General features: G+C 53.8%; 1 protein-coding gene across 1 annotated transcript; it reads right to left on the bottom strand.

The window, feature by feature from the left end:
* Positions 1 to 5,855: 5,855 nt before the first annotated feature.
* DISP3 (dispatched RND transporter family member 3) lies at positions 5,856 to 36,325 on the bottom strand. The gene is made up of 20 exons (XM_033861857.2): positions 35,230 to 36,325; positions 34,073 to 34,292; positions 26,604 to 26,740; positions 25,578 to 25,712; positions 24,996 to 25,156; positions 23,382 to 23,521; positions 21,599 to 21,747; positions 21,208 to 21,369; positions 20,135 to 20,296; positions 18,085 to 18,195; positions 16,697 to 16,833; positions 15,351 to 15,535; positions 13,417 to 13,547; positions 13,167 to 13,339; positions 12,041 to 12,167; positions 11,376 to 11,521; positions 9,221 to 9,380; positions 8,540 to 8,653; positions 7,943 to 8,109; positions 5,856 to 7,054 (listed from the first exon to the last, which is right to left on the bottom strand). The coding sequence occupies exons 1-20, from the start codon at positions 36,323 to 36,325 to the stop codon at positions 6,692 to 6,694; spliced, it is 4,176 nt and encodes a 1,391-aa protein (XP_033717748.1). The 3' UTR covers positions 5,856 to 6,691.
* Between the last annotated feature and the right edge of the window lie 34,232 nt (positions 36,326 to 70,557).

Genomic DNA, 70,557 nt, shown 5'->3' on the forward strand with positions numbered 1-70,557 from the left:
GATGGTTTAGCAGGTCTCGCTATGGCCAAGCCCTTGGCATATATTACCTCATTTATTAATAAAACACAAAACCAGGGACTTCCCTGGCAGTCCAGTGGTTAAGACGCCGCGCTTCCACCGTAGGGAGTGCGGGTTCGATCCCTGGTCAGAGAACTAAGATCCCGCAGGCTGTGCGGTGCGGCCGAAAAAACAAAACAAAAAAGCCAACAAACAAAAACCCACAACAACCATTCATGATGGATATTGTTATTCTATTTAACAGATGAGAAAATGGGTTAAAATAGAGGAAATGACTTGCCCTAATTCACAGTTAATGGAGGCAGAGTAAGGAGGCTAACCCCCAGTTTCTGGAACTCCACACCAGGAGGGTCACAGACCCCCAACTGCAACCTCTTTCTTTGTTGTTTTTTGTTTTTGTTTTTTTTTTTTTGCGGTACGCGGGCCTCTCACTGCCATGGCCCCTCCCGCCGCGGAGCACAGGCTCCGGACGCGCAGGCCCAGCGGCCATGGCTCATGGGCCCAGCCGCTCCGCGGCACGTGGGACCCTCCCAGACCGGGGCATGAACCCGCGCCCCCTGCATCAGCAGGCGGACTCCCAACCACTGCGCCACCAGGGAAGCCCTGCAGCCTCTTTCTATTACCCTGTGCTGCCCTCTTCCAAGCGTGCCCTCTGCCTGCTCAACTACAAAGAGGCGAGGGAGCGGCATCGAGCAATGCCACATTCCTGATCACTCCAAAGGCTCTTGGTCTCTTTGGCTCCACAGCGGGTGATGGTCCACATCTCTACTCAGACACAGTGGCAGGGAGGCTGTTGCTAGCCCCACAGGACGCTGGCAGCGCCTGGGTTTAGAGCACTTCAGCTGATGTTTGTTGATGCCTTCTCGGGGTGGGGGCACACCTTCCTTCCTTCCTCACTGCTGTCCCTGCCCCACTCCATATCCTCCTGAGTGCATCCTCTTCCCTGCAGCCAGAGTGAACTTTCTAAGGAGTAAACAAAAACCATGTCTCGTTTCTGCTTTAAAAAAAAAAAAAAATCCAGATAATATATTCCTGCTGTCAAAAAATGCAAGAGTGTGAGAAGATTTGTAATAAAAGTCTTCCTCCCGTGGCTGTCTGCCATCCGCCTAGTCGCCCCCGCCCACCCCTAATTCCCACAGGTAACTACTGCCTTAGTTTTTCTTGCATTCCCTTCAGTTTCTTTATGCGTATACAAGCAAAATGAGCATACATTCTCTCTCCCACCCATTTTTTCAACATATTTTGCACACACTTTTGCAACTTTCCTCTCTTTTAATATAGCTTGGTGGTTTTTTGCATATCGGCACTTAGAGAGCTTCCTTATTTTTCGTTTATAGCCACAGAGTATCCTATTGTCTGAACGGACTGATCATAACTTATTTCATTTGTCACTGCGCTGATGGACGTTTAGGAGCTCCCAATCCTTTGATATACTAGACAAGGCTTCAGGGAATAACTTGCCCTGTGGAACTTTATCCGCAGGATAAATTCTCAGCAGTGGCACTGCTGAATCAAAAGGATTGTGCCATTGTGATATTTACTGCCAAATTCCCCTCCACGATGGTTGAACCAGTTTAAACTCCTACCAGCAATGCATAGGAGAGCCTGTTTGCCTATGTAGCCTTGTCAACAGAGTGTGTTACCAAACGTTTAGATTTTTACCACTGAACAGGCATAAGATGGTCTTCTGCTTTAAAAACCCTTCACTGTATCCCCATCCCCCTTGCATAGAGTCCAGCTTCCTTGGACAGTGTAGGGGTGAGCTCAGCCCTGTCCTTTCTCGAGGGCTGTTTCCCAGCCAGGGAGATGGATGTAGACACAGCTCAACCAGAGCACGGGACTCGGTGTTCCAGTCAAGGAGCAGAGAGAAAAAAGACGGAGGCTTCAGGGAGGGGGTAGCATCTAAGCTGAGCCTTTAGGGACAGGTCAGAGTTTGACAGGTGTCAGTGGGGGAAAAGAGAGGGGGACTGTGTGGGTGTAGACCACAAGGGAGATGGGGAATGTCTGGGGAGGGTGAAGAGCCCAGGATGGCTGGAGGACGAAGGAGATGAGCCTGGAGAGGGGTCGGGGACAGGTCACGATGGACCTTGAATGTCACGTGAGAGAGAGTTGGGGATTTAACCTGTAAGTGATAGGAGCACGATGAAGGCTTTTGAGAGGGTGTGTGAAGTGGGTGGGTGGAGGGAGTGTTTAGCTAGGACTTTTGACTTAAAGTCAGAGAGAATATTACTCAAAGTGGCTTAAGGAGAAGGGGAATTTATTGCCTTATTTATGAAAATAATCTAGAGATACATTAGCTTCAGGCATGGCTGTATCTAGGGGCTTAAGTGATGTCATCAGAAATCTGTCTTTCACCCCTGGTTCTGCTTTCCTCTGTGTTGCCTCCAGTCTTTCCTCCCACAGCCTGGAAATATAGGTCAAAAGAGAGTGTATCTTTCCCAAGAAGATGCTCCTGGGACTGATTTGGGTCAGGTGTCAATTCCTCAACCAATCACTATGGCCAGGAGGATGGAATGCACTGATTGGCTGGGTCTGGGTCACATACCTACCCACCTGGTGGAGGAGTCGGGGAGGGATAACGTAAGGGGGTGACGGGAGGAGTGTGTATGGCGAGTTTGCCTCAGCTTCACCCGCATCACAAGGTCTGGATTGGGGGAGGATTCCCAAAGAAAAACCAAGGTGCAGTGTCCAGAAAAGGGAAGGATGGGCTTATGTCGGAGACAATTAAAGGTGGGGAAACCCAAGCAGAGGCTGTAGAGCTCAGGAAGAGGATGAGGGAACTAGAAGAGGTTCCTTTTGAGCTCCTCCCTTGGAGGTGTGGTGCGGCGCCCTGAGCGCCTCCTTGTGGCCGGGAGGCGCACCCCACCCCCTGCTGCAACCGGGTCCCAAGGTGAAAACTGCAGAGCTAGTCTCAGGCAGAGCCAGGCAGCCTTGGCGGGCAGGGCTGGGCAAAGACATCAGGCCCTATGCCAGCCCGAGACCTCCAGGCACGGTGGTGTGTGGACCCAGGGCCTCCAGATGCTGGGCTCCTATTTTAAGTCCGTTTGGAGTGGCTGGGTTTTCACATGACTCCACTGAGCCTTGAATGCCCAAGGCAGTGGTATTTCGCCTGCTGGAGAGGACATGCATGCCACTCTGAACTCCTCTGGAGGCCCCAGGAGGAAAAGGAGACTCGGTTCTATCTGGGCAACTTTCTCTGCAGTGACCGAGGCAGGACTGAGAGCTGTGCAGGCCATTCCGTGCCTCTCTCTCGGGTCACTGGGTGGGGGGTGTGTGTGACTCTGAGCTTCTAGAACAGCCAGATGTTCTCTCCTGACCCAGTGTGTTGCCGCTTTCCCTGTCCGCTGCCCCCAGAAGCTCCAGCCTTGTCCCCTAAGATACAACGGAATCCCTCCTTTTATGCCTTAGCATCAGCCTGCGGTAGGCTGTCCTGTGGCTCAAGAAGGCCTGTGTCTGGTAGGACCAACCCCAGAGGCAAGGGAACTGGCCCTTATCCTTTATTTTATTTATTTATTTTAAGGCATTAACCTTCTGTTTATTTTTTTTATACATCTTTATTGGAGTATAATTTACAATGTTGTGTTAGTTTCTGCTGTATAACAAAGTGAATCAGCTGTACATGTACGTGGTCCCCATCCCTTCAATCCAGGGCAAGGACCCCCCTGCCAGCCCCAGACACAGGGCTTTGTGCCCCTACCCCTCACTCTCCTCCCTCACAGCCCTCTGGTTTGTGGTTAAATATCTGAGGGGTTCTTTTATTAAAGATTTTCCCCACCTCGACTGTAAGGTCCACGTGGTCAGGTCTGGGTCTGTTTTTGCGTTTTCTTGGATGGCTGAGGCCTGGAACAGTGACTGGCACATAGTAGGTGTTCAATAAATTGTTGTTGAGCAGACGACAGCTCCAGTGGGCATCCTCCTGCTTATTGGATGTGAACATGACGAGAACAGGAGAGACTAACAGGAGAAGACAGCCACCGATGGCGGGCACTGGGGCAGCTTGATTTAAGGAGACTCAAATCCTGGCAGCATAGCCCTGGAAGGAGGCAGAGCCCCGGACATCACGCTGTCCCCTGCCCCACTTTGAAGGGCATTGAATCAGTGTGCAGTGGCTTGCTCTAGGTCACCCAGGTAGGGCTGGAACCTAGACTTGGATGCTGGACTCTCCCCTCTAGGCCTGGACTCTCCCTTCTCCAAGTAGCACACAGGTGGGTGACCGTGAAGGAGGGAGGACCCTGGTTGCCCAGTTGGCCTGGGGCTGGCTGCTTCTGTGAGTCAAATCTGCTTGCAGGAGAGGCTGTATCAGAGAGCGAGCACATACTCAGGAGCCATCAGCCTTGGGTGGGTATTCCAACTCTATCTCGCACAAGCTGTGTGACCTCAGGCCAGTTACTTCACGTCTCTGGGCTTCAGTTTTGTTAGCAGTGAAATGGGACAGAAACACTCCCTGCGAGAATTCCCAAGAATGCATGGATGGGGCCTGGACATGGCCAGCACTTCAAAGCACCCGGCTCTCAGTGATTTCCTGGCTTCCAAGTGAAGGAGAAAGAAGCAAGGGCTCAGGGCACCTTTGTAGGTGACAGGGGTCCTTCTCCATGGGCTCCTCTCATCGTCCTCTGCCCCTCCTTAGCCCACCAAATGCCTGCACACCCTCACAGACCCCAAGCTAACTGCTGTGCCTGAGCTAATGAAGGGCATCTCATTAATGCTTGGCAAAAGCTCATTAAGACCATGAGCTGTGGACTTCCCTGGTGGCGCAGTGGTTAAGAATCCGCCTGCCACTGCAGGGGACATGGGTCTGAGCCCTGGTTCGGGAAGATCCCACATGCCATGGAGCAACTAAGCCTGTGTGCCACAACTTCTGAGCCTGCACTCTAGAGCCCGCAAGCCACAACTACTGAGCCCACATGCCTAGAGCCCGTGTTCCGCAACAAGAGAAGCCACCGCAATGAGAAGCCCGCGCACCGCAACGAAGAGTAGCCCCTGCTCGCCACAACTAGAGAAAGCCCACGCGCAGCAACGAAGACCCAACCCAGCCATAAATGAATAAATGAAGAAAGAAAGAAAGAAAGAGAAAGAAAGGAAGGAAGGAGGAAGAAAGAAAGAAAGGCCCATCCTCCAGAAGGACCCATGCTGCCAACACCTTGCTTAGGAATTCCAGCCTCCAGCAGTGTGAGAGGATAAATTCCTGTTATAAGCCACCCAGCTTAGGGCACTCTGTTATGACAGCCCAAGCAGACTAATACAAACCCTGAGAAGGGCGACTGGCACAGTAAGTGCCGTGTCAACTTGTACCATTGATCGCGTTTGGTGTCTGTCTGATGCTCCCTCAGCAAATACCGAGCACCTGCTGGGCGCCAGGCATGCACTGGGCGGGGACATGGTGCTGCGTCTGTCGTGCACGCCCAGCACCCCCCGACCCCGGTCAGTATTCACAGATGACCAGGTGAGCTGATCTGGAGACAACCCTCAGGGATGTCTACCCCGCCCTAAGGGTTTAGTCCCAGCTCAGTCTGTGTCCAGCTTCCGAAAGCCCAGGGGCCAACGTCTGTCCCGAGGAAGAAGGTCACAGCACAATACCAGACGCGCTGAAGGGGCCGACGGGACGTCCCTGTGGGGAGCCACACGGGCCCCCTCCCACGGTGCTCCCCCAGTGGTACCCAGCCTCCTGAGCCTGCACAGCACTCTGTGACCCTGCTCCCCAGAGGGTCTGGCACCTTCCACCCCACCTCCATCTCCTTCCAGGCCCGGCCCCACCCCTCGTGCCAGGTTCCGGCCGGGCGGCATGCGAACACTTAGTTATTTCAATTTTAAGAATACGATGGAGCCAGCGATGCTTAAAATGCTTGTGTTAATGGCAGCGGTCTGCAGTTTCATTTCACTTTAATAAGAACCATCTGCTGTGAGCAGGCAGCAGGCACGGCCAGCTCCCCCTCCCAGGGGCTGCCCCCTCCCCCAAATTCCAACCCCAGAGTCAGGTGGGGGAGGTAGGGGCTCAGATCTGTAAGGAAGGCTGTGCTGGGGCCCCATGGCTTCCAAAGAGCAGGAGCCCCTTGAGGCTGGGGCCAGGGGTGGGACATGCAGTACCCCAGGCCGGTCCCTCCGTGCTCCCCGGCCAGGACTAAAAGCCCTGGGGAAGATCACAGGACCACCCAGCACTGGCCGCTGTAAAACTGATGGGGAGGCGGGGGCAGGGAGTGCGAGGCCCTGCCCTTGCGCCCACTGTGCTCTTCCTGCAAAGTCCCCGAAGGAGGCAGCTCTGGCTGTGCCGCCACAGGTCAGTCACTTTGCCTCCTGATGCCTCGGTTTTCACATCTGCAGAATGGGGGAACTGTAACACCCACATCAGAAAGTTCTTGTGAGCACTGAGGCAGTGCGCGAGGGAAGCCCCCTGAAAAGATCCCCTGACCCTCATGGTGACCAGGCACAGGGGGAAGGCTGGTCTCTTCCGCCGCCAGGCATAGTCCAGGGCGGCTGCCAGCTTGACCACCCGGCGGTGGCTGGCACTGAGATGAAGGCAGTGTGGGTCACACAGGTGAGTGTCGCCTGGCCCAGGCCTGGGAACGTAACTAGCTGTAGCCAAGCTGGGAACAAAGTGCCCCTGGGGTCAGAGAACGAGCATCTCGTCCCCGACCCACTGGACCAAAGGTGTGCAAAGCCGGACGTAGTGCCAGGGCTATAGGGAGGTCCCATCGGGCAGGGGGATCTTATAGCCGCTCTGGAGGAGCAGCAGGCAGGCGCCCAGCCCCAGGGCCCCTGCCAGGAGCACGGCACCCAGGGCTTTGAGGAAGGAAGTCCTGGTCCGGGTGAAGGAGCCGGGCGCCATGATGCCGAGCAGGGCTGTGCTGACCGTGAGCGTGTAGAGGATGGAGACTCCAGTGTTGAGTGCGACGATCTTGCCAAACTTGGCAAACGGGGCGATGATGCAGAAGAAGAGGGGCACGGTGGCGATGACTGTGGTGAGGGCGCTGGAGACGATGGCCACGCCCACATGCCGCACAGCCTCCAGCGTCCGCCACTGGCGCTGCGAGTGGGCATCCTGGGTGTGGGTGAGAGAAAGCTGGGGCCCCAGAAGCAGGAGGGGGTGCCTCCCTGCCTGGGGCTTTGGAATGGGGGCTTGGACCCGGGATGAACACGCATCGCTGTCCAAGGCCAGCCTTGCCCTCACGGGCTCCCCATTCCACCTCCGTGAACGGGGGTGATAACAGCACCTGCTCCCTGGGGTTGGCGTGAAGCTGAAGCGGTTCCCCTGCAGCAGCTCACGGTGCACAGCACACAGTAGGCGTGTTAAATGTGGCTATGACAACCAGAGCATTGATGACTGCACAGTAGGTCCTCAAACATGTGAGCCGTGATTGGAACTGATTTCCTTCTTCTGACCAAGAGCAGCTAAATGTATAACCGATTTAATTTACATATTTATGAATGTTTCACACCAACACAATTCCAAACTAAGAAAAGCCAAAAGCTTTACGAGACCCAGAGCTAGTTTTGGCACTGGTACACGGGCATGTCCTCCCTAAGCCACAGGGTCCAGTGGGGGCAGGGGTTGGTGGCCTCAGGGTCACGGCTAGAAGGGCTCAGACTTGCTTCCCGGGCTCCAGAGTGAGACTTAGACTCAGGGAACCGAGAAGCAGGAAGGGCCCTTGGACATCGCCTGGTTCAACCCCTCATGCTCACTCAGGGAGACAGAGGCTGGGGGCAGTGGGCCCGCCCACCACCCACCACCCACAGCGATGCTTGGGCGGGGCTGCTTTAGAACTTGAGTCCCCTGGATGTGGAGAATGGCCCTGGAAACTGAGCCTCCTGGAATACATCCTGGCTGGGCATTGGGAACCAGGGGTGTCCAGCTACCCTTGGGGGTCCTCATTGGCACCGAGGGGGGAGAAGATTTGCTGGGGAGCGGTGGGGCAGGCAGGGTGCTCACCTCGGCCTGGTGTGGGGGCAGGTTCTCTCCGGCCAGCAGATAGCCCTCGACCAGATGCACGCAGTAATCCACGGAGGAGCCGACGAGGATGGACAGGGAGATGGCTTCCACGGCTCCCATCTCCCAGCCGCTCCAGTACATGACGGTCACCACGAGGCAGACGCTGCCTACGGGGCGCGGGAGGCGGCAGGGAGGCAGCTCGGACCTGGTCCCACCCATACAGTCCTGGAGGATTGCTGGACAAATTCTAAGGGCCCCTGGGGAAGGTGGTAAAGTCTACAGTGGAGCCCCCAGCTCTGGTGACAGGTGCGATGAGTAGGGACAGGGCCAGAGAGAGCTGGGTTGGGGGGGGGCTGCTGAAAGAGGGGACAAGTGCAGCAACACGTCCCTGGGACGAGAGCTACCCCCTGGTGACACCTGGCTCCCCTCGGGGAGCACATGGTCCTATGAATGACTGTCACAGAGGCTCTTTTTGCTTGGGGTGGGGAGTCAGGAAACCTTCACTGAAAAGACGGGACAGTTAAGGGTGGAGAGAAACCTCCTGACCGGAAGCCACCAGCGAGACCCCTGCCCGCTCCTGACACCCGGGCCACTTACCCAAGATGCTCAGGAGCACGGGCAACAGGAGCAGCACGTGGGTGGTGAACACGGTCACCGCAGCCACACAGATGAGCAAGGAGAGGGCCAGGCCGTACAGGGCGCTCTGCACCCCTGGAAGGGAGAGGAGGGGGCCCTCAGCTGGGCTGCACCGGGGGCACCCACAGTCCCCTCACCCTCATGGACCAGAGATACTGGGGTTATGCAGACGGGCACCGTCACAGCCAGCTGTGCCACTCTGGGTGAGCCGCTTGACTTCTCTGCGCCCCCATTTCTTCATCTGTAAAATGGGGTAATGATAGTACCTACTCCCTAGGCCTCGTTTGGAGTTTAAAGAGATAACATAGGTCAGGCCTCAGCCAGGGCTTGGCATCAAGAAGGGCTCCAAATGAGAGACCACTGCCATGAGGGTCATTACCATTACTTTTTAGGTGGCCTAATTCAGGATCAGAGAATGTGGCCCCCCAAGCAGGAGGGGACCCAAACTCTGGTCTCTGATCAGTGTTCCCGGCCACTGTGTCATCCCAGTTTCTCCAGGGCTCTCGGCCAGAACTGAGAAGACAAGTGTGGCTCAGACAGGCCAGGTCGTGCCCTTCCTGCTCTAGGTCACCTCCCCGTGTCCCTGCTGCCAGCGCCCACCCCACCGGGACCCTGTGGGGTGCGGGCTGGGCTGCCGCTTGCCTATGATCTCCATGAAGATCTGCTTCCAGTGCTCACAGGTCTGGAAGCCGTGGTGCAGGGCTGAGCCCTCGGGGACCGTCTTCAGCTGCTGCTGCAGGAAGCTCTCCCAGCGCAGGTAGTCCGAGTAGGTCTGGAAGGAGGACTTGCCCTTGTACGTGGTCTGCGGGGACATGAGCCAGTGAGACAGGCGGGCAGCTGTGGCCCACGCTGCTGCCCTGGTGATAGCTGGTCTGCTCTGTGCCAGCTGCAGCTGGCCTCTGGCCACTTGCAAAGAGAGTGCGCTGTGTGAAGGGTGAGCCCACCTGAGATCACTTCCCACCAGCCTCTGGGTGCACGTGCGACTCTCACAGCAGCGGCAGGTCCCCATTCAAGCAAAGTCCCTGTCCCTTTCCAACAGAACCACCTCCAACTTCCAGAGCCCCCCAGCTCCGCGTCCCACCCTCGGCCCATGCTGTCCCTCTGCCCTCTGCACAGCTTGCTCCCACCCCTCCTTCAAGCCTCGTGAGGTTTCCGTCTCCTCTAGGAAGCCTTCCTTGATGCCCCAAGATGGTCATCTTCTGGGCTCTGCGAGTCCTCAGTGCTTCCCCATCACAGTTCTCGTCACTGCCCGGCAACCTGCCCCTCCTCTCCTGGCTGGACTGTGAGTCCGGGAGGGCAGGTGACCTGTCTGGTTCACGGCGCCCAGCTCTGGAACGTTTATATATGTTACCTCGCTGGTCCAATCCTGCTCTCCCTGAGCACAAACCAGTGTACAGCGTGTCTGTATGCACGTGTGTGTCTGCGTGCTGGTGGGGGAGGCTGAGCAGGGATTCTCTCCTCCAACTGTCTGCGGCTTCGGCCTTTTTGAAAAAGGAGGGAAATTCAGACGCCGGCTACAACATGGATGGATGTGAAGAACGCTGTGCTACGTGAAACGAACCAAGCACGAAAAGAACAGCGCTGTGGGATTCCGCCTCTGTAGTCAAATCCATGGGGGCAGAAAGCAGTGGTGGGGGGAGGGGGTGCCTGGGGAGTCCGTGTTTCATGGGGACAGTTTCAGTGTTGCAAGATAAGAAGTTTTATAGATGGATGGTTTTATAGATGGACGGTGCACAACGCTGTGACTATGCTTCATATTACTGAACTATACACTTAAAAATGGTTTAAATGCCAATTTCATTCTGTATATTTTACCACAATTTTAAAAAGCTACGTGGGGCTTTGAAGTGGTGTCTGCGTTAGCCTGGGGCTCACTGAGGGCTGGGAGGGGGTCTGGGTTCTCCTCGTGGTGGCCAGGGGTTTGGCTGCTCGTGCAGTGAGTGGCACAGGTGGTGGGACAGAAAGTAGGGCTGGGGCCGAAGAACAAGAATCGCCCTTGTCACATGAATTCTCGTTCCCCAACACCTTCACGTGACTGACCTACCCTAGCTTCTCGATGACTGCCAGAGGGCGGGCAGGGAGCCGTAACCCTCATCTTTAGAGGAGGAACTGGAGGCTAGAGGGGATGCGTGTTTTGCTCAAGGACACAGAGCGCAGCAGGATCAGAGCCAGGACTGGACCCCGGGGCTCAGCACGGAGGCAACAGGGGCAGACCTGGCAGGTCTCACAGTGCCAAGTGCTAGGGCCAGGCCCGCAATGCCCAGGTCGGGGATGTGCGTGTGTGCAAGTGTGCATATGTGTGTGCACATGTGTGTGCATGGGTGTGTGTGCATGGGTGTCTCCCTGGCAGAGCCTAGGGGGTGAGAGAGGAAGCAGTGAAGTGTCGAATGGCTGGTCCCCTGTCTTCCGATCTCTCCTGGGGGGGCCCAGCACGGGGGCTCTGTGGTCCCAAACCTGCCCCCTCACAGTGGCAGAGGGGAGTGTCCTGGACTGTCACCTGCCCCCGGAAAACGATGTGGACCTCGGGCTGTCGGGGAGGGAGGGTGCTGGGGGGTGGGTGGTGTCCCGTGTGGCAGAAAGGCCGAGCTTGGCGGTCAGACGGGGTTTAGCACTTGCTGCTGGTGCTCACCAACCCCGTGGCCTTGGACAAGCAATTTCACCCCTCTTGGCCTCAGCCTCCCCTCTGAAGAACAGCCACTCTGCTCTGATCTGGGATGAGGTCCGGGGACCCGTGGTGACACTGCACTCTGTGAGGTCAGCACACTGCCCTGCACCCGGTGGCCCACCCGGGGCTCACCGACTCGAAGGCCATGGAGATCCACTGCACTCGGCCATCCTTGACGCCCACGGCCCCGTGTGACAGCTGCCCTGGGAGCAGGTGGGGCTCAGGAAGCTCCTTGCACTCAGGGTGCAACATCTGCAGGAAGGAGGAGATGCTGTAGCCTGCGGGGAGAGGGGAGAGGTGGGTCGGGGCGGGGACCGGGAAGGGAGCACCTCTTCCCCCGATCCTGCCTGCGCATGTGTACTTACCCATCTGGGTGTGTATGCACAGGGGCACGCACCCTTCCCCCAACCTCCTAGTTTAAAAAGTGTCTGGAACCACTGGCAATGCCATCGGGAAACCTACAACACCTATTAGCCGTCAGGGCAGAAACTGACATCTCATGCCTTCTCAGGAAGAGCCCTGGCCGGACCCAGGTCATTGTCTGTGCCGGCTCCCAGCCTCGCTCCCAGTTCTGGAAAAGCTCCTCCTGCAGGTGCGCCCTGCACACCACACCCCCGCCAACGCCCATGCCGCTCTGCACCAGTTCACCTTTAGGCACGAGCCCGCTCTCATCTGGAAGATTCGCACGCCCCCCACCCTAGCGTGGACACACATAAGCTTGGACACATGTCTGCAGATGCCCTCACGCCAGGCACATGCGCCTCGGGGCTGTCCACTCTCGGGTCCCCCACACGCACCTGAGGGCAGGCACTGGGCCCCGCCCGGCTTCACCAGCTCTGAGTTCCCCGCGATGGCCTTGCAGAGGCGACACAGGTGCCCGATTTCTTTGAAGAGGTCAAAGCTGCTGTCGTAGATGACGCTGCCCTTTCCCAAGGAGACACAAGCCAGTGCGACTGCTCAGTGAGTCGGGAACTCAATCCTGGGCCCCACCCCTGGGGAGGAACCTCCGGCAGCTCCTGCAACCGTCGTCGCCAGCACTTGGAGCCCTCTGCCTGGTCACCCGCGGTCCTGCCGGAGCCTGCTCTGCCCTGCCGCTGGCAGCACCTCTGCTGCCACTGCTGCCCACCCGCACGGGCCCCCTCAGCCTCCCCTCCTTGATCTTACTCACCACGCGCTCACCTGGGCTCCCTGCCTTCCCCTCTCCCTCGGCACAGCCGAGTCCCACCTGTCCTCCAGCGCGGGCCTCCTCTCCTCCCTGCCTCCCCAACCCTCCTCTGAACACTTGCGGACTCCCGATCCAGACTGGACAGATCTCCTCTGACCCCACCTGGCTCCCGAATTACTTTCTGTCTGAAACCCTGTACACCCAGCCAGGCTGACTTCCCAAGGCAGGGGTCATGACCAAGAGTACCGACGTCCACGGTCCTTCCCACCATGTCTCAGTACCCACCAAGTGCCAGGCACAGACCTAGTCACACCTCCGTGTCAGTTCCTCTCCCGTCCGACGCCCAAGAGCCCAGCCCTGGCACAAAAACGTACAAGGTGGGGAGACCACCCCGAGCGAGGGCACCATGGCCGAGGCACGCAGCAAGGGCTGTGGGCACAGGGAGGGCCCCGTGCAGGAGGAGGAAGGCAGGGAGGCTTTGCACACCTGTACTGCCCTCACCTCCGTGCCACCCCTAATGATGCGGGGCCGCTGGCTCAGGCCCCACTGTACCCAGATTCCTGGGCGATTCTAAGAGCTCAACGCTGCTCAGTCCTCAAGAGAAATGTGGCCGCGTAGCGGAGCCTGTGGGCCAGGTGAGCAGCCAGGGAGCCGAGAGGGGGTGTGCGGAGCCGGGCCGGCGGGCCCTGGGCTGGCGCTAGCTTGCAAGCCTGGTGTGGCCGGGCCCTCTGGCATCTGCCCAACGTGGGCACGCGTACCGGGTCTCCGATGACATGGTTGTCCACCTGCCGCGTGCGGTTGATGCCAATGATGCCAAAGACCACGAAGACCATGGCCCCCGTGTCCACGAGCGGCCGCACCGCCGGCTTCCCACAGCCCGTGTTCACGCAGGGGTTGAAGCCGAAGGTGGCAGAGGGGCGGGCCTTGGGCACTGCGGAGGGAGTCACAGCTGTATGGGAAGGAGGGGCCCAGCCTCCCAAGGCCCCGTCGCGGCCTCCCCGCGTGTACCTTTCTCGCTGGGCACGTAGAAGAAGCCTTTGGTCGGCCCATCGGGGCTGGAGCCGAGCAGGCAGCCAGGAGGGGCCGCACACACACGCCCGTGGAAAGGGGGCTTGTGGGACTGGGCAAAGTACAGCTTCCTGCGGAGGCAAAGGAGGCAAGGCCAGGACTGAGGCCAGGAAGGCCGGGAGCAGTGGGGGAGGGGAGGCACAGGCGGCTGTGAGCAGGGGCTGGAAGAGCGCAGGGGACGGTCTCGGGCTCCCCCAGCACAGGGATTTAATCTTAGGTTCAGGCCTGGGGTTTGGACACCTGTTCTAGTCCCGTCCCTGCCAAGGCCCACCCTGTGGTCCTGCTCAAGGCACTTCCCCTCTCTGCATGTGTCTCCTCGCCTGTGGCAGGAGGGGTGGAAGAGACCAGCAGCTTCCAAACGGTCCTCAAGGGGCCCCAGGGCTAGCCTTGGGGGTTGGTGCTCAGAAGCCCCCTGCCCCACTTTAATCTGAACAGTGACAGAGCCTCAAGATTCTGTTTGAAGAAAGGATTCCACGGTTAGCTTATTCACCACTGGACTTGATGTAGCTCAAGGCTCTTTCTAGAATGTTCTAAGCTCAGCCAGGCAGCCTGACCCCAGTGGCTACTGTATGTGCAGCGTGAGCCCGACCATGGAGGGGAGGCAGAGGGACCCCCTCATGCCCCGAGCCGAGGTGTGCCAGGCCAGAAGGGCCCAGCGAGCCCATCTTGGTCATCCCCCTGCCCCAGGCATCAGCCTCGTGTGGGCGTTCAATGTCCTGAGGCCAGGCCCTGTCAGAGACCGTGGGTCCCTGGTGTCACCAGTGCAGGCCCCGCGCTGCTGTTCTCTGGACCACAGCAGCAGTGCGCTCTTCCTTTCAGAGCACGTATTGTAATTTGCAATGACACTGTGCTGTCTCCCGAGAGCAGGAGTCACATCTGTCTTGTTTCCCATCCCCAGCACTAGCCCCGTGCCCGTTCACAGTCGGTGCTCAGTGTTAAATGAATGAATGGATGCGAGACAGGCCCTCGGCTGACACAGCCTCAGTGGTCAGAACGTGGCGGGGGGAACCTGGGAAAAGATGGCCCCAGCTGGCTCAGAGACCCCCGGGGCACGGAGTGCAGTTGATCATTAGGTGTTCACGGGGACTTACTTCATGCCAGGCACCAGGTAGGGCGTGCGTATTCAGTAGGTAAAGACAACAGACACGGGCTCTCTCCCATCACCTTACAGTCCGAGGGAGGGGGAACATTCAATAATTGTTTTCTGAATTAACTGTAGGTATTGAGAGCGTGGGTAGTGCCTTGGAGAGGAATGCAGAGTGTACTCATTCATTCCTTCATTTACTCAGCAAGTGTTTCCTGAGCACCCGCTACCTAGCACCGGGTGAGGGGACACAGCACAGAACGGTAAGCTGCTCACGCAGGATGCCTGCGCGCTCCTGAGCAAGGACAGGTACTAAACCAGTAGGTCAGTATGATTCCAGGTGGTGGTAGAAGCCAGAATGAGAGCAGCGGGGTGATGTATGGGGAGAGGTGGGTGCGGCTATTTTCCCCACGGAGGGAAACCTTGTTGGGGGTGGGTAGGCATCTGGGTAAGGACCTGAATCTTGAGAACAAGTCAATCCCGGGAGGAGCTAGGGGCAAGCAGCCTAGGCCCAGGGAATAGCGAACACAAAGGCTCTGAGCTGGGAACTGCTTGGCGTGCTGAGGGGCCAGACAGCCGCTGCGCCTCCCGCGGGAGCCATGCAGAGTGAAGGCAGCAGGTGGGGGAGCGAACTGCGGGCCTGGCGTCTTGGCGTCCCCGATCCCCAGTCCTGGGCGAGAAGCATCTGAACAGATGAGTAGAAATGGACTGGGGTTTCCGAAAGGTGTCGTGGGAGGGGCAAACGAGTGGGCCGGGCTGGTGGAAACCAACTTATCTGCGAGGCTGTTACCGGGTGTGCTGGTGCTCCTTGGCGGCCACGTAGAAGCTAAAGTCAAACTTCCAGCCCCGCTTGGTGTCGCAGGCCAAGGTCGTCACCATCCACCTGCCGGAGGGGCTCGCCGCCTGGAGCAGCCCTACTGTAGACATACAAGCGGTCAGCTTCTTGGTGAAGTTACCAAAAGGCGCTCTATACACCTAAGCAGTGGATTGACAGAGACAAGACAGGTGACTCTGGGAGGCTGCCTTGGCCTGGGCCCAGCCTCAGGCTCGGTCCCCTCCCTCCTCGGAGTGCTCGCCGCCCCCTGCCCCCATTCCAGCCCCCAGAGTCGGGGGGTAGAGACCTGGGCAGAGGCGCAGGAGGCCTGGGTTCAAGTTTAAAGACGGAGCAAATCCTTCCCTACCTCTCTGAGCCTCAGTCCTTCCTACAACTGAGGATCTACTCCAAGCCAGGCCCTGAGCTGGGCTCTGAGGATGTGGCTGTGAGCCAGACAGGCTTGGTCCCTGCCCTCCTGGAGCTGCCAATTATGATGGCTTCAGATTCTTTGAAGGGCCTTGAATTAACTATGAGGCCGATAAGGCACAGGACGAATGGGGCAGTGGAAGAGGAGGCCAAACTGGCAAGGATGGTCAGGATAGGGTCCTAGGAGGAGGTGACATTTGGGCTGAATGGGGAGCCAGCCACGCATGAAGCTGGAAGGAAAGCCCTCCAGGCAGCGAGAACCACAGTGCAAAGGTCACAGCCAGGGAACGCCTCACACACCCCATCTTTCGAATGGAAATATAAACCCCGAACAAATGAGTTGACATGTGGAACTGTCACCCAGGAGGTGTAACATGTTAAAGAAACACAAATCATTTCTGAGAGGAAAAATCAGAGGCCTGGGTTGGCCCTGGGAGCCCCTTTTCTGGGGCGCTAGAACAGACGGCTGAGAACAACCACCTAACTAACAGCTCCCATTTTACTGGGCACTTCCTATGTTCCAGATGTTACAGAACGCACAGGCCTTGCCTCACGTACCTCCAACATCCCTGGCTGGTACCTTTCATGTCCCTGTATCACAGATGAGGAAACTGAGGCTCAGAGAGACTACATAATCCTCCCAAAGACACACAGGTTACAAATGGCAGAGCCAGGACTCGAACCCAGGCCTGGCTGACTCGGCAGCCCGTGCTCTCACCACTCTGCAGGTCCCTGCCGCAGGCCTGGCTGACTGTGGGAGAGGGTCCTCACCTGCCTGGAGCAGCTCCATCCTCGCAGGCCCTGCCCCCACCCCCATGTGGCCAGTGCCCACCAGTGTGGCACTGAGGGCCCCCTCCCCTGGTAGTGGCAGCTCACTTAACAACAGCCAGGCTCACCTGGAAGGAGGGCACCTCCCCGTCCCCAGAGGACACAGTCTGCCAAGGGCCAGGCAGGCTGGCGTTGAGGGAGAACCTGTAGACAGCCGGGTGGCCTTTGCTCTTCACCTTGGAGACGTACACAGTGCCCGGGGAGTCTAGGGACAAATGAGGGGAGGAGGAGGGACAATCACCTCGACTGGCTTCCCTTAACCCTGCAACAGCCCAGCCTCTGCTCTGCTGACTGAGGAGCTGAGCCTGACCTTGGGGTCATCTCTGAATGGTGGCTCTGTTCCTCTCTACCGGACCGAGCCCATGGCAATGATGGGGGACTAGTTGTTGTTGGTGGACACTGGATGGGGTGCAGGTATAGATGGAGGGGCAGTGGTGGGGGACACTGGATGGGGTGCAGGTATAGATGGAGGGGAGGTGGTGGTGGACATTGGATGGGGTGGAGGTATAGATGGAGGGGAGGTGGTGGGGGACACTGGATGGGGTGCAGGTATAGATGGAGGGGAGGTGGTGGTGGACACTGGATGGGGTGCAGGTATAGATGGAGGGGAGGTGGTGGGGGACACTGGATGGGGTGCAGGTATAGATGGAGGGGAGGTGGTGGGGGACACTGGATGGGGTGCAGGTATAGATGGAGGGGAGGTGGTGGTGGACACTGGATGGGGTGCAGGTATAGATGGAGGGGAGGTGGTGGTGGACACTGGATGGGGTGCAGGTATAGATGGAGGGGAGGTGGTGGTGGACGTTGGATGGGGTGCAGGTATAGATGGAGGGGAGGTGGTGGTGGACACTGGATGGGGTGGCAGCACGGGTAGAGGGAGTGACAGAGATGGTGGGAGCCATGGGGTGGTGTGCCAGGAGGAACTAGGGTCGTGGAGGTGACGCCAACAATGATGCCCAGGCCTGGCGTGAACGGTGCGGGTGTGCTGCTGGTGAGGATGGTGGGCACAGAGGGGGGACGATGGCCGTGCGATGACAAGGACACGCAGAACTGCCCCATGTGGGGGGTTTATTCCCACATGCATCCTGGCATCCCACATCTGATGGAGACCCCAGCAGGGGTAAGCCAGCCTCCAGGTGTTCAGGACGCCCCGCCCGCCCCCAGACACTCAGGATGGATCTGCCACACAAGGCGGTTCACAGTGCACCACAAGCCAGGCTGCGGTGGCGGCAAGAAGGGGCCGCCCTGTTCTGGCTGAACAGAGCTGGTGGGACGAAGGACAAGGGCCTCAGGTTCACCCCCGCACCGACCCTTCCACGGTGACCCAAGAACACAGGCTTTTGTTCCCGAAGGAGAATCAAACCATGGATTTAATGTGCTCTCCCCACAGGGCCCCTGCACCCTTGTGCCAGGACCTCCCACTGCCCCACCCAGCCAGTGCACACTCCCCACTGACCCTGTAGGGCGGCCTCAGGCCGGCCGGCCCAGGACACCCCTGAGCCCCGCTGCTTCTTCTCCAGGGACGTCCGGATGTTCTGCAGGCTGTGGGGCTTCTCCTGGAACAGACCTACCCACCCCCCCCCCAACCCCCGCACCGTGTCAGACAGCAGGGCCTCCCTGGCTGGGCCCGGCCAAGGCTGGGAGAGAGACGACCTGAGGGACATGGGCCCCAGGGCCCTCAGCTTGGGAAGGGGGTGGTATCAGGGGTCTGAAAGAAACTAGATGGAACTGAAGAAAGGCCAAATGCTGAATTTACAAGAATCTTGAGGCAAAGGAAAGAACCTGCCAGCCCCATCCAGAGAAGGACACTCGCAGCCCACCCTGCTCATCCTCACCACGCCTCACTTCCCTCCTCTGTCAAGTGGGATGACACCCAGAGGGTACCTCCAGAGGGTGGGTGAGGGACAAAAGGGGATGCTGCGTCTCAGGCGCTTAGCAACGTGTCTGGCTTGCGATGAATGCTTGATAAACAGGAATAATTAGAAATGGCATGTTAGCAACTAGCAGAGACAGGGGGACCTCCTGTTTTGCCCCAAGCAAGCAGAGGTTCAGGGAGGTTACATGACCTTCAGGGGAAGTGAGAGGCACAGCCCCATCAGGATGGGTCTTGTCTGGCCCTAAAGCCGAAAATCTTTTTGCTACAGCCTGAAGGGCCCCTTTAAGAGGCAGTTCAGAGGCTAAGAGATACAAGGGGCTGGGGCTGGACTCTGGCTGGGGTCCTGGCCCTTCTCCAGATGTTTCCAGGAACTTCGGGACCATCCCAGGGTTTGTCCATCTGTGAAGTGGGAGCAGACAGGCCCTGAAGGACGGTGGGAGGCCTTGCAGCGGCAGTGACATTGGAGCGAAATTCGATGCCCAGGCAGGTGGGAGAGGAGCGGGGATGTGGCCAATTTAGGAGGGGCTCCTCGGGCACCTCTCTGAGCTGCAGCCAATTATCATGCATTCAGCTAATGCCATTTACCAAGGGGAAGGCCAGGTTAATCTGAACACCACCCTAATTACATGAAGGCAATTACAGCAGTCAGCGGGTCTTCCCCCGGGAGCTGGAAGCAGTCACCCAAGCGTCTTCTCATTTGGTTTCTAACCACCCGGCAAAGCTGTATGACCTTGGGTCGACTTCCCCCGCCCCAACTCCAACCTCAGGCTCCCCTCTGTAAGACGAGAGCCTGGATCAGACTAACTCTAAGGCAAGCAGACATCTTCATCTCACCTCTTAGCTCATCCCCGGCACGCGCTCCATCACCAAGTCCTGTGGGTTTCACCTCCTAAAAACCTCGCGTCTTCACTGTCATCATCGGCCACACCGGCTCCAGCCCCCACTGTCTCTTGTCTAGATGACTGCACGAGACTCCCACCTGGGCTCCCAGCCACGCTCCACGCTGGCCCTCCGACCACACAGCAGCTGGCCCTTCTCTGCTTAAAGCCCTCCGCTAGCTTCCAGTGCCAATTACGATACAATCCAGACTCCTCACTGTACCACAGCAGGCCCTGGCCCAGCCCGCCTGGCTAGCCTTAGCTCCTGCAACTCCCTCCATCAGACTTGGCCCTGGTCCCTCCCATTCTGGTGCTTGCCTCTGCCTAGACAGCTTCTCTCCTCTCCTCTCCCAGCTTGGTCAACTCCTTCCCTCCCTCCCTGCCACCCAGGCAGGCTCAGTCTTGCCTTAGACATTCCCTCCTCCAGGAAGAAGCCTTCATGCTGAGCTCCCCAGTCACCCTCCTTTTAGTCCACCACAGCTCAGATCTACTATTATATGGCCTGCCCCAGCAGTGGAATGAACTCCCTGAGCTCGAGAAGCCTGTCCTGCCCACTGCGGCCTCCCCAGCACCAGCACAGCTGGCACCCAGTAAGTATTCGTTTAATGAAACGTGAAAACACTTAGAGGTGGGGTGATTTGCCTGAGGTCATACTGTGATGGGGAGCCTGGACCTCACATCTCTTGTCTTGGAGACGTGGACTCCAAAAGGGGCAGGGGCCCACAGGGGACACCCTGGCAGGAAACCCTCACCTGAACAGGTGATGCAGGAGATGCCCTCGGCGCTCAAGTTGTACTTGAGGTCCAGCAGCACCTGGATGTTGGTATCCGGCCGGAAGAGCAGCGGGGCCCGGCTGGCGGGGCGGAGCCGGCTGGCGAACACCAGGGACAGGATGAGGATGGAGACAAAGAGCCCTGCGAGGAAAGGATGCTGCGCTAGGCAGGGCTGGGGCCAGGGGTGGGGTGGGGTGGAGGCATTCGCAGCTGGGGCTTCCAGAGCCCTGGGAAAGAGCCGCTCCCTCTATGGGGACGGGATGGGGAAGGGGGGGGCAGGTATCCCAAGGGAGCAGGCAAAGGCCCAGCGTGCCAGCCTGTGGGTGAGGCTGCTAGGGGTCCGTCCCTTGGAGGTAGGGGCCGGTTGTTACATGTGTCATTGGTGGTCAGACTGTAAGCTATAAGCTCATATCCCTGGACAAGAACCAGCCACCACCTTAGAGCCCTTAACAGTCTGTAAACAGCCAGCATATCCACTCGATCTTACACAGACCTGAATACAGGCAGTGATGATAATAATGATAATAATAGCAATAGCAGCACTTAACTTTCGTTGAGCACTTACTACATGCCTTGCGCTGGGCTCAGTTCTTTACATACGCTGTGGCTTTCCTCACAGCTGCCTTAGTAGATAGATACTATTCTTATCCTCACTCATAGGACAGGGAACGGAGGCTCAGACTAACTGGCACAGTCAAAGTGACACTGCTAGTACACAGCAGAATTAGGATTCCAACTTAGCCAAGCTGGTCTAAATCCAGAGCCCAAGCACTGGGCGCTCTGCTCTGCTGCCCAGCCTCACAACTGGCACATAGTAGCTGCTCAATAAGCAACAGCTGTCGTGGAAGCAGCTTTATTCTACACAGGAAGCGGGGTAAAGCTCCGAGAGTGAGGGACACCAGCCCAGGTTTCTGACCTCTAGCTCATTTGGGGAACAGGGGTGGGCTCCCAATGCCTGCACGTTCTTTGCATGGGGTGGGGTCTGTCCCCCACGCCTTAGGCACTGGGAGAAGCTGCAAGATGGGGGAAAGGAGAGTGGAGAGCCCACTTACCCACAATCACCCAACGGCTCTTGACGGCCGACCACAGGACCCAGTGGTGCAGCAGCTCCTGCAGCTGGGCGATGAGCTGCCCCCGGCTGCCCCCATCGGGGGCTGGCTGCAGGCCCTTGGGGGGCACAGACACCAGGGACGCGTCTCCCAGCTCCAGCGACACTGCCAGGGCAGAGCAGCGGCCTGTCAGAGGGCCGGCCCAGAAGCGGGTCAGAGCCCACCCTGGTCCCTGCCCTCTCCAGGGAAGCCCAAACGCTCGATGGGGATCTCGTCCTGCCCTCCCCTCAGGACCAGCCTGTCCTCATACCAGCTCGCCAAGGGCTACTTCCCCTGGCCGAGGCAGCCCCTGGGTCCCCGGCAGGCTCAGCGGGAGGCCCGCACCAGCTCTCACCTGGCTCCTCCTCCACATTGAGCAAGGGGATGTCATCATCCAGGTAGGGCATGGGGCCCTGAGCAGGGCTGCCCCCAGCCCGCTCAGCAGCAGCAAACACGTCCCCGGGGAAATGCAGGGAGCTCCTGCAGCCGCACTTCTGGTGGCAGCTGTGGAGACAGTGGGAGGAGGGGGTGAGTCCTGGGTGTCCAGGGAAGGGGGCGAAGGTCCCGGCTACATGTGAACCCAGGTATCACACCGCTGCCGACAGCTCACATAGGACACTCATCACAGGTTTCCAGGAGCCTGCACCTGAGTCCTCTCTAGCCCTGGGGCCCTTGGGTGCCACTCTTCCTCTGGGGACACAAATGGTGACAGCAGCCATTACCCAGGGAGAGGGGACGATGACTCGCAGCCCAAGCATCAAGGTGACCAAAGCAGGGGAATCATGTCTCCCACATCGTGTGCCCAGGGCCCTGACACCAGGAGGACGGGGAAGCGGGGCTGGGCTGAGGACGTAGCTGAGGCCTCGGCTGGAGTGAATGTGAGGGAGACAAGGCTCACCCTAGGGACTGGGGACAAGAACAGTGCACGCGGTGAATGTGCCAGGAATACTACGTGCCAGGCGGTGAGTAAGATTCTCTCATGAATCCTCACGGGGTGACATGTACCCATTTTATAGAACAGGAAGCTGAGATGCAGAGAGGTTAGGTAACACGTCCAAGGGTCCGCAGCCGCCAGGCAAAGAGGCTGAGGCTGGAGCCCAGGACTGGAAGACTGCTGCGTCCACTGCCCCCAGACTGGCGGGCGGGACAGGGCGGGCTTAGTTGGGGTCTCTGTAGAGATTAGAAACAAGGAGCCCTTTACCCGAGACACTTTGCTTCTATGTCACAAAACTGTCATAGAAATAGTCAAATCTGAACGTCTATCGTGCAGACCACTGTGCCTCGGCCAGAGTGCCCTTGTCCAGTGCCCAACCTGTACCACCATACATGGTGGCCCTGAAGCAGGGGGTGTGTGGGGGAGAGCTGAGTGTGTCCCAGGCCCGAGTCTGAGCTCCTCGCTGCCCCTCCTTGGCTCACCATGGTCAGGTGGATGCTGTCGTGGACCCCTGACAGTCCTGCCCATGCATGCCCTGCCCCAAGCCCAGACCCTCCATCCTTCCTCAGGACTCCCAACCCAGGCAGCCACCCAGGCTGGATTCCATTTGGTCACTGTCCCCGCCCCCCCACCACTGCCACTGACCACCTGGCCCACGAGACCCCCAACCCCTAGACCTTCAGCAGCGGCTCCGGGCTGATCCATTCAACTCTGCACACCACTCACTGCACCTAAATATTGTTCCTCTCCCAAGATGAGAACCTTGAGGCCATTTAACGTGGCGGCTAAGAGCATGGGATCCGGAGTCAGATTATGTGGTCTAAATCTCAGCTCCACTGCCTATTAAATGGGTAACCTTGAGAAAGTTGCCCAACTGCTCCAAGCCTCCGTTTGCTTGTCTATAAAATGGGTGAACTAAGAGGACCCAGCTGCCAGGGTCCTTGGGGAGGGTGGCAGTAAGATCTCGTACGAAAGCTCATTGCTCACTTCCTGGCACATAGTAGGTGGTCAGGTGTAACTACTGGACAGGATTCTCTTCTTCCTCTGCTCCCCCAGTAGTGCCCAGCATAGGACTGGGCATACGGAAGGTGCTCAATGGTGAATCACGAGGCTCTCGGGAGATAGGAGGGTGTGCTGAATGGCCCCCCAAGGGCCTGCTACGGATATTCTGTGAGAGGAGGACGCGCCCCCCTGCCTGGCTCACCTGGTCTGGCAGGCAGTCTCCAGCGGCGCCATATAAAGGCTCCAGATGCCCAGGGCAGCAGGCATGGTGAAGAGCACAGCCAGCCAGCAGCAGGACACGATGAGAGACATGAACAGGCCAAAGTCGTGGACGGCCGGGATCTGGCAATGGGGAAGTAGAGGGGGGATGTGGGACCACCAGGCCTGGAGCCCAGGGAGCCTGGGGGCTCTGCAGCGAGGCACTCAGGACCCCCGACCACCCTCAGACTGAGGCAGGATGAGGAGGCCGGGGCTGCGGGAACAGAGGCACTGGCCTAGGAGGCGGTCAGAGGGCCGGGCTGGTGCCAGGGGCAGGGCAGGGGAGGAAGAGTCCCACCTCTGGTCCACACCGCAGCCCTCTGCCCGGAACAGTGCTCAGCACAGAGCAAGCGCTCCATAACTGTTATTACATGAAGGACAGAGGAAGACGTGCCCTGCTGGAGCAGGCCACGGGTCAGCGAGGGGGAAGGGAGGGAAAGCTGCTGTGATGGGAATAGGGAGGCTGGGTGTGCTCCCTGCGCAGGGTCACAGGGACCTGCACGGGGTGTGGCAGTCAGAAGGAAACTGTAGCCCACAAGCAGACAGGCCTTCACTGTTTGTGAAACACTTTCACAGTCATCTCATGTCAGTCCCTGATGATCCACACATGAGGAAAGCGAGGCTCAGAGAGGTTAAACAACCTGCTGAAGGCCACACAGCCAGAAAATGGCAGAGGTGGGATATGAACCCAGCTCTGCCTGTTTTCTGGATGTGGTTCTCTAGGCAGGCCTGGAGAATCCCAAAGCACCTAGTGGTTTCTAGACAGGATCCTCAGCCCAGGTCACAAAACCTCTCAGATTCAGGCAGGCTCACTGTCCTCTAGGCTCTGTTGGCACCAAGGACCTGGCCGAAGATCCTTCTCCTGAACCCAACTCAGACGTGAAGGAGCGCGGGGTCAGCGAGAGAAAAGTGAGTGTGAGGCATGACCCTGTGGCGTGAAGCCAGTGGGTGGAGAGGGCCCTGGACCCCGCTCAGCAGACATGGGCAGGCTCACCACTTACCAGCTGGGGGCCTCTGGAAACCGCCAGACGCCCTTCAGGAAGGAGGTTGGATTATCATTAACGAGCATCAGTAAGAAACACTATTTGTATTATTATAATTCTCCCATTGGTTAAGTTCTGGTAATGACGACTAGTAGCAAACATGGACTCTAAGCGGGGGAGGGGTAAATTGGGAGACTGGGATTGACATATACACACACTACTATATATAAAATAGATAACTAATAAGGACCTACTGTAGAGCACAGGGAACTCTACTGAATACTCTGTAATGGCCTATATGGGAAAAGAATCTGAAAAAGAGTGGATATATGTAAATGTATAACTGATTCACTTTGCTGTACACCAGCAACTAACACAACACTCTAAATCAACTCTACTCCATTAAAATTTTTTTTAAAAATGAGAAAAAAATGGACTCTAGGGACGTGGCAAGAGCCTTGAGGCAGAGGCTGCGTGGCCCCAAGAGAAGGGGCGGGTAGGAAGAGCAGAGACCAGGGGCCAGGTGTGCACGGGAGGGACGGGGAGGTCAGGGCGGGGGGAGGGCGGGCTCCCACCTGGGAGAAGACGTTAGCTGCATAGGCGGCGGCCGTGGTCAGGGAGGTGAAGAAGGTGGCCTTGCCCGCCGTCTGAATGGTATGGGTCATCCGCAGCTGCGGGTCTTCCAGGTGGGTGGCCTGGCGGTAGGTGTTGATGAATACGAAGACGTCGTCCACGCCTGTGGGAGGGAGCCCCGGGCCAGCAGGGCTCAGGGTCACTCTGCTGTGTCCACGGTCAGACCCAGCCTGGGCCAGGAACCCAAGCCCCACCCTCCATGCTCCTGGCTCCTCACCCCCGTCCCCACCAGCACCAGGCCCTTTCCTCCAAACCTCAGCCCCCTTCCCACCTTTCCCACCATTCTTAACCTCCACCCAGAAGAGCTACCCATTCCTTCCAGCCCGTGGGGGCTCCACCTATCATATGCCAAGGATCCCCCACCACTCATATTCTACCCACCCACCACCCCAATTCCAAGGCTCCGAGGTCTGGAAGGGGACTTTCTGGAGCCCCCATGGAAGCCAGGCTTTGCCTCCTGGAAGAAGGCCCTTTTGGGGACAGAGTTCCCAAGGCCCATTACCATGGCAACAGAGGCAACTCACCAATGCCCACTATCACGAAGGCAGCCACCCCATTGAGGATGCCCAGGTACTGGATACCAAAGACCACATGGTACAGGAAGAGTGCCACCAGGCAGCTGAGGCCGATGCTGGCAATTCCGAAGAAGGACAGGAACACTGGGCAGGGCAAGAGCCACAGGGGACGGATGGAGTGGGTGGACCCAGAGGAACACACCTCTTCAGTGTCCCTGGCCCCTGCTGGGTCCTGCCTCCCACACCCCCAACCCCAGGGAGTACCTCTACCACCCCACCTGAGCCCAGCACAGTTTTCTGCACCCAGAGAAGGGGCTGGGCAGGAGGCCTGAGGGGCAAATGAAGCCATTTTTGAGTAGGTTCATCTTTGCAGAACTTGTCTCAAGTGCTAGTGGGGAATTATTATATATTTACATCTGTCACCCCATGGGGTAGGAAGTGTGTCTGTGATGTTCACCATGTGTCTGGATCCCTGGCACCTTAGAGCATCTGGCACATAGTTGGTGCCCAATTAATACCTGTTACATGGATGAATGAATGCCTTTTCCATTTTTGAAGGTATGACCAATCTCTCATTCACTTGAGCAACCGAGAGTACCTACTGTATATGCAGAAAGAAGCAGCTAGGGTATATGGGGAGATGGTGGTGGAAAAGTAAACTGGGGGACTAAGGGCAGCTGACTGGGACTATAGAACAGCCTACAGAATAATTCATAAGGTGTCCGATACTCCAGACTCCCCAAAACTTATCAGCAAGTTTATCGGCAAGAAAAAGAGGGTCAAAGGGAAACACGTTCAACTGTGGGAGGTCATGGGGATGGGGGCCCTTGGGCATGGCCCAACCTGCCTCTGAACCTCAGTCTACCTGCCTGGGGTTAGAAGGTGATGTCTGAGCACCCCTCCCCCCACCAGTTCTGACATAGTGGATTCAAGACCATTTCTGGCATTCCTGAGCAGGAAGGCTTTGTCCAGAGAGAAGCACACTGGAAGAAGAGAAGGGGCTGGCTCCACGCGGGGCTTTTGAAGAAACCCTACCTGAGCAGGAGGTGAGAATGTAGACGAGGGCGGCAATGCAGCTGCTGCTGATGAAGGCCAGGAGCATGTCATTGTTGAAGGTTCTGCGAACCTCGTAATCAAAGAGGTCCGTCCCCCCATACAGAACCTGCACTTTGCTGAAGGAGGGAGGACACAGAGAGAGGAAAGACGGAGTGGATCAGAGCTAGAGGAGGTCTGGGAGCCATCCACCTCACCAGTGTCTCTTTACCTTGGCTGTACATTAAGATCACCTGGGGGACTTCCAAAAATCCTGATGTCCAAGCCATACTCTAGACAAATGAAATCAGAATGTCTGGGGTGGGACTGAATTATCAGTGAGGTTGAGGCCACTGCTCTACACAAATAATAATCAATTATAGCCAAATTCTATGTCACCTTCCAATTCTCAATTATCCACAGCAAAATTCTAAATTCAAACCAGCTTCCAGATACTGTTTTACACCGCTAGTGTGCATTTAACAGCAGTTGTTCTTAATAAGAAAAACTTCACCAAGCCGGTCGAGTTGGGTTTTAAAATACAAACAGGAGTGAGATCTGCTTCTGGCCAAGATGGAGTAACAAGGTGAAATCTAGATTTACCTTCCCAGTGAACCTAGTGAAAACCATAAGAAAATACATGAGACATGAGGTAACAAAGAATGGTGATCTCTGAGAGGTGAGAAGCAAAATGGACCCTATGCTTACCCTGACTTACTGGCTTGAGAGAGTTTCCAGGCTTCACTGCAGCCTAATATATGGGTTAGTGACTTCTCAAAAGAGGCTGAAAGTTTTCCAAACTTGATGAAAACTATAAACCCACTGATTCAAAAGGCTCAAGCAATGGACCCCAAGCCCCCCAAAACCATGAATAAAACAACAACAATGCACATCATAATCAAATTGCTCAAAATCAGTGACCAAGATAAAATCTTAAAAGCAGCCTGAGGAAAAAGATGCATTACACACAGAGGAACAAAAATAAGGATAACAGCAGATTTCTCTTCAGAAACAATGCAAGTGAGAAGATGATGGAGCAAGGTCCTTTACCAACTGGGGAAAAAGTCAACCCAGAATTCTATACCCAGAATTCTGTATCTTGAAAAATATATTTCAAAAACAAAGGCAAGATACAGACTTTTTCAGTATACAAAAGCTGAAAGGGGGCTTCCCTGGTGGCACAGTGGTTAAGAATCTGCCTGTCGATGCAGGGTACACAGGTTCGGGCCCTGGTCCTGGAAGATCCCACATGCCGTGGAGCAACTAAGCCCGTGCGCCACAACTACTGAGCCCGCACTCTAGAGCCCGGGAGCCACAACTACTGAGCCTGCATGCCACAACTACTGAAGCCTGCACACCTAGAGCCTGTGCTCTGCAACAAGAGAAGCCACCGCAATGAGAAGCCTGTGCACCGCAATGAAGAATAGCCCTCACTTGCCACAACTAGAGAAAGCCCGCACACAGCAACTAAGACCCAACGCAGCCAAAAATAAATAAATTTTTTAAAAAGCTGAAAGAATTCATCTCCAGTACACCTGCACTACAAGAGATGTTAAAGGAAGTCCTTCAGGCAGAAGGAAAATGATTACAGATGGAAATATACATCTACACAAAGGAATAAAAAGGACTGGAAATGGTAACAACATGAATAAATGTACAAAATTTTCTTATTCTTATGAAAATTCTTATTCTTATTCTTATTTTCTTATTCTTAAAATCTTTTAAAAAGATAACTGACTGTTTAAACAGAAATAATAATAATGTGGCATGGGGTTTATAACATATATGAACATAAAATATATGACAACAATAGCATAAAGGCCAGGAAGAAGGAAATGGTGGTATACTATTCATATATAGTATACACTGTACATGAAGTGGTTTAACATCATTTGAAGATACACTGATAATTTAAGGATGTATACTATAAACCTTAAAGCAACCACTAAACTAAATATTTAGAGCTAAAAAAACAACAAAGGAAATAAAATGGAATAAAAAATTCTCAGTCTAAAAGAAGGCAGAAGAGAGGAAAAAGGGAACTGAGAATATATGGGACAAAGAGAATAAAATAAAATAGTCTTAGGTCTAACCATATTAACAATGCATTAACTGTAAATGGTCTAAACACCCCAATTAAAAGGCAGAGACAGTCAGATTAGATTTTAAAAAATCAAGGCCCAGCTGCCTACAAGAAACTCACTTTAAATATAGACACAAATGGTTAAAAACAAAAGTGCAGAAAAAAATATACCACGCTGACATGAATCAAAAGAAAGCTGGAGTGGTTACATTAATAACAAATGAAATCAATTTCAGAGCAAAGAATACTACTAGGGATAAAGAAAGTAATTTAAAAATGATAAAGGGCTCAGTTCATTAAAAGAATACAATACTACATGCTTTGGACCTAACAACAGAGCTTTAAAATACATGAAGCAAAAACTGATAGAAATAAAAAAAGAAATAGACAAACCTGCAATTATAGTTGAACATTTCAAAACCCCTTTTCTCAATGATTGCTAGAACAATTAGACAGAAGATCAGTAAGGATATAGAAGACTTGAACAACATAATCAACCAACTTGACTTAATTGACTTTTATAGAATACGCCACCGAACAACAGCAAAATATACATTCTTTTCAAGTGCACAGGGAACATTTAGCAAGACAGACCATACTCTGGACCATAAAACAAAACTCAATAAATTTAGAATAACCTAAGTCATACAAAGCATGTTCTCTGACCATGATAGAATTAAATTCAAAATGAGCAACAAAACACTATCTGGGAAATTCATAAATATTTGGAGACTAACACATTTTTAAATAATACAAGGGTCAAAGAAGAGATCAAAAGGGAAAACTGAAAGTATTCTGAATTGAATGAAAATGAAAGCATATGTCAAAAAGTGTGAGATGAGCTAAAACAATGCTCAAAGGTAATTCTATAGCAATAAACACCCATATTAGAAAAGGAGAAAGCTTTCAAATCAATGACCTCAGTTTCTACTGCAAGAAAGAAGAACAAGAGGAAATTATATATAAAGTAGGTGTAAGAAAGGAAATAATGAAGATCAGAGCATAAATATATAAATAAACAAACAGAAAGATACTAAAGAAAAATCAATGAAACCAACAGCTAGTTCTTTGAGAAGATCAATGAGATTGATAAACTTCTAGCCAGACTGATCACGAAAAAAGGAGATAAAACACACATGAAAGAAGGGACATCACTACAGTTTTTATAAATATTCAAAGATAATAAGGGAATATTATGAATCACTTTGACATTTTAATGAAATATACTACCAAAGCTTGTGCAAGAATATAGAAATAACTTTAATAGCCCTATATGTATACTTAAGAATTGAATTTGTAGTTAAAACATTCCCATAAAGAAAACTCCAGATCCAGACAGTTTCATTGGTGAATTCTATCAAACGTTTGAGGAAGAAAAATACCAGTTCTATACAAACTCTCCAGACAGCTGAAGAGAGGAGAATACTTTCCACCTCATTCTGTAAAACATTTTGATACCAAAATCAAACAGAGATATTACAAGAAAACTACAGCCTAGTATCCGTCATGAACATATACCAATGAACAAAGAATACAAATAGAATCTAACACTATATAAAAAGGATGATAGATCATGACCAAGGGGGATTTACCCTAAGAATGCAAGGATGGCTTAAAATTAAAAACTCAATCAACATAATTCACCATATTAAACTAAAAAAGAAATACTGTATGATCTCTCTCTAGATGCAGAAAAAACATTTGAGAAAACTGAATATTCCTTACTGATTAAAAAAAAAAAGACACCAGTAAATTAGGAATAGAAGGGAACTTCCTTAACCTGACAAAGGACATGTACAAAAAACCTACATAATCCGGTCAGGGATAATACAGGGTTCTCCATTCTCATCACTTATTCAACATTGTACTGGATGTTCTAGCCAGTGCATTCAGGCAAGAGAAAGAAATAAAAGGCATCCAAATTGGAAAGCAAGAAGTAAAACTGTCTTTATTAGCAAAAGACATAATTAACTATGTAGAAAATCAAATGTAATCTACCAAAAATCTTCTAGAACTTATAAGGGAGCTTAGCAAGGTTGCAGGACCCAAAGTCAATTATATTTCTATATGCTAGCAACTAACACTTTTCAAATGAAATTTTTTAAAAAATACCATTTACAATAGCATAAGGATATGAAATAGGGATAAATCTGACAGAAGACATCATATACACCACATTCATTAGTCATAAGACTAATATTGTTAAGATGTCAGTTCCCCTCAAACTGACCTGTGTATTTGACACAATCATAATCAAGATCCCAGCAGACTTTTATTTGGAGAAATGGACAAGCTGATTCTAAAATTCATAGGGAAATGCAAAGGACCTAGAATAACTAAAACAACTTTGAAAAAGAACAACAAAGCTGGAAGACTAACACTTGGACAAGACATGGTATAAAGCCACCATAATCAAGACAGTGTAATACTGGTGTGCAAATAAAAAATAGATCAATGGAACAGAGCAGAGCATCCAGAAACAGACTCACGTATATACGGACAAAAGATTTTTGTCCAAGATGCAAAGGCAATTCAGTGAAGAAAGAATGATCTTTTCAACAAATGATGCTGGAACAACTGGACAGTCATATAAAAATAATAAATAAATATCGGCATGTTACAATATATACAAAGTGTTTATAGTGTATGCCTTGCACATATACAGAGATTAATTAAAAATGGAATATCACAGATCTAAATGTAAAACCAGTTTTAAAGTGATCAAAAGATCTAAATAGTCACCAATGAAGATAAATGGATGTCAAATAAGCATGTGAACATCACTGGTAATTAGGGAAATTCAAATTCAAATTGCAATGAGATATCACCACACACCTAGTAGAATGGCTAAAATTTTTTACACTGACCATACCAAGTGTTAGAGAGGTTGTGGAGGAACTGGAGTTCTTATACACTGGGTGGGAATGCAAAATGGTACAACCAATCTGGAAAACAACTTGACAGTTTCTTAAAAAGTTAAACACACACCTACCATATGATCTAGTCATTTCACTCCTAGGTATTTATCTAAGACATATGAAAGCACTTGTTCACACAAAGGCTTGTTCATAGCAGCTCTATCTGCAATAGCCAAACCTGGAAACAACCCAAATACCCATAAACAGCTGAGTGGATGAACAAAAGGTGGCATCTCCACACAATGGATACTACTCAGCATTTACAAAGAATAAACCATCTACACATGCAACAACATGAATACAATTCAAAATAATTAGGCTGAGTGAAAGAGAGCAATCAAAAGTGTGCATACTATATGATGCCATGTATATAAAACTCTAGAAAATGAAAATGAATATACAGTGATAAAAAACAGAAAGTGGTCCTGGGGTGGCAGTGGGAAGGCAAGGTGAGGCAGGATGGAGTGATTATCAAGGGGACATGAATAAACTTCTGGGGGTGACGGGTCTCTTTATTATCTTGATTGTGGTGAAGGTTTCATGGTGTATACATGGGTCAAAACTAATCAAATTGTAAACTTTAAGTATATGCAACTGGTTGTATATCAATTATACCTCAATAAAGCTGTTTAAAAAACCAAACAGGACATTTAAAAACCAAGTAGAAAAGATCTTTGGATTATCTACTTTGTTGAACTAAATGGATTAATTGATCTTTCATTAGAGTAGAAAACTGAAAGTTCAATCAATTGTTTATTCATTCATTCATTTGTATAGCTTTTATAGAACGCCTTCTAGGTTCCAGGTCCTGTCTTAGATACTGGCTATAAAAAGACATGGGCCCAAACTTTTACTCTCAAGTAGAAAGGAATAGCTCATGCAAGAACAATATTCTTGCCTAGAACTACTAAAAAGTCAGATAAAATTGAGAAGTCATCTGTTTAATGACATTAGAGACTTCCTGAAGCAATGAGAACTAGAGGGCTAAGACTCCAGAAAGCAAAGAACCTACAAAAGGTAAGCTTCCCTTCTACAGCTGCATTTACCCTAGAGGTATTTGCTGATTCTGAACACAGGCATGAGGGTAAAAATCTAGGCGGGGAGTCAGAAAAACTAGCAGAGCTTTGGGCAGAGACTTGCAGACCAGCATAGCATAAAGCCAGTTTCTTCCTCAGCACTTCTGCCAAATACTGGGGCTGTGTGGAGTATGAGGCTACAAAGCTAAGCAGAAAGGCTCTGAAAAACCAGAGTAGAGATATTTTTAGCAGTTTCGAGAGACAAAGATTAGGGTCTGAAACCTGTCAGGGGAAGGGGCTCTGCAGAATACTCCAGGCTCTCAGTTGAACATCTTAGAGAACCAAGGGCAAACTAGAGGTAGGCGGAGAATTTTCAGTATTGCAAACCTGCCTCGACTTTGTGTAACTGCTGACTATTTAAGGTGATCAGTCACAACTCCATCTGCCTAGTGGAGGGAAGGATAAACTTTCTCTGGAAGAAATAACATCATCTGGACCTCTATGTTTTTATATATAATGTTCATCACTCAGTAAAAATTACCAGGCATACTCACAGGTAGGACCACATGACCAAAAACCAAGTGAAAGAACAGACCAAAGAAACAAATCCACAAGTTATCCATAATAACCTAATAACTTAATATGCTTAAGATGCTTATGGTGTGTATAAGGGGCTCAGAACAGTGTGTGGCACAGGGTAAGCACTCAATAAATGTTAGCTCTGATTATTACAGTAGTTGCTCAATAAAGGAACGAGGGTATTTCAGTCAGATTCATTCCTCCTGTGCCGGGGGATGACTTGTCAGGGCAGAGGACCAAGAGGCACTGGAGTTACTGCCCTGCAGGACTGACAGATGAGCTATCCAATGGTCTTTCCTGGTGGCGAGAGGCCCATTTGTATTCTCAGACACACATCCCAAGGGCTGGAGGATGATCAAAGCACCCACTGCCCAAAAGCTCTTTCATATGTCTTAGTTCGTCTCCTCCTAATGACTGCAGAAGGGTAGCAGGAGTCATCATCCCCGTTTTACCAGTATCAGAGGCCCAGAGAAGTGAAGTGACTTGCCCACTATCTCCCTGGATAGTAGAAGCAGAGAGGAACTCCTTATGCCCTGGTCAATACTCTTTCCACAAAGCCTTCTAGCACCACCTCAGGAGAAAATCAATACCAAAGACCTCGAGGGCAGAAGTTCCTCCAAAGCTGTCATGTTCACTAAACCATCAGCACTGATCAGGAAAAGCGTCCTTTCATCTGTCAGAGTGATGATGAGGATGTATCTGGCTCTGCCCCTGATCTGAAAAGAAAGATCTCCTAGGGAAAAGGTTGCAGGTAAGGGGATCTGGGGTTTATGAGAAAAGAACCACCTGGAAACCAATTCCCTATGCTAATACAGCCCTTTCCTGGTACAAACAAGGACAGGCCAGGCACACACCGGGTGCAGCTGAACTGCCTACCTAGTGGACTGCTTGGCCAGCATGGCCACATAGGTGACCACAAAGCTCTGAAACTTAGCCCGCTGCTCCTCCCAGCGATCGTCCACCGAGTAGTAGTTGGGCAGGGGCGCTCCAAAGAGGATCTCGCTGCGCAGGAGGGAGCTCTTGAGGTTCTCTGCAGAGAGGCCTTCGTCCACATACCAGTAGAACTCCGGGTGAGTCATGGCCAGCTCTAGGGAGCCTGCAGGGGCACAGGTCAAGGGGTCCAAGGAGCTCAGTGGGTCAGCTCCCAACAACCGTCCATCAGGGCCATCCTGCCTTCCTCAACACCTCACCCCCTTTCTGAGGAAATGGAAAACTGTCCCAGCTTGGGCTACCTCCAACTGTCTCTAACAGAACGGATGGTTTAGAGAAATCACAGCTGTCCAAGGGGAGCAGCCCCCCAGATATGCTCAGGCGGCTCCCACTAAGTTTACACCTTCATTTCAGCTTGAACCTCACCTAATTCAAAGGCTCAGTCTCTGCAGTCCTGTAACTCCTTCCCATCCCAGTCCCACCTCCACCTGCTTAGAACCCCGCCCATGTGCCCCTTAAAAGGCAAACCCAAGCCCCGCCTCCACAGCCAACCTCTGGCCCCTCCCCATCCTTTCTCAAGTCCCATCCCTAACGTACTTCAAACTAATGCACCTTGATCTTCCTGCAACCCCAGCCTCTCTCCAGATGCCCAGTTCTCTGTAACCACACCCCACCTTCCCTCTAACCAACCTCACGCCCAAGCCCCACCCCAAGCCTAACTCTGGCCACAGCATAACTCCCAGTCTCCCTCAATCCAGGTGTGCACACAAACCTTCCTTAACTCCCTCAGATCCCATCTTACACCCAACCCCAGCTCCCTGCCCTTCCTCAATGATGGCCCCCAGGCCTGCCCAGCACTCAGCTCCAGCCTGACTCCACCTCACAGCCAACTCCGACCCCATCCTCCGACCAGTCTGTAAAGTACTGAGTCAAGAATCAAGCCTTCCCTTAACCTCCAAGCCCCGCTCCCAGCCTCATTAACCACCCCCTTCCCTTACAAGCCCCACCTACCCTCAGTCTCCACCCCTTACAAGCCCCGCCTCCAGCCTCCTTCAGACCTGGTCCCTACAGGCCCCACCCCACCCACACCCAGGGCTGCTCACCCCGGATGTCGGCCAGGTCCTGGCCCATGCCATCATAGTAAATCTTGCCACCCCTCTCAGTGGGAAAGAAGTAGGTCATGAGCGAGCTGGGCGGGGAGCAGTAAGAGTAGGAGCCGAGCGGCAGGTCTTTCAGCACTTCATGGGGCTTCCAGCAGAACTCCCGGAAGCCCGGGTGGTCCATGATCTTGCGCTCAATCTCGTGGATTGTGACCAGCCTCTCACTCGTGAAAATGTTGCGCTCTGCGTCGCCACGCGCCAGGAAAATGAGCTCGATGCGCCAGTGCGCGTGCGTCTGGGTGTTGGCGCTCACATAGGAGCGTGAGTAGTCCCAACGCGAGGCGCCGTGGCGGGCACGGCTCTGATTGGCCGCAGCCGCCGTGGGGGGAGGGGCGCTGGGTTGGCGCCGCCCATTCTTGTCCAGCCCCTGGTTCACCTGGGCTTCACTCTGGTTGGCTGCCAGGCTCCCCAGGGGTGGAGTCGCTCGCCGAAGACGCCCGCTCCGATTGGCTGCTGGCTTCTGAGCGGTGGAGGTGTCCCACAGTCCTGGGCCAAGCCGCAGCGCGGCAGGGACCTGGTACGGGGCCCGGGTGGCCGGCCGTGAGCGATTGCCTGGATGTAGCTGCTGCAACTGCTCTGTGATGAGGCGTTGGAGCGTCTCAGAAGTGAAGTCGGCCAGGTCGCGCCGGTTGCGCCCCCAGGACCCAAACTGGGATTTGAGCGCCAGCGCGAGGGCGTCGAAACGCTGGGAGGCCTCATGGTTGCGGATCTCAAAGGCATTGTAGGAGATGTCAATGTCCAGCGGCGGGTAGTAGAGGAACATGAAGGCTGAAAGAGCCATGGGGATGCTGCAGCCGAGGAAGAGCACCAGCCCAGCACAGCACGGATTGGTGAAGGCCCAGCCCAGTGTATTCCAAAAGCCTGACGCTGGGGGCCGGGAGGGCAAGGTCCAGTGCCGCCAGCAACACTGCCCCCCTGCCCCAGCTTGGGGCCCCGGCTTCTGGGCCCTCCTAAAGGCCTCACCCGTTGCTTCCTCCTCCTCTTCCTGCGCCTCCTCTAGCCACACATCCTGCAGCAAGGGGTCATCCTCCGGGTCCATAGCCTACAGGAGAGGGAGAGGGTCAGCAGGCTGCAGAGAAGGAGAGGATGGTGCCCTGTAGCTGCAGTCGCCCACCCTGAGCGTTAACCCTGCCCACTCATAACCAAGACAAATACTACAATGGAATTGCATCAAGCAGGCACTTAACTGAATTCAACCACGTGTGTACAAAACAGAAAGAAAAATCCTATTATTTGCCCATGTCCCAGCTAGATCAGGGCTTTCAAGGTCACAGAAAAAGGAGAATCACAGCCCAGTTGCAAACAGAAGAGAAATTCCTCCCCGTGTAAGGGATATTCAAGGGGAATTTTGACGATGTATGATTTCCCAATTTTTGCTGCATCCTCTGATTTTAGAACTCAAAGCCAATGTGAGGTGTGACTTTGCTGCAATCACTTTTATTTAACGAGCAACTGTAAAGGCATCCAAAAGTATCAGGGTAGAAGGGAAAGAGCATGCTCTTCGGAGTCAGACCCTAGTTTGCATCCTGAACCTCAGTCTTCATCTGTAAAACAGAGGTGGCCATTCCTGCCTCACATGGCTGTGGGGCGTGTCAAGGGTGGAAGCACTTTCAGTCTGTGGAGTATATTATCACTTGAGCAGATTTCTTTGCTCCTCTCTGGGGATGGTAATGTGCTCAGCCAGTGCCCATGCGGCTCTTCCAGGGCTAGATGCCTGTCATAGTTCTGCTCAAGAACTCTCAATAGCTCCCCACCCCCTCTTTGGGACACTGCAGCTGTGGCCACTGTTTGTCGGGCTCAGATCACTTAATATGCAGCTCCAGGGACGTCAAACCTTTAGGCACAGACAGAGGCCGGGCACCTGTCTCCCCAAGACGTGGGCACAAGCAGCAGGAGGGCCTGGCAGGAGAGGGCAGCCTGAGGACTCCAGCAGGGTGGTCCAAAGGCAAGAGGCCTTCCGGCATCCCTGGGCATGGCCTGTCCCCTTGTCCTGCCTGCCCTCTGTTTGGACGGAGAGAGACTCATTATCCAGTTAGAGGCCAGGCAGTGAGAAGGGGAAGCTAATTATGCCAGCGCTGGCTAATTAATGCTGTCTTTCCTATTAACATTCTCTAGAATGCTCCATTTCAATTAGACTGTCTGTCCGGGAAGAGAGGGGGCTCCCCTCAGCCCAAAGAAAGTGAAGGAGAGAGCTCAAGGAGAAGGAGGAAAACAGAGACTGAGAGACAGGACTTGGGAGAGATGCGAGACAGAGAAAGATGAAAACTGGAGAGGGACAGGAGAGTGGAGTTAGGGGACAGAAGAGGAGGGAGGGGGTGCCGAGGGTGGGTGGGAGAGGAAGACTTGAAAGGGAGAGAGGCCTGGAAGGGGTGGGAACTGCTTCTGTAATATTCGAGATTCCTACAGATGCAAACATTTAACTTCCCATTTCTGAGGCCCTAACACAAGCCTGCTGAGGGGATGCTACCTGCACTGAGGCCCAATTTGCTTTAGCAAAAACTTGTGCGAGTGAACCAGAGGCAGCTCAGACTCACCCCATCTCCAAAGGGCAAACCCAGGTCTGCATGTGGAGGTGGGGGATTGGGGGAACCTCCACCCCATTCCCAGCCGCTGAAGGAGGAAGCTGATGGTAATACGGTGGAAAGGGACAGGGGCCAATTTTGCATTTATTTTCTGGGGACTAAGTTCATCCACTGGCCGCCAGCCTCAGCCTGCCTTGCCCAGGGCACAGTTTACAATGTGTTGGTGTGTGAGTGGGTCTAAGACCAGGATTCCGAGTCATGTCAGCACTCCCTGGGTGATCCTTCTATCCCATTGCTACTCCATCAGGAATGCTACTCCCTTCCCCAGATGTCCAAGTTTAAAACATCTTTCAAGGCCTTGCTCAAGTGTCACCTCTGCCAAGAAGCCTTCCCAGATCTGAACACCCCGCACCCCCCACCCCCAAGCTACTTGTCTAAGCTTCTCACCACACTTTGCGGGTAAAAACTACTTAGGGACAGGGAGGGAGAGGCAGTGTAGCAGATTGTTAAGAGCCATGGTTTTGGAGGCAGACAGATTTGGGTGCAAATCCCAGCTGTATGACTTAGGGCAGACAGTGTAGCATTTCTGAGCCTCAGTTTTTCCATCTGCAAAACGGGGCTAACAGTACTCACCATCGAGGTTGCTAGATGATATACAGAGCAGGCTGACCACAGTGCCTGGTAGGTATAAGTGCTTAGGAAATGACAGCTACTATTCTTTAACACTCTGCTTCTCCCCAAAGGCTGTGAACTCCTAAAACACCCACGGGGCCCATTGTATTTGCCAAAGATGGCCACAATATCTCCCACCTCACATGTTCTTCTCATGTTGTGACTTTAAGACTTCTCGCATCAAGAAGTAACGTCTGCATTCCTTGCCTTGGATCTGGGTGGGCTGTGGCCACAGCAGAGTGATGCTCTGTGACTTCTGAGGCTAGCTAAAAGGGAGATGCCGCTTCCACCTGGCTGTCTCGGGACACTCATCCTTGAACCCCACCACCATGCTGTGAGGAAGCCCAAATTAGCCCCTGCAGAGAGACCACATGTGGGAGCCCCTGCTGACAACCTGGCTGCCAGCCAGCATCAACCACCGGGCATATGAATGAAAATGCCTCCAGTGATTCTGGGCCCCCTGCCATCAAGTTTCCCCCAGCCTTCTAGTCTTCCCAGCTGAGGACCAGGTACTGTGGAGTCGAGCTAAGCCACCCTCTCCTGTGCCTGCCCTATCCTAACCCACAGAATCCACGAACATAATATATCAGCTGTCACACATCACTAAGTGTTGGGCTAGTTTGCTCCATAGCAACAGTCACTGGACAGTCGCAGTGGAGCCCTGTCGCATATGTATGACTCTGTGCCCTGCAGGCTGTACTTGCTAGATTTAAGTGACCCATTCTGCCTCCCAGTGAGAGCCCCACAGCTCGGTGGACATGAGCTCCAAGGGAGCAGGGACTTGGCTGTCATGTTCCCTGCTGTGTTCCTGTGGCCTAAAATACTCTGGGGAGGGACGTCAGTGCCTAGCAGATATTTGTTAAATGAAGGAAGGAAAGGGAATCTCTGAAGAGGCTGGGTTTGATATTAGGTAGAACTTGCCCCTGGACAGAGGACAGTCAGACACCAAACAGTGTAAGCATAGGGCAGAGAGTATGGTTTCTCCTGCCTGGGGTGGGAAGGATCTTGGAGAGGATGAGATGGAAGAGGAGGAAGTGGACCTGATGAGCTGTCTAGCACGCCCCTCCCCGCCTCCACCACCATGCCCGCCTTCTCAGTCTACCCCTGAAAGGGAAAGTTGCCAGGTGGGAAATGATACATGGCTCCAGACCCACCTCAGCTTCCAGCTGTCGGTGTGGCCCTGGGCGTGTCCCATCCCTTCCTGGTACCCTGTCTCTGCCATCTGGCAGTGGGATGGTGAAAGCCCAGGTCCCTCCAGCTTTGACACCTCCAGACTCTCTGAGAAGCCCTAGTCTGCAGGCCAAGGGGAGGGTGGGTGCAATCTGAGAGATTCCACCAAACCAAGGGAGGCCCGGCTGGCAGCTGGGGTCTGACCCCAATGCCTCAGCTGGCAACGCCGTCCTCAGCAGCCCCTCCCAGGATGGGCAGCAAATCGCAAATGTGTTTGCCTTTCTCAAATTATGGGAATTGATTAGCTTAGTGAAGAGCTCCAGCTGCACCATGCTGGAGCTCTGCACTAAGCTGATGGTGCCTTCAATACCTCTCATTGACTCAGACAAAGAGCCCAAAATAGGGCTGTGATCACGGGGGACTGTCACCCTGCCCTCGTGATCTCCCCTTAGGGTGCCCCTGCTCAGTGACCGACAGGTTTGCTCTCTCCCTCCATCTCCATCTGTCTCTGACACACACACACACACACACACACACACACACACACACACACTCAGAGACAGTCAAAACTCTGGGCCTCCCGGGGGCCCATGAACCAAGGTGGACACACATCCATGGAACATGGTTTCCCTCCTCTTGAGAAAAGCAAATGAGGCAGCAGCCTACAAGGGAAGAGCAGACCCTGAGGAGCCTCAGAAGAAAGAAGCTGGCCCAATTTCAAGGGCCAGGCTTGGGGCAACCCAAGGCCACATTTGCAGCATTATCCCAATTTTATAACAGAAAAAAAATCTACATATATATGCATTAAAAAATCCCATTAATAGGGCTTCCCTGGTGGCGCAGTGGTTGAGAGTCCGCCTGCCGACGCAGTGGACACTGGTTCGTGCCCCAGTCCAGGAGGATCCCACATGCCACGGAGCGGCTGGGCCCGTGAGCCATGGCCGCTGGGCCTGTGCGTCCGGAGCCTGTGCTCCGCAATGGGAGAGGCCGCGGCAGCGAGAGGCCCGCGTACCACAAAAAACAAACAAACAAACAAAAAACCCCATTGTTAGTGGTTATCTCTCTGTCTGGGAGGATTATGGGTGATTTTTATTTTCTTCTTTATACTTGTCTATTTCCAATTTTTCTACAATGATCAGGTACAGCTGGACTTTTAGAATCAGAAACAAACGTTATTTAAAAATAGAACATGTGTGTATGTGTGTAGAAGGGATTTTGTTAACAGCCTTCAACTCTTTGAGGAGTTACTATAACAGGCATGGGAGGGTGGAGGGTTCTGTCCTCCAAGGAGAAGCAACATGGAGAGTTGCAGCAAGAGAGATCCTGGTTAGAAAGCAGAAGGACCTGGGGAGAGCGGGAGGCGGCAAATGCCCAATGAGTGAGTGAGTGTGGGATCTTCTATTCCCCTGAGATGGACAGAGGAGTCTTTAAAATGACCAGGAAGTAGATCCTGTCTTATCAGACTCAGAAGGGCCATCAGAGCACACCTGATCCCACTCCTTCATTTCACCGCTTAGAAACTAAGCCCAGCAAAGGGTCTTCCCCAAGGTCATGTTTCAATGGCAGAGCCGGGACACGTGGCTCAAAGGAGTGCTCTATCTGCTCTGGCACCAGATTCTGGAGGCCGTTTTTGGCAGCCCTAGGGAATAACCAGGCCTGGGGAAGATGACATGGGGACCCAAAGAGCCAACATAGGGAAGCTATTTTTAAAGTCGAGGAAAGAGGCATTCTTCAAGTCACAAGCCAGATGGACTTCCCCATCCAGACAGAACGGGGCTTTGGCGGGAGGCAGTATTGTCTCAGACACCCTCAGCCCCTCACGGGGCTCTGCTCCTCTCCAGAAAGCCTCCAAGGGATGTGGCCCCATGCCTGAGCTGCCTGTATCCCTGTTTACAACTTCCCTCCTTCTGACGAAGGGTAACAGAACCCTTCCTTCTTCATTTCCCCATCCCAGCCAGACTATTAAAATGTAATAAAAGGATCACATTAGCCTTGCAGATTCGGCTTAAAGCGCGTATATGTATATATAATTTAATGGTAATTAGGAGCTAATCAGCGTTTTCTTCCCGTCTAGGGGTATTTTGCCTCCCTGCTTCAGCTCTGGTTCTTGGAAACATCTTGGGGTCTTTGATTTTCCTACTCTTGGGCTGAGAGATTTGGGCAGAAATTCAAAATGAGATATTTTGAGTCAAACAGCTCCATTTCCTCCCGATGTGCTGCAGTGGGGACATTGTGCCCTTCTCCACTCTCTGGTTATGGATCTAGCCCTCTGGTGAATTTAGCTCATCAGAGGTGCAGAAGAGAGGAAAGGAGAGACGAGGGCTTGGTCCCTACTAGGCGTCACTGTCCTAAATCCTAACACCCCATCTTCTAAGAGTCTGCCAGCCTCCATATGCCCCAGCTATGTGCCTGCTATCCAGAATTCCAAATTCTTCTTGGATACCTGAGTACTCCATCTCAGGCCAGGAGGATGCAGATACATTGGAGACATGGTGATAAAACTGGGTCAAGGGGCTTCCCTGGTGGCGCAGTGGTTGAGAGTCCGCCTGCCGATGCAGGGGACACAGGTTCGTGCCCCGGTCCGGGAAGATCCCACATGCCGCGGAGCGGCTGGGCCCGTGAGCCATGGCCGCTGAGTCTGCGCGTCCGGAGCCTGTGCTCCGCAACGGGAGAGGCCACGACAGTGAGAGGCCCGCGTACCGCAAAAAACAAAACAAAACAAAACTGGGTCAAAATCACACAGATGGGATGAAGCCGGAAACCCAACTAGCTCAATGCAGAAACTGACACCCAGGAAGAGAATCATAACATAATAATTAGCTGTGCACCTACCATGTGCAAGCACCTTCCCTCTTATATCAGCCCTGCAAGGGAGGCTTTATAAGCATCCCCATCTTACAGAGTAATAAACAATCAGAGAGGTTAAGGGACTCTCTTGTGGTCACACAGCTAACAAGGCATGGAACTAGCGTTTGAACCTCAGGTCTACTAAGCCCGAAGCCTACGTTCTTTTCACCATTCCAAGCAGCCTTTGAGTTCCTTGAGAGCTGAGATGTAAATACTCACTGAGGAAACCCACTGCCCTTTAGCAAGCCTGTAGCATCCCCGTAAGACCTGAAAGCACGCAGGTCTCAGCAATTCTGCTTTTAGTAGGTGACAGGCAGCGCAGGGCATGATGCAAAGGAAGTCTCCACCAGCCTTGGACGCTTGGCCTTCCCTTCAAGGAAAGCATGGACGTGACGGTTAATAGTGTGTCAGCCTGACTGGCCCATGGGATGCCAGACATTTGCCCAAACATGATTCTGGATGTGCAGACTGAGCAAAGCAGACGGCCTCCCCTAGTGTGGGTGGGCCTCATCCAATCAGTTGAAGACCTGAATGGAACAAAAAGGCTGAGTAAGAGGGAACGCTTTCTGCTGACTGCCTGAGCTGGAACAGTGGTCTTTTCCAATCTTCAGACTCAGACTGAAACATTGGCTCTTCCTGGGTCTCGAGTCTGCTGGCTTTCAGACAGGAACTTACATAATCAGCTCTCCTGAATCTCAGGCCTTTGGACACAGACTGGAGCTGCACCATTAGCTCTCCTGGGTCCCAGCCTGCCAGCTGCAGATGTCGGGATGCCTCAACTCTTCTCAATCTCTCTCTCTCTCTCTCCTCTACCTAATCAACATCCTATTGGTTCTGTTTCTCTGGAGGACCCCCACTAATATAATTTCCCCAGAGGGAAAGTGGGGGTGAAGCAGGGAGCCCCATCATCCCAGCAGCTGGATCCTAGGATCCTCCTGGACTCTTCTCTCAAGAAGCCCCAAGTCCTATCCAGAATCTCAGATGAAAATGGCAACAGAGACAGGGAATGCCCTTCAAATCCACAGAGGAAGGAGTGTGGCTGGGTGGCTTTCTGAGCCTTTTCCCCAACAAGAAGACCCTAAATCTATCACCCCCATCCTCCCTGCCCCAGCCCTGAAGAAATCTGGCTTCACAGCCGCAGCTGAAGCAAACACCTGCACCTACTCCCCATTAGACCTCCTGCCCCCTAAGAAATACCATTCTATCGGCTAAATCTGCCAACAGAAGGCAGGAAGAGGGATGTACACGACCACTTCTCCCCCGAGAGAAAGTCTGGGCTTATTTACTGGGAGTCCAGGTCGGGTGGGAGAGGGAAGGGATCTGGGAGAGGGGCTCTGTGGTGAGCGCGTCCAGGCACCTCATTTCTCAGAGAAGGGCAGGCTGCGGAGACGGATCACAGGAAGGACGGTTGGCCTCCCCAGGTTGACAGCCGGCCAGGAAACTGTGGGCACTGACTCGGAAGCCCAACAGCTCGATATATATCAGGCAAACCAGCTTTGATCTCATCAATATATCACCCGGGGAAACATCCCAGCCAGCACCAGAGGAACCCAACATTAATGGTCACAACGGCCTAAGCGTCCCCCTTTCTGTGTGTTCTCTCTCTGGTGGGCTCAGTGGAACAGAACTGGTCCCCAAACACTAAGAGGGATGTCAGGTATTAAGAGCACCAGGGCCTGATTTTGGGGGGAAGGGGAGAGACAGCCCTGGGTTCAAACCCTGGCTCTGCCACTAACTGGGTACCTTGGGCAAGTCTCAGTTTCCTGATCTGAAAAATGGGGTGGTGACACCCTGCTAGCTGAGTCACAGCAGCTAGTATGGTCATGATGAGCTTCAAAGATGGGAAGAGCCCCAAACCTGGCCCCTGCGCGTGGCCAGGTCTACCAGTCGGCTGGAGCTGACTTTTCTATTCTCTGCTACATCGGCCCTCACACTTTAATACGGATCAGTCACCAGGTGCACTTGTTAAAAGGCAAACTCCTGGGCCAGACACTAGATCCCATCAATCAGATGCTCAGGGGATGGGGCCCAGGAATCTATTTACACCACCTCCCCAGGTGATTCCTTTGCAGGTACTCCAGGACTATTCTGTGAAAGACCCTGCTGCCCTGGCCAGCCTCCCCTATTCCCAGTGGCTTCCTCCAGCAGGTGACCTTGCCTTTGGCCTTCCCCTTGCTGGGGCTCACACCAGCCTTTCCTCAGGCTTGTCCTACCCCCGGCTCTAGGGATGGACTCAGGCTCCTGGATTTCTGGCCAGGGCTCACTCCTCCAAGCACCCCTTCCTTCAGCCATGGGGAGGGGAGAAATGATGCCATTTGGGCCAGGAATAGTACTTTATGTCCAGAGAAAGGACACACACAGGCCATCCAGATCTGCCACCCAGCTCTTTCTGGTGGGACAGGCAGCGAAAGAAAATAGAAGGCCCCACGGAAGGGGCTTCCCATCCACCGAGCACTGCTGTGTGCCGTCACTGGTGCTTTACTTGTTTACGCCTTGTCTGATCCAGCCTCAGCTCTACAAGGCAGCAGGAGTGGGGCTGGGATCTGAGCCTCTGCAGGCCTGAATTAGAGCCCATCCTTTTAGCCACTGTGCTCCACTGCCCAAGGGAATTCCACTCACTGACCCACTCTTGTCCCCTCCCTCCCCACCTTGTTCCGCCTGCGCAACTCAGGCCTCACAGCCCAGACCCATCAGCCCTGCCCGCCAAGCAGTCTTGCATTTCTGAGAAAAAGTCAATAAAAGCTTAATAGGGGACTTCCCTGGTGGCGCAGTGGTTAAGAATCCACCTGCCAATGCAGGGGACACAGGTTCGAGCCCTGGTCCGGGAAGATCCCACGTGCTGCGGAGCAACTAAGCCTGTGCACCACAACTACTGAGCCTGCGCTCTAGAGCACAAGCCACAACTACTGAGCCCGCGTGCCGCACCTGCTGAAGCCCGTGTGCCTAGAGCCCGTGCTCCGCAACAAGAGAAGCCACCGCAATGAGAAGCCCGCGCACCACAACGAAGAGTAGCCTCCGCTCCCCGCAACTAGAGAAAGCCCGCGCGCAGCAATGAAGACCCAACACAGCCAAAAGTAAATAAATTAATATTAATAAAAAAAGCTTAATAAACCCAGCGATCCTTACAGAGCCTGTGAAATTCAGCCAGGGCCCCAGACACCCCTCGCCCAAAGGATCAGAAGGTTCCTGAAAATCCTCACTGCATACCTTGGTCAACCTGTCCAGGCCACCCCTTCCCACCACCTCTCCCCCACCCCCAGTCCCAAGTCCTGGCTGCTGCCTGGAATTCGTGGGAGCAGGAGGGCCCACGGGGCCCAGCAGCCGGTCAGCTCCCCAGCCCCCAGACCGCTGGATTAATAAAAAATAAAAAGATCCCCACAAAATACAACCAATGACAATGGCCATAAAAGCCAAATGGGATTCCTTCCTGGCTGACGAGCTCAGCGCCCTTCTCTCTCCCTGAGACCCAATTAACCAATATGTAAAACAACTCCCCTTGCATCTCCTCTCCAGCCCCAGCCGGCTCCACCTGCGAGCTCAAGATCAGGGGCGAGACGGGAGGCGTCAGTGGGGGAGGGGTCCTGGGGCAGCAGCAGTGGCCCTGGAGGCTGGGAGTAGGGACCTGCCCTGCCACCAGCCTGCTGTGTTACCTAGAACAAGTCACTTAACATCTCTGGGTGGGTGGTTCCCCATCTGTCAGACCGTGGGTTGGGAGAGATGCTCTCTAAACTCTCCACCTCTGATTGTTAGCTGCTGCCCAAGAGGGGGAGGCAGAGGAAGGGGAGGGGTTCCCCTTCATCCCTATTTAGAAGCTAACATATAACTGGATGGGGGTGGGGACACCCAGACTGGGTCCTGATGTATCATCAAGCCAAGAAGCAGGAACAGCCGAATAAAGTGTGCTGGCTGGGTGCCATCGGCTTCGCTGGGAACAGCAGGTGGTAACCTGCCAGTCCTTAGCGCTGAGGAAAGCTTCGGAGACCACTACCCCTCCTCTCCCCCCACGTACCCAGACCACATCTGTGGGTCTGGGGACGTTCCAAGACTCTTCTTGGCCCCGTACCACAAAAGCGAAGCTCAAGGGCTAATTGGAAGCTGAAAGATAAAAAGCAGACACGCAAAGTGCTCAGACACACCGACAGGCCACCACGACTGGTTTGGGATGGAGCTGTAGAAAGGGGCTGTATCCCCACCCTCACTGCCCAGAAAGAAAGTGAGAAGGCTTAGGACAGATCTCCCCTTCTGAGAACCTGGGGCTCCCCCAGCCCCTGCTGCCTGGGCTCGTGGAAGGCCAAGGAGGCCAGCCTCAGATGGAAGCAGCTCAGCAAGGAGACGTTGGCGACTGCTGGGGCTCTCGTGTCCCTAAGCCATAGCCTTGATCCTATCCTTGATCCTCTCATCCTGAGGGATTGAATGATACTTCATCTCTGTAGCAACTTACAGCTTGGAGGTGATTTTCATGTAGGTTTTCTAGTCTTAGGAATTATTTCCAATTTGCAAGCAAGAAAACTGAGGCTAAAAGAAGTAAAGGGATTTATTGGAACCTGACTTCTGATGAGCTCAGTACTCGTCTCATTATACTAGGTTTTATTTGAGTCTCACGTGTTGGAAAACTCCCACAGTGCTAGAGTCTGCCTTCCCAATCCCCACTGGTGTGTGCACGTGTTGCCCCCATCCCCCCGCCCAGCCTCTGCCCCAGGAGCCATTCTGGCCACAGGCACAACCCTGGCTCCTGGGAAGGGAGGAGAGAAAAAGCACCAGGGGGTGACATCCAACTTCATCATCTTGGTTGGCCGGGTGGAAATGCACCTTCCGTGCCTGCACGGAGAAGTGCTTCCTGGCTACCCTGCTGATTGGCAGTGCAGGTGCGTATAGTTGGGAGGGAGGGGTCAGTCCAGGAGGTGCACTCAGAGCCCTTCCACAGCTGGGGCCAGCAGAGAGGCCCCTGGCAGGGTGGGGAGTCTGACCCTGGCCCTCAGCCCACCCTCCATGATGGTGTAGCTGCCTACAGAGACAGAAACAGAGGGCTGGAGCTCAGCTGCCGGAGCAGAGGGTCCAAGATGAAGAACAGACCCCAAGTAGCACCCCTCCCCAACTCTGCTGCCTTTCCCATGAAATGCTTGGGAGATTCAAGGCCCCAGGAACTCAGAACTGTTGCTCCTGGCCCTGCTTCAGAGGCCAGGAGAGACCCAGTGAAGCCACCTGGGCTCCAGAACGTCGGGCCCCTCTGTCCCACCCCCACGCTGCTCTGTGATGCAGTGTTCTCCAAGGCCTCATAGGAGCTTCCCTCAAATCCTCCCACGATGATAGGGCTCAGTCTCCTATTTGCTCATGACCTTGGGCTAGTCTTTCTTCCTTCCTGGGCCTCAGTTTGCCCTTCCGTAAAATGGGAGGGCTGGACTCAATGAGATTTCAGGTATTTCCTAGTTCTGTCATTTGGAGTCCTCAAAAAGCCAGGACACAGAAGTGTGACAACAGAGAAGACGGGGTGGCTTAGGGCTAGGGAAGTAGCTGGGAAGGTGAAGAGGGCTGCAGATTTTTCGGGGTGCTGGGGCTGCAGCCTCCATCAGCTTTGCGGTCTCCTGGGTTCCAATCCCTGCCACGGCCAGGAGCCAGAGGAGCCCGGTGACCAGAGGGCCCTGCACAACGGGGTGGGGATGGGATATGCAGTGAGAGGGCAAGGTTCAAGGATTCAGACTCTGTCTCCCTGACTCTGAGCTGAAGGGTGTTCCAGCGGACAAGAACAGAATCATTTGCCTTGTCAGTACTTGGGGTCAGGTGTGGCCAAATCCAGGCCCTGGCTGTCAAAGTCTCTCGGCCCCATTCACCAATTCTACGTTTATGCATTCATTCACTCATTCATTCATCGTCTTCATTCATTCACTTGTTGGTGCTTGCTATATAAAATAAGGACTTTCTGTTAAATCATCATTATCTTAACTTTGTGGTGTCTTGAGCTCCTTTCCTCCGTAAGGCTCCATGAACCTTCACGTCCCAGATCTATTCTCATGAGCATTAATGCCCAAGAGTGCCTCTTGGCTGACTCGTCCCTGTTTATCACGAATTTCTGGCTCTGTTACTCTGGGATCATCCACTCAAAGCCTCTGGAAGACCAGGTCACCAAGTCAGGAACCCTTGCAGGGAACATGCAGCAGCTACTAACCTACAAGGCTCTTCGCCAGCCAGCCTCTTCCCAGCTTCTCTGGTTGGAGAAGGGAAGGGGGTTACTTTTCTTCTGGCTGCTGAGAGATCAAAGCCTGATTTCTCTCTGGCTTAGCTGAATGTCTCCCAGGCCTGGGTTGCAGAGAGGAACCAAACCCAGCATCCTACCTTTGTGAAGTCACAAGATGATATTATAAAACCAGCAAATAATATTTCAAACAGAAAGTTCTCACATACGACCGTGTCCAGAGGTATGCAAGTCCCAGCTGTGTCTACATGGGATGAAAAGGGGAAACTTCTGGATGAAGCCAGAAAAGCCCTGCCAGTCTGCCAGATGTTGCCCACATCTGGATATCCAAAAAGTGATCTGTTCGGTGGCTTGGTAGTCAAGGAGCCAACGGTCAATCCACGTCACCCTGTCAACCAGGACGCAGACCGAGCCCATATGTACAAATTACCCAGATTACTGAAGGATCCAAAGGGTCGTTTGATTTCAATCATACTCATCTGTAAGGACCCAAATCAAGTTGATATAAAGGCCAAAGCACGAGCCACAGTCATCACATGGTGGTCATGACCGTGCACTGAGGCCAGCTTGCCTGGGTTTGGGTCCTGTCTCCGCGGCTTACTGGCAAGCTGTTCAGTCTGTGTTTCACATTCCTCATCCTTAAAATGGAACAATAATGGTAACTCTCTCACAGAGCAGGTATGAAGATGCAATAAGATAATACCTATAAAGCCCTAAGCCCAGTGCCTAGCAGGTAGTAAACAGTCAAAATACGCTGGCCACTATGATAATCATCGTTATCATTGGGGTGATCACCCGGCAGACCCTCTCGACTAAGAACAAGAGAAATCCTCCAGGACAGTGCAAAGGCCAATACAGTGGGAAGGGGGCGGGGTGAAACACATACTCCTCCCCAAACACCCCAGGAACTCCAGTTTGCTACAGCTGTTCCAACTCCGACCCCATTTAAGCTGCCTTCCTCCGAGACAAGATCGCCACATTCTCCTTCATGACAGGAGTGGCTTCCAGCGGGCAGTCACGTCTCCTCTACTAACAAGGTTTGGCAAAGGACGCACCGTCCAGGTGCTAGTATGTGTGTTGGATGCCTCGAGCAGATGGCTGGGCGGAAATGAGCCTTCCCTACCGTACCCGCTCTCCCACCAAGACATCAAGCTGGGGAGGGCACCCGAGTGTACTGCAGGTACCACCCACAGGAAATTCCCTTCTCACTGTGAAATGACCACTGGCCTGGATCATGTTCTCCTGCCCCAGAGGGCACCTGGGTCCCTCTTCTACTTCTGGTGGGGGACCTGGGTGAGCTATTACTTACCATCCATCACCTCTGGTCCAGGTAGGCGGTGCTGGGGCAGGCATGGGAGACTCTGGGGAGCTCTACAAGGACAGAGACTGAGGCTTTCCCACTTCTGCATGTCTGGCGCACAGTGGGGCTGCTTAGGAAGACACTCGTGGGATGGGGGATTAAGGAGAAGGCTTTTTCTGGTAGAGGAGATTTAAGCCTCTGGACACTGTATCCCAGGACAGCATTCCCTAGTTCCAGGGAGTGCTCCCTATAAGAGACCCGGATGGTACCTGCTGGTATCAAAATCCAAGCCAGTCCTTCCCACTGTCACCACTACTTCCTCATTCCCAGTGGTCAAGTTCAAATCTTCCACCCAACGGCCCTTTCCAAACTGCCCAGATTCCCAGTCTAGTTCCCTCAGAGGGAGGAGCAAAGAGAAAGCAGGATGCCAGGACTAAGGGCATCTCTGGGAGTCCCACATGCCTAGCGGGTTCTTTCCCTTGAGTTCAGGGAGAAACATACCCAGACCTTACGCTTCGCTAACGTCCCCCAGGGGCTGGTCCCAGGACCCTGCGCTGGGCTTCTTCCTTCCAGGTTTTGGCAGAGGGTCAGCCTCTGCTGGCACCGATGCCAGCAAGTGTGACGAGGCCTAAAGGTGGGATATAAATAGGCTGCTGCTGCCCATGAGCTCCTCCGTCCCCTTGGCTTTGGTTCCAAACCTTCTCCCTCCTCACCCCCAGAGTAAACCTGCTAGCAGGGGCTCTGCGGGGCTCCACATGCCTCTTTCCTAGCTGTGTGGCCTTGGGCAAGTGAGTCGACCTCTCGAGCCTGGGTCCTTCAATTGCAAAGTGGAATAAGTACACACTCACCTTGCAGGGTCGCTGTGGGCATTACATCAATTAGCCCACGTCAAGCTTCTAGCACTGTGCCTGGACCATGGCAAATGTTCTGTATCTGTTAGTGCTGTTGTTCAGAGTGACGAACGGGGGGGACCTGGGCAGGTCAGCAGGGTCAGTCTTGATATCGGGGGGATGCGGAAGAGAGGGCTTGGCAGTGAAACCAGCTGCATCTCACCTCTGTGCTTGGAAGGGGAGTGTTAGGTTTACCGCCTGCACCCGTTCAATCCCCTTCACTGGGGCCATGTGGACGCTTCCCACATACGCAAGGAGGCAAGCCTGGCCACACGGCATGCCAGCCTCGGATTCTGAGATTCAGGTTCTGCCACCAACATGCTGTGTGATGCTGGGCAACTCACTTGCCCTCTCTGAAGTAACTTCCCCATCTGCAGAGGCCTCTCGCAGCCCTAACCTCTTATGGAGTTAAATTGTTTTTCATAGTCCAGGCTTCACAGCGGGACTCCCATCTGAGCCCACCCCCCCAGGCAGACAGGTCTGGGCTCTCATGGTTGGGGACACAGCCCAAGATGCAGAGGTAAGACACCCAGTTCCAGCCCCAGCCTGGAAGCCTGGAGTATTGATCCTGGGATGGAAAAGTCTGCCCTTTCCCCTTGGCCCAGCCAGCAGATGAATTTACATTCTTTTGAAAACCATCACATAAGTGGGTTTCTTGAAAAAAAAAAAAAGTATTGAATAAATGAATGAATGAATGGCAGAAACAATGCAGAGTACTGGGCAAAATAGGGGCTCTTGCTTCATTCAGATGAAAATCTGACCCCAACTTGGCCCCTTCTAGCTGTGTGGCCTTGGCAGACCTCTTGACTTCTCCGAACCTTGGTTTCCCCTCATATTTAACAATCCACATGCCATGAGATGGTTGCGAGGTTAAGTGACCCCTTCCATTTACACGTGTAAATGCTTGGTGCCTGGCACATAGTAGGTGCTCAACAAATGACAGCTGTTACTATCAGGATTGTAATTACAAGCCTGCTGCCCCCATTGTAAGGCAGAGGAACCAAGGCCATCAGCCTTGCTTGGTGCCCATTTCCAAAGAGCTCTGACTGCCAGAGACACATGATCTCAGTCCTCCCACCTGTGTACCTTCCAGCTGGCGAGGAACAGAGCGCCGTCTGGTCTCCCAGGGCCAGGCAGGGAGTGAGCTCGTGGGGGAGGCTCTGCCACTTTCCCTGGACCAGTCCTGGCAGCATACTTGCTTCCGGCCTTAGTCGAACAGCTGGAGCGTGAGCAACGCTGTCTTGCCCGTGAAATGCAACTTTTGGAAAACATGCATATTTGTGAGTTGGTGCGTGTTTCTATTTCGGGCCAACCCTGCCCTCTTTACTTATTTTCCCTGGGCTTTGCATCTGGAACCCAGCTTGCTAGGGTGTTCTGACAGACTTTGACGCTGCTCCAGGCTTCTCTGGCTGGAGACGTGCTCAGGTGTGGGAAGGGTGGGCAAGAGAAGGAAGATTTCAGATGACAAGCCCTCTTCCTTGGCTAAGAGTGACAGATGATCAGACACCCCTGCCTCACTGTCCAAGCTCTCGGTTTCTCCAAGTATAGGTGGGGGAAGAATATAAGAGGTTCGGGTGGGGAGCAATTTCAACGAGGGGGAAGGGAACCAAAGAGGCAAATCACTGAGTTTCAAGCATCATAATGGTCACATCATGATCAATACCAATAACATCATTATCAACCACTGCTGCCGCCACCACCACCCTTCGGGGGGCACCTGTTGTTTTTTTTTTTTTGTGGTACGCGGGCCTCTCACTGTTGTGGCCTCTCCCATTGCGGAGCACAGGCTCCGGATGCGCAGGCTCAGTGGCCATGGCTCATGCACCCAGCCGCTCCGGGCACATGGGATCCTCCCGGACTGGGGCACGAACCCGCGTCCCCTGCATCGGCAGGCGGACTCTCAACCACTGCGCCACCAGGGAAGCCCCAAAATATATGTATTTTTGTATACATATAAATAGTATATGACCCAGGGAAGCCCTGGGGCACCTATTGTTATGACTGAGAGCGGGCTGGCTGATTACCCTCAGGGAAAGCACCTCATCTTTCAGCATCTCGCTTCGCTCATCGGTAGAGGTGATTTTCGCGGTACCCAGCTCGTGGGGTTGTGAGAAGTGGTTGCTTAGCCAAACGGTAGCGATGAGCGTCTTCCCACCCGGCTGCAGATCCTGGCCAGCTGCCCGTGGACAGCCTACTCGGTAGAGTCTTCGGGACTTGGAGTTGACTGCCAAGCCTCTACCCGCCAGGCATGGTCTCTAAGGCTGCTCTCAGCTAGCCCTTCTCTGTGGTCCTTTGCAACCAGCCCAGAGTCTGCCTTAACGGGGGGAAGGGACTCAGACAATTCCATCCGCCTTTGAATGACCAGGTGAGTGGAAGGGGAAATGAGGAGGCAAGGGAAACATGTCTAAACTATCAGAGAAAAGGGCTTAAACCATAATTCCAAGATTCCGAGGGTCAGGGGACCCAGGTTTTAGTCTTGACCCTTCCACTCACTCATTCATTCACCAAGCTGCCACCAGCACAACCAGTGGTTCATGCAGAGGATATGCTGACAGCAGCATCAATGCCCCAGTGGAGGTGGTGCTTCAGTGGTGTGACCTCAAGAAAATTACTCGACATCTCTGGTCCTATAAAGGAAATCATCTGAACATCCATTGCTCAGGGGACAGGATGCCTTCACCGGTGGTGGGTGCTCTGAGGAAGGGGAAAGGTACCATAAACTCTGGGGTTAGAATCACAATTTTCAATCCCACCCACACTCAGGAGAAAGGAGACTCGGGAGACTCGGGAGAAAGCCAGTGTCCCACATTATTAGGGCCAAACTGGGACCCTTGAAGGTCACCTCCACCAGCCCTGTCCTTGTACAGATGGGGAAGCCTAAGGCTCAGAGAAGGGAATTTGCCCATGGACACACTGGGAGCCTGTGGCCACGCTGAATCTAGGATCTGCCTCGCCGCTCCCCACTTCCACTCCAGCGTTCCTTCCACTACATCACTCTGTGACTCTTCCTCTCTCAGCTCAGTTTCCCCGATTCCAGAACTGAGGAATCCTGGCCCCTTGGAGAGACTGTGAGGGATCTGTGTCATCTGGCCCTGGAGATTTTCCCGGGGAGGGGGCAGAAGCTCCCCATGGGGAGGAAGGTCAGACTTCCAAAGAGAGACGTATGGGGGCGTGGATTCTGCTGGGGAATGCAGTCAGCTCCCCCTAAGGGTCATCTGTGGCCGCATTGGAGCAAAGACCGACTGGATCAGACCCGGGCTGCAGGAAAGTTGGGAAGAGAGTGAAGGCAGCTGGGAAAGAGGAATTGGGAAAGACAAAAGGTGTGTGTGTGTGTGTGTGTGTGTGTGTGTGTGTGTGTGTGTGTGTGTGTGTGTGTGTGTGTGTGTGTGTGTGTGTGTGTGTAAGATAAACATGGGGGAGGGAACCAAGCAGGGAAACAAAGAGACAGAAAGTGCGAGCAAAGATATGCAGAGAGACGGATGTGGACCTTGGCTGCAGGAGCTTTGTCTGAAGTAAGAAAGAGGAGCAGGCATGAGGGTGGTGAGCTGAGAAAAATGGACTCTGAGCCCAATACCAAGATTCTGTAAGGCTGGGGTTCTGTTTGCCGCTTCCACTGGGCCAGGCTACTCCTTCCATTTGGCACATACCCTGGTTCCTGACCAAGTCTGCACTGGGGTGGGGGGAGGGTTTTCTTTGTGACCCGCTGCTTGGCTCAAAGGGTGTGTGTGCATGGGGCGGGGGAGGGCTGAGGCTGAGGGAGGGAGCCTGAGCAGCTCTGTGAGTCACTGGGCATCTCTGTGACCACCCGGAGGGGAGCTCTGAAGTCTGAGGCTCAGTCAGGTGTCCAGAGACAGCAGGACCTGAGGGAAGGTATTGCTCGGCTTGCTGGTGCTTGTGGGAAGATCTGTGTTTGTTCACGTGCGTGTGGATCGTCCCTCCATGTGCCGATTGTGTGGAGTGTGGGTGGATGTATATCACGTGAGTGGACTATGAGTCTGTGGGGATTGTTTGCGGGTCTGTGGTTTGCGGGTAGACCCGTGTCAGTGTGTGCAGGGACTGTGGGTCTGTGTGCTCTTGGGCCCGTGGGCACGCGCGCGGGGGCTGTGAGTCTCCAAGGCCGCCTCCAGGTGCTGTCCGCGGAACTGACCCCGGGCGTGGACGGGCGGGCACCTGCGCCCAGTCTCAAGAGGAACCTGGGGCCAACTGTGGAGCAAAGAGGGGCCGAGGAAAGGACGCCTCCTAGGAGGCGCCTTCCTAGCCCAGCTGCGGGCCCCGCAGCGAGTTTGGAAAAGTTCTCCCAGTGGCGGGGTTGCTCCCAGGAGTCGGCGCCACTCGTGCCGAGAATCTTCCCCACACCCTCAGCGCCACCACTGCTGGCTGCCCACCCCATCTCCACACTCACTAGCGTTCTCAGCAGGGCCCGGAGACCCTCTCGTGCTCAGCTTCCAGAGCCTACCCGGTCCGCCCCAGAGCTCCCGCGCGCCCGGTTGGACCGGTTGCCAGGTTAATTGGGCCCCAGCACTCCGGGAAGGTCCAGTCGAGAGCATGAGTGCGCTAAGGTAGAAAGTGGATGGAGAGGAGGTCATTATCTTTTCCAGTCCCCTCCCTGAGCTCCAGCTGGCGTGAGAGACTGATCCCGGGCGGCTTCAGACTGATGCTCAACTTTTCCGGAATCAGTCATCCATCCGCAGGGACTAGCAGGGGACTAGAGGTCGGAAGCCTCGCCGTTTGTGGGCATCAAACAGGCTGGTGCAGACCCAGGCTGCTCGGGCCCCGCGGGGAGCTGGTGAGGAGGGAGCTCGGCCGCGGGGGGCTATAGCTCTGGGCTCTGCGCCCCACCAGCCGGCTTTCCCGGAGGGTCCGAGGCCCGCATCCCGGGCTGGCTGGACAGCGGGAGAACTTCACATACAGAGCCGCGCAGGCCGAGGTGGGGGCGGCGCGGAGGGCTTGCCCCCCTTCCTCCGAGCAATGCATCCCCCTGCCCCGACCCGGATGGCGCCCAGCGGCCGTCGCACTCACCTCGGCTGGCCAAGCTGAGCTGGCTGAGCCGCGGGCGCGGGAGGGAGGCGCGCCGTAGGGGGCCGAGGGCTGCGGCCACCCTGCCGTGCGGACTTGTCCCCTCGCGGGAGTCGCAGGGAGAAGCTCTTCGGAGCTGCAGGAGGCCGGCGTTGCCCGCTCCGCTCCAGAGCGCACAGACCGCGCGCAGCCAGCTGTGTCTCTCGCTCCCCAGCGCGCACCGGGATCTCGCTGCGCCGCCGCCGCCTTTTATTCGCCGCCCGCCTTTGTTTGGGTCCGGGCTCCTACCACGGGGCGTGGGGGTGTGCAGGGCAGACTCTGGGGCCACACCGCCCCCCAGACCCTGGCGCCGCCGGCCTCCGCGCCGCCCGGCTTTGAGTCAGTAGCCGGCGAAGGCTGGCGCTCCGCCGCTCCCTGCTGTCTCCAAAGCCCGCCGCCAGGCGCCACGGTGGCCGCCGCACCCCCTGCGAGAGCCGCGCTGTGGTATAGCCGGGCTCTCAAAGCCTGCGGGCGGGGACTGCGAGGGGCGCAGCGACCCCTGTGGGTCAGTCCCCGCCTCTGCAAACGGCCCTGACAGGGTCCCCTGCCCCGCGCCCCCCTTTCCTAGATTCCCACCTCTCTCCTAGCCCGCGCTCCTCTCCCCGTCCGCCCGGCCTTGGCAGGTCACCAGCCTCTTGGACACTGGAGGGCATCCTCAGGTCTTCTCCGGAGGGAGCTGCCAAGCCCAGGTTCCTGGCGCCGTCCCTTCCTCCCATCTCCATTCATCTCTCTGGCACCAGAGCCCAGAGCCATGCCAGCGCCTGGGACCGGGCATCCCTCCAGCCTTAGTACACGCTCTGCCTATATCCCTGGTTCGCGGGCCACAAGGAGAAGGGGCCAGGGAGCCAAGGCTATTATTGCCTGGCTCATTTCTCTCCATCAGGAGAGAAAGACTCAGAGGACATTAGCATTGGTGTCACCCAGGGAGAGCCAAGGGGGATGCCTTGAAAGAGGACCGGTTGCCAGCCCCCAGCAGCCGGATGGAGGGGTTTTACTTATAGAAGCCAGAACGAAGGGAGGCCATTGCTACTGTTGTGTGAGGGGTGAGCCAGGAGTTTACGATACATCCTCAGTGTGTGCTGAGAGCAGAACAGAGGAAATAGAGAGGGGGTCGAAATGCAACCCCTGTCTCTAGGAAGTTCCCAGCTTACAGGGCAGATAGAAACACGGTTGAATTCTAAAATGAAACACCAGGCCCCATACCCACACACGGATGCTCAATCCATGCCGCAGCCTTTCTTTTTAAAAGAGGAAAACTGGGGCTTCCCTGGTGGTTGAGAGTCCACCTGCCGATGCAGGGGGGCATGGGTTCATGCCCCGGTCCGGGAAGATCCCACATGCCGCGGAGCAGCTGGGCCCGTGAGCCATGGCTACTGAGCCTGCGCGTCTGGAGCCTGTGCTCTGCAACGGGAGAGGCCACAACAGTGAGAGACCCGCGTACCGCAAAAAAAAAAAAAAAAGAGGAAAACTGAGTTGGGAGCACCTCTAACATAGAAGGGCTGAGTGGAGCTTCTGTTTGCTCCTCACCTTCCATCCCTGCTCTGTCTCTCTGGTGTGCAGCCCCTGGGGGCTGTTCCCAGTGGCTGGCTGCCACCCGGACACATGGACGTTTATGATTGTGGATGCACTGAGAGCTCATCTGTGCAGAAGCGAATGGCCCGAGCCGGTGTCCCTACCCTGGCACTCACTCTCTATGTACTCAAGATCGTCATGGGAACGACTGCCAGGCTGGCCAAATCTATCAGGGAACTCCTAGTGGTCCCATCTGGCCTCGAAGACATTAGGGTTTAGGACAGCTCCTGTGTGAAGGGTGCCTCCCTGAGCTGTGAGCGGAGAGAGAGACAGGAGACCTTTCCTGAGAAGTGGAGAGCACGTGTGTGACTGCCCCCAGATCAGAGGCCAAATCTGACACATGCGCACGGAGGAACAGACTCAGCATGGCCCTGCAAACGTCTAGTCTCTCTTGCCACATCCCAGAGGGAGGGCAGAGAACGTGGCACCATGGGAGAGGGTGGGAGGAGGGAGAACCAGGAGAAGATCTGTTTATAAGGGAGACACAAAAGTGTGTTCCCAAGCCCAGCTGAGAGCAAAGGGTTTTCTCTGCGGGCGAATGCCTTACGCTTTTCCATTGGTTTGAAGGCTCTTCCAGGAGCCTCCTCAAAGCTCTTCAGGGCTCATTCACTGTTCCTCCCAGTTGGACAAATCCACAGGGAGCGATACTGATGTGCTCTGTGTGTCACCCTCAGCCCATGCCTGGGGACACAGCCCTCACTTCCCTGGGAACTATTTTTAGTGGATTTGGGTCCTAGCTTCATGCTGTCTAGCAGGTCATAGCTGTGGCCCCTCGGCCACACCCTCCTTGGAGTCCTCCCTGGCCTCCTGGGACCTCCAGATGATCTCCAGCGGGGGCTGGGTTTGGTCAGCCCTTGATGTGGGATCTTCTGGAAACAGAAGGTCCAGAGGCAGAGGCCCAGTGGAATAAAGGAGGAGGTGGGAGTGTGGTACCCAGGAACACTGGAAGCATGCAATTTTCTCAGGCCATCAGCGGGGTTTTAAAAATGCAAATGGAACTAGGCCTTTGAAATATGCCTGCCATAAAGTGGAACTGGTGGTGGCAGCGGAAGCTGGCGCCGGTGTGGAAAGTCACAAGAATCCCCCTCCTAGAGCCTCATCCTTGGACTCCCCCCTGCCCTCTACTCCACGTTTTGCCTGCAGGAGAGAATGCCTGTTTACAGGGGCCTGGGAATGCTGGACTCAGAGATCCCTGCCCAACCTCGGGCCCCTCCCTGAAGCCTTCTTTCCCTCCAGGTGTTAATTAAAGATGACTCCGATAGTCAAATGATCCACCCAACTGCAGGGCTGCCGAGAATGAGATTCTACGTTCCCCTGGCCCCCTACTCTAGTGATGTCTGTTGGAAGTTCTTCCAGGGTCTGATTTAAATGCCTCTTGGTGCCGATAAGCTGCTTCCCCTGTTCTCTGTCTTCACGACTAATTGAAAGGCCTTCTGTAAGAAGTTGGAGCTATAAAGGGCTGCTTTGTCCTTAGCTCTTATCCCTTTATTTCTATTTTCTCTCCAACCATGTCTGAAGCAGAGCCTCTGAGCCCAGCATCTGATTCCACTACTCCCAGTAAAGCCGTATTTCTGTTCCATTCCTTAGCAGCTATGTGACCATGGGAAAGCTCTAAATAAATATTAGCTGCTGCTTTTGCTTCTCCTTCTCCCCCTCCCCCTTCTTCTTCTTGCCTGTTGGGCAAGAGTGACCTACAGGTGACCATAATACCTCTCACTTCTTTGCCCCACCCCTGGCGAGGGGGACTGTGTGCAGATCAAGTCCTCCCACTAAATGTTTAAGCAGCTAAGGGAAAGAGTATATGGTGACGGATGGGGTGTTCATTTTTAACAGTGCAGTAGATTAAGCAATTTCTCCATTATCGCCCCCATCAAGGAATAGAGTAACTATATTTATAGGTGTTTCCTTCTTCAGTCTGCTAACACACTGAGTTTGGCCCCAACACAAAGAGATTAGAGGTTTCCCTCTAATCTCACCTTCTCCAGGATGCCCAGAGGCAAGTGAACTGGGGTGTGCTGTAAAGAGTTCTAGATTTAGGAAACTGAGTTTGATTTTTCTACGTGTTGTTTATTAACTGTATGACCTTGGGCAAGTCACTTCATTTCTCTGAGACTCAGTTTCCTCAACTGCAAAATGGGAGTAATAATGAACTCTGCCTATAATACTCCTGCAATTATCTTTTCAGCTGAGGTGGAGCACAGATTTATAGGTAACAGTTAGGTAATTAGTCATATATATAGTTATATATAGTCGGAGAGCCATATGCTAGATAGAATGGACAATCCCTGTTTCCGTGACTTTCAAGGTCGATTGCTCATCATGTGATATAATGGACGCAAAAGAGCTCAGGAAACTTGCCCAAGTTCATGGTGAATGAATTTCTGACTCCAGGTCGTGTAGCAGGTCAGTGGAATAGTTTGGGTTGGACCCAGGCCTCCTTCAGTCTCGAGCTTCTCCCAAGACAGCGTCTTTCCTCTCCCCAGCTCCGTTCTCCCTGAAGTTCTGTTCAGGAGGTGAGTGTGAGTTTATGGGGGGAAGAGGATAGAGGGGCCAATAATTCAAGAGAAGAAAAAGAGGTCTGGGGAAAGGTGATGGGGCCGGGCTGGGGTGGGGATGCTGCAGACAGGGCCTGGGGGAGGCTGGGCAGGTGGCAGCCCTTCACTCCTGCCTCTCCAGAATTTCGCAAGCAGCAGGCTTTGCACTCCTTTCCCAGCCTTGCCTGCCTCCTCCAAGGAAGCAGGCAACTTATGCCAGAGTGAATACGATCCAAGTTATTAGCTGCCTGCAACAATTAGCCCCAGCGCCTGGGCCGGCTGACACCTCGGCTTGGAAAGAGGGAGCCAATTACAGCATCATCAGTGTTCACGCTGCCACATAATTCTCTCCCAACACGCCGTCCCCTCATTCCCCATCCAGGTTTCTAGAGGGCTTTGCCCTGACTTCAACACCTGGAGAAGACCAAGCAGAGGCCTTCAAGAGTGAAAGTCAATGAGGGGTTAGACCCCAAGGGGCATTGCACACAGCGGGGCTAAGGCACTAGCAGGGAAGGGCAGGACCCTGCCGCAGGTGTGGACAGCGCGGCACTAGCCAGAGGCTGTCTCATTGTGAGTGAGAAAATATAACCTCCAGGTTGTGGGTTTTAAGTAGATTCCGTGCGGGTTTATTGTTAGAACTGGCTTGAAAGGGAGAGGTCAGAAATACCCAAAAAGTTCTCGTTTAAATCCCAGCTCAGTCACGTACTAGCGCTGTGGTTTTGGGAAAATCCTTTCATGTCTCTGAGCTCGTTTCCTTACGTATAAACCTGCCACAGCGGCCACACCTCCCCAGGGAGGGAGATACTGCACAGTAGCACATAGTAGCACAGCTAGTGGCACAGAGGAGCTGGAAAGAAATGGCAGCTATTGTGTTCTATATGGAAGGAGCCCTGGAAGGAGAGTCTATGCTTCCTGCGAGTCCCCTGTCCCTGGGCAGGGGAGTGAAAGTGTGCGGCAATGGGGGAGGAGGTAGCTGGGGAGTTAGGAGACCCAGATGCTGGCCCCAGGTTTGCTACAACTTACAGTGTGGTCTCGGTGCCCTTTCCACTCTGGCCTCTTGTTCCAACCTGACAAATGAGGGCATGAGACTAGATGAGCTCTAGAGCCCCTGTAACTATGATCTTCCAAGAGAGTGTGGGTAGAGGGAATGAGTGTAGGGTGGGTAGGAAGCTGTGGGGAGTATGGAATCCCCAATTCTTCAAGAGGGTGAATGGCAGCAATGGTAAATGTAATGGAACTGCCAAAAGAACATGAAACCAGTTACACAGTTAAGCCTAGAGTCTGTTGGTTCTGCATCAGTAAAAGAAACCACATCCCTTCGATCAAGACAGGAAGAAAAAGATCACCGCCTGGTGCAGAGCTCCTGGGAGAGGCTGAGTAGAAGTCCCCAGTGCAGTTCTTATCTTTGGGGATGTTTAGAACGGCTAGTGGCTGACGACATCTTCCAAACACCCGAGCCGTAGCTGAGGCAAGGGCAGAGGAATGAGGACATTTTGGCCCCTTGGAGGTGGTGTGATGCTCAGGGTGAGCAGTGCTGAGGCTCCGGAATAACTCAGTTACACCTGATGGAGGTTTCTGAGCACCCAGTGGGGCTGCGCGAGCATTAGAGGGTGGGGTCATGTATAGGCAGGTGCACCCCGAATACCTAAGGCTCCGGATGCTCCTGCCTGTGTGTGAGCTCTTTCATGACTCAGCATGGAATGCCAGCCCCATCTTCCCACCGTTTCCTGCCCTTTTATCCCTCTGGCCTCGGCTTCCTGGCACAGGCTGGTCAGCAGCTCCCCCTGCCCCTACCAGCCTGGCTGGGGCCAGCTTTAACACTGACCATCAGGCTCTACCTGGGCCTCTGCAGTGGCAGCAAGAAAGAGCTTTTCTGGCATTTTCCCAGTCAGGAATCTGTGCAGCTCTGATGGGCTGCCCCAGTGCCAGCTCCTATTCTAGCGCATCCAGTGTGGGCAGGGCAAGGAACATTCCATGCCAGAGAACTCTGTGGCCAGGGTCCTTGAGCTGGAATGAAGGGCCGGTAGACAGGTCATCAGTGCCCAGGCAATTAAAATACATTTTGGGGAGCTTCCCTGGTGGCGCAGTGGTTGAGAGTCCGCCTGCCGATGCAGGGGACACAGGTTCGTGCCCCGGTCCGGGAAGATCCCACATGCCGCGGAGCAGCTGGGCCCGTGAGCCATGGCCGCTGAGCCTGCGTGTCCGGAGCCTGTGCTCTGCAACAGGAGGGGCCACAACACTGAGAAGTCCGCATACTGCAAAAAAATAAAATAAAATAAAAAAATACATTTTGGGCACCAAGGGATTCTGCTAACAACATCACCACCGATAATAATGAATGGCTACCATTTATTGAGTACCAGGCCTTGTATGTGCGTCACTTCATTTAAACTCACCCCATGAGGTGAGCCCTCTTATCATCCTCCTTTCCAGGTGAGGAAATTGAGGCCCAGAGAATAAGCTCCTTTTGGTCACACAGCAGGTAAGTACTGAAGACTCAACCCTAGGCCGTTTGATTCCATAGCTCAAGTTCTTTACCACATTCTTATTCTCATCTTACAAATGGAAAACTTGAGAGTTGGGGAGGATAAGGGACTTGGTTAAGGTCACAGAAAGAGTCAGCCATGGAGAGGATTCGAACTAAGATACTACATTTATCTGATCTACTCTACTGCTCCCCGATGAACTTGGTCCCTGTTAAGATACCACTCTCAGAGACCCCTGCTGTGGCACTTAAGTCTTATCCTAGGTCTAAGACACAACAAAACTCACCTCCCTATTCATCCTTAGGGAGGTCACTGCCTCTCTCTGTGAGCCCCAATCTACCAAAAAAAAAAAAAAAAAAATCCTAAGACAGAGCTTACATTCCAATCTGAGAATTGTTCTGTCTGATGAGATTCTCCCACACAAACTAGAAGGGCTATCCGGCAAAATGGCAAGACAGTTCCCAGGACCCAGGAGGGCAGGGTCATACCTATACCTCCCAGGACAAGATGTAGGGGCCAAGGTCTCTGGTTGTGAACACGTCATGGGATTGACATCCCTGGATACGAAATGCCATGTCATCTCCTAGCTTCTCCTTTACCACTGGGGAGACTGAGGTCCAGTGCAGTGATCGCAGTGGTGTGGTTGCCTCCTGACAGAACTGTCCTCTTGGCCACCCCTCCAAGGCCTCTGTGTCCTTCACAACACCACTGGGTCCTCATTTTGCAGCTGGGCACGTCTGGAGACAGCTGTTCTTGCTGGCATCCAGGGCCGCATCTGACAGATGTGGCAGAAGGATGCAGGGGGAATGCGTGAGTGGTCTTAATGGCCACTTGGGGAGTAGATCGGGCCAGGCTGGCATGGCTGGGTGTGTCTGGGGATGCAGTCTGATGGCATGTTCCCTTACTCCCCCCTCCTCCTTTTCCTCCCTGTTTTCTTTCCTATCTCTCCCCCAGCACGCCCAAACTCCCCGCCTTTCCTCCTTTACATGTCTTCCTTCCCTTGATAATGGCCACAGTAAACATATATCGAGCACTTACTGTGTGACAAGCCCATACCAAGTGTTTTACATGCACCATATTCTTTCATCTTCATGATAGCCCTTGGAGAGTAATTATTTCCCTTTTGAGGAAAATATGACTCAGAGAGGTCGGAGTCTGTAAGGCCCAGCTGGCTTCTGAGCCCACATTCTCCTGTCCTTCTGCTCTGCTGGGGACAGTAGCACCTCATCACACGTAGGGCAAGCGGGCCAGATGCAGTGCAACCTGCTGATTGATTGACATTGACTGGATTGATTGGCAAATGCTTTTTTCCTTTTGATTTTCCTTTAAAACTCTAAGCTGATTTCATCTCCCTCCCTGAATTGTGACGTTCTCTGTACCTTCTCATCCTTCTATTCCCAATGTGTATTTGGGCAGCCCAGGGTCAGCCTATGAAGGTCCTGACTCTAGGCCCTGCCCTCTACTGGGCCCTGCCCTCTACTGGGCCTGGTACGGGAGGACTGGGGAAGCCGGGAGAGCTCTCGGGGCTCCCAGGAAGCCCTGATGACACCTGCGACTCCCTGCAGGAGAGTCTGCTGCTCCACGCTTCCCCACTGCCTGCACGACACAGTCCTGGCCCTGAATATGAACTCAAGGCCCTCTCTCCTCAGTGGCCTCTCTCCAACCTGCTCGACTGGCAGTCCAATCCTCCCCCGCAGCAGCCCTGACTCGGTCCTAGCTGAAGAGTTAGCCCCTCATCACTCAAGCACACCAGGCTCCTTTGTGTCTCTCAGCTTTGACTCACATCCCTCCCTCTGCCTGAAACATCACTCATACTCAATGCCGAACTCATCCCTTCCATGATGAGGTCACTCCCAAACCGACCCTCACCCTTTCCCCCAAAGAGTCTTCAACGCTCTCTCTTCTTTGCTCCTAGAACAATTTCACACATCTATTTCTGCATTTGTCACAGTCTGACTGGTTTTCTATATAGAGCGTTGTGTGAGCACGCACGGAGTGCAAGGTTGCGTGAAGACTCCGCAGGGGGGCCGCTTCCCAGGCTGAGGCTGGGGGCAGGCGGGGGCAGATCATGAGAAGCAGCAGAACCTGGAGTTCCGGGACCATCTCTACCGGGACCTGGATGCTGAGCTCAGAAGTCAGAGTCAGACATTCTTCTGCTCATTTTAGAGATGGGACAATTGAGGCTCACTGAAGGAAGGGATGACTTTCCCATGATCACATGGCACTTTGTGGGATAGTTCCATATGACCTAACGGTAGACCCCGGGGTCCCAAAGTCCGGTGGGGTCCCCAAAGTCCCAGTTGTAGGGCTGGGCTGTGGCGCACACTCTTTCTCTGTCACCCAGAGCCTCCCGTTCTCCTTGCTACCTTTATCAGTCAGCTATTCCCACAATAATGCTGCAAAACAAACCACTTCAAAGTCTCAGTGGCATTTTAACCTTAACACTTCTATGTTGCTCACAGGTCTAGACACGGCTGCAGAGCTCTGCTTCGGGTTGTGAGCCCACTCACGTCTGCTCCGTGTGTCATGTTGGGGGCCGTGGCTATCCCGGTTAAGTTCCTTTTCTGGCCATGGCAGGAGTGCAAGCGGGCAAGCACAACCACGTAAACACATCTCAAGCCTCTTCTCTCATTATATCTGCTGCCATCCCATTGGCCAGAGCAAGTCACCTGGTCAAGCCCAAGGTCAAGTGGTGAGGAAGTAGACTCATGTAGCCTTGGCAAGGGTGTGAATGTGAAATACTACTCCAGGAGAGTGAAGGATTGAGGCCAATGATTCAGTCCTCTGTGCTGTGCTTGTGCCTCTACCTTTCCTCTTACAGATTCAAATTGATAACCGACTGCCCCCCAAAGCCACGAGACAGGCCCCCCAGCTTCCTTCCTGACAGCCACTAATCACAGAGCCTTCAGCTCACTCTCCACCTTCCCCATCAGCAACTTAGCCATGCTATTTTCAAAATAACAGCAGAGGAGAGATGTAAAGAGAACACTCAGTCTCCACGAGTTGAATGTAAAAGAAGAGTAAAGAGGCATGTGGTTTGTTTAACCTGGAAGAGTGGAGTTATCTCCACCCTCACCTTCCAGCCCCACCCATTGTCCCAAATCTGAAAGGTGAGCTTTAGGGATCCCTCAACGCTTTGAGTCAAGTTCTCATAGGATCTCTAATCTACATAGCCTCACAACCTCTTTTAATTTTTGCCTTCCTGCATCTGTTCACCACGCTTTTGATAGCTACCCACCAGTTTCCAACAGAGAACGACCATTCCCGTTCAGCCCATGTGATTTCGGTGAGGGCAACGCACACGTGGCCCAGGCCTAGGCCAGAGCATCCCATCACCCCGTGGCTACAGGGATTGATTCAGGGACAGACTCACAGCAAATTAAGGCCAATGAGAATTCAGTCCTGGGCTTTTTGTCAAACTGCTGGGCTTGATATGAGGAGTTAGAGGAAGCCAGAAAGAGACTGCTTTTCCTGCAGGACTTGGAACGTAGAGGATATAGGCTTTGTGTTACCAGCAACCGCAATGCCACCATGTCAATTCCAAGAATAAAATGTGCCAACATCACCATGAACTGAGGGACAGAGACAGATTTGACTTGAGCTCCTGGATCAAGCTATGCCTGAAGTCCTAAACTGCTTTGGGGTTTTTCAGCTATGAGACCAGGTGGAACAGTTTTTCTGTCACTTACAACTGAAAGCGTCCAAGTAAACTTGGACTCCTTTAATCATAAAATACTGGACATCTAGAGCCAAGGATGCTTCGAATCATCAGTTTGTTGAATCCCAGGGAGTTGAAGTCCTTAGACTTTAAGCATGACTTAGAGGAACATGGAGAGGGTCCCGGAGCTATGGGTGTGGAGAAGGGGAGGAACCAAGGTATCTTTAGGCAACCCCACTGATGCCAGCACATTTGTCCTGTACCAGGAGCTCCTGCAGCACCAGACGCTAGACTATAGATTGGCCAGGGCGGGCTGGGTGGAATGAGATGCATAATCCCAGCTTCCTGGTCTCAGCAATGACATCAACTTATAGCCTTTCATGTTTGTGCTCCTACAAGGCACTCTCTCAGCCCTTCATTCAAGGAGAAGATGCGGTCTGAGCTGACCTGGGGCGATGAGAGCAGTGTTGCTAGGAGAGGCTGCCGCAGACAAGGGACTGGAGAGCACAAGGGAGGCACAGAGGGAGAGGTAGACAGTGAGGACGCCCCTTGGAAGGGTTGCGTTTGGCCGGCAGAGAAGCCTGCCCCAGACTGGACTCCTCTGTGCCAGGGGCCTGGCCCCAGTGTGCCAGCCTCCAGCGTGGCATCAATGCCCACTCTTTCTGGCTAACCGTTCTGAGCAGATATTTCAGGAAGGGAAATGAAGGCTTACACTCCACTCTGGCTTCCTTACCTGCTGAGACAATTTTCAAAAGTGCCAACGGCTGACCTGGCTCCTGGGCTATATCCCTCTGCCAGGGCTGAAGCGGCCACTGGCCCAGCTCACAGGGCCTCCTGCCTGGCCACAGCTCCTGGATCCAGCTTCACTTCCCGTCTGGCCACTGTTCCTTGAGAGCAGATGGCTCTTTTGCTCTGAATGAAGTTTCCTGGGTGTAACAGACCTGGGTTCTAGTTTCACTCTCTCCAGCGACTTGCTTCTTGTGTATCTTGACATCGGTTTAGCCACCTGTAACCTGGAGGCCTCCCCACTAGTGATGAGCCTCGCTACACTCTTATGAAACAGGCCTTACCACTCCCGTTCTACAGGCAATAAACCGAAGTCTGAGAGGTCCTGACTTCACTCATTCAGCAGCACCATTTACCAAATGGATGAGTAGTCTCCTTGCCAGGCACTATACTAGACTCTGAGGACACTAAGGTGACTGAAATAAGGTCCTGACCCATAAGCTGCTCAGTTAGGGTGAGGGAAAGACTTGCTCAAGGTCAGAGAGCGAACTGTCATCCCCTTTGCACACAGTAGGTGCTCAATCAATGCATGAATTGGCTGAAATACCGTGTGGGCAACTGACAAGGAGGAATCATGGGCAAAAAGGCAGTAGGATACAAAGGATGCAAGAGGAGAAAGGGAGATGTCCATTTCCAGCCTCGAGGCTGGGCTTGCAAACAAAAAATCTATCATATCTGATGCTGTTTGCTAAAGATCAGAATGGAAATGAGGGGCGGCGAATGGTGTGCTTCGCTCCCACCTGACAAAGCAGCGTGGGGTCTGCAGGGGCTGCACTTGGCAATGAGCTCTGGAGTGGTCCCCAGTTCCCCCCAGTCAGGGCTGAAGAGAGGATGGAAACAGTTCATTCAGCGTGGCATGCTGGTAACGCTGGGAACAGGAAGGGAGGATGCATTCACGAGAATGAACGCTTAACTGCCTAGTTAAAATATCCCGAAATGTGCCCAGCCTCACAGATGATAAGAGCAGGTTCTTCCTCTCCTCTGGACCTTGTTTCTCAAAGCGTGGTCCAGGCAGCAGCAGCAGCAGCAACACCTGGGCATGTATTAAAAATGCAGACTCTCAGTCCTATCCTGGACCTACTGAACGCGAAGCTGCATTTTCAGCAAGGTCCCCCACTCTCTCCCAAGGCTGGCCGCATGTTAGAATCACCAGAGGAGGTTTAGAAAACCCTGATGCCTGCATATACCCTGGGGATTCTGACTTAATTGGTCTGAGCTGTGGCCTGGGCAGCAGGACTTTACTGAGATATAATTGACATCTAACATTGTGTAAGTTTAAGGTGTACAACGTGTTGATTTGATACACTTATACCCTGCAAAGTGATGACCACGGTAGCATTAGCTAACACCTTCATCACACCACATCAATGCCATTTCTTTTCAAGCAGGACTTTCTAATGTCCAGCAGGTGACCCAAATGTGCAGCTGAGGTTGACCATTGCTTTCACTTTACAGAGACATCCCCAACTTGACCTCCTATGCTCTTTGCTGTAACCCTAGGAGCTCAGGAGGGTATGGTTCTCCCCACTTTTCAGAAATGAGGTTATTCTCATTTTTCAACCCAGCAGGAGGGTGTGGAGCAGGGGTTCTCCAAGTGAGGTCCCCAGACCAGCCGCAGCAGCATCCCCTGGGAGTTTATTAGAAAAGTAAATTTCAGGATCAGAACTCTAGGAGTGGGACCCAGAACCTGTGGTTTAACAGGCTTTTCCGGGTGATTCCTACATGTGCTCAAGTTTGAGAACTGCTGGTATAATGGAGAGAGCCCTGGACTGGGAGAGGAGATCTGGCATCTCCCCCAGCTCTGTGCGTCCTCGCGTTTCCATCTCCACATGTGGAAACCGAGGGGACTGGACCAGATCAGGGCTGCCCCGCCCACACAGTGTTCCCCTGGCAGACATTGCTAATCCATCCCAGCACTGCTTCCCACTGAGCCTCGGTTGACCAGAGAGCTTTTCTCAGCACATCCTTCCCCTGCCTCCGCCACCCTCAGGGAGTGCAGCCCTCCCACGTGGTCAGGGTTGGCACCCAAATTAAACTCTCTTTGCGACCCCAGATGCTCCCTGATCTCTGAGAATGCCTCCACCTCTGTTAATGGCAAGTGTGGCCCTCAGACCTTGGAACTGGTGCTTTTTCTGTCCTCCCCCTTCTCCTCCGCCGGCTCTAAGAAAGCTGTGTAAGCTGGTGCCTCCGCATGGGTCAGAAGGCGGGTGTTGGAAGGCAGGTGACCCGCCCCCAGCTTCATGCCCTGTCACACCTCCACGCTTTGCAGAGTCTTTTGCCACATCTCACGCACTCTTCTTTGCCTCCTCCTCTTCTGGACTTATCTTATGCAGCCACCAAGGCCCAGGTCAAATGTCACCTCCTCAGTGACACCCCCTCCCCCCCCGCCCCACGTCTCCAGGTAGGGACAACTGCGCTTCCTGGAAGATGGGTGCACTTCCCACCTGCGTTACGCCTCTGCATTACAATCTGCCTCCCTCCGTGGACTGCGGCTCCTGGAAATCAGGGAGCATCAGGATCCCTAGCACGCAGCCCTGAGCTTGGGAAGGAGAGCTGCTCAGGACAAATGCGACTGAATGAGGCGCCCAGATTCCCAGTGTCCGGGGGCAGGGTGTCCGCATGGGTCCAGTGCGCTCCCAGTCACAGTGTCTTCTGTGCCTCATTCTAACCGCATATCGGCCGACTTCCCACCTGCCAATCCTCTGTCACTCAGAGTCGAGCACTGGCCCTGGCACGGTGCGGTGCTGAGAGGTGCACTGCCCAGCCCGTCCGGCCTGGCTCCTTCCCAGGAAAGTGGGAGGCAGGGAACGAGGCCACAGAGACATCCCCGCGTCTCCAGCAAGGAGCTAATGGGCAGGTTAGTGAGGCGCTGGCTGCAGTCAGATTATTCACCCCAGAGCGCTGGGGAAGTAGGCACCAGGACTGCAGTCACGCCCACACATCAAGGCCAGTTCCAAGGAGGTGGAGAAGCTGCCCTCTCTCTGCTCACCTGCACACCTCCCATCGCTGGGCTCTGTCCGTCTGGGAGGGAGGAGGGGCGAGGTCCATTCAGCCCACACTTACTGAGCACCTACTGTGTGTTCAGCCATGGGAGAGATGCACCCGGGGCAGGGCAGTGAAGAGGAGATGCAGCCCCTGCTCTTAAAGAGGGATGAGAAGGGGAGAGACACAGGCATGTACTGAACATGGCCGTATACCGAGTCTTGTGTGAGGGCGACGTGCATTGAGCGTCCACTGCATACCAAGCCCTGTGTGGGGATTTAACCTTACAACGGTCCTTGCAGGCAGCTTCCGGACCTGGGTTTGCATTCCTGTGCCTCCCTGCCCTACAGGGATCCAGCTTTTCCTCTTCCAAGGCCCAGCTCAAATGCCATCTCCCAGGGGAACGCTATGGACATGCCGTCTAGTATGAGGAGCCTTTCCCGCTCTGTCGGCCAGAACTCTTGGTTCTTTCCTCTGCCTGGGGTTATTGACAGCAGGCTGCTGTGTGTTCAGCCCTTCCTGGGGGCCAGAAATGAGGCCCAGTACTGCCATGCATCCTCTCTCAGTCCTCACCACCCAGCTACCAGGTAAGTACTGCTGTTACCCA

Source organism: Tursiops truncatus, chromosome 1 (genome assembly GCF_011762595.2).
Source record: "Tursiops truncatus isolate mTurTru1 chromosome 1, mTurTru1.mat.Y, whole genome shotgun sequence".
In the NCBI taxonomy this organism is placed as follows: domain Eukaryota; kingdom Metazoa; phylum Chordata; class Mammalia; order Artiodactyla; family Delphinidae; genus Tursiops; species Tursiops truncatus.

Bases quoted from the DNA above. Each gene is read 5' to 3' on its own strand.
- DISP3 (XM_033861857.2), bottom strand. From the start codon at position 36,325: ATGGACCCGGAGGATGACCCCTTGCTGCAGGATGTGTGGCTAGAGGAG. The intron at 18,196-20,134 runs GTGAGGGTTTCC...GGGGGTGGGTAG, and splicing joins CTCCTGCATCACCTGTTCAG to GTCTGTTCCAGGAGAAGCCC. The intron at 13,340-13,416 runs GTACACGCGGGG...CTCCCTCCGCAG, and splicing joins CTACGTGCCCAGCGAGAAAG to TGCCCAAGGCCCGCCCCTCT.